The sequence below is a fragment of the Sminthopsis crassicaudata genome, chromosome 2 (assembly GCF_048593235.1).
Source record: "Sminthopsis crassicaudata isolate SCR6 chromosome 2, ASM4859323v1, whole genome shotgun sequence".
In the NCBI taxonomy this organism is placed as follows: domain Eukaryota; kingdom Metazoa; phylum Chordata; class Mammalia; order Dasyuromorphia; family Dasyuridae; genus Sminthopsis; species Sminthopsis crassicaudata.
This window is the reverse complement of record NC_133618.1, coordinates 260,447,249-260,519,337: the sequence shown is the minus strand read 5'-3', so window position 1 is coordinate 260,519,337 and position 72,089 is coordinate 260,447,249. Positions and strand designations below refer to the sequence as shown.

General features: G+C 34.3%; 4 protein-coding genes across 4 annotated transcripts; all 4 read right to left on the bottom strand.

The window, feature by feature from the left end:
- Window positions 1-2,468: 2,468 nt before the first annotated feature.
- On the bottom strand, window positions 2,469-3,398 carry LOC141553411 (olfactory receptor 4N5-like). Its single transcript, XM_074285080.1, has one exon. The coding sequence runs from the start codon at window positions 3,396-3,398 to the stop codon at window positions 2,469-2,471; it is 930 nt and encodes a 309-aa protein (XP_074141181.1).
- A 9,867-nt stretch (window positions 3,399-13,265) lies between these two features.
- Window positions 13,266-14,198, bottom strand: LOC141553410 (olfactory receptor 4N5-like). The gene has a single exon (XM_074285079.1). It carries the CDS (start codon window positions 14,196-14,198, stop codon window positions 13,266-13,268), a length of 933 nt encoding a protein of 310 aa, XP_074141180.1.
- Window positions 14,199-27,748: 13,550 nt separating this feature from the next.
- On the bottom strand, window positions 27,749-28,690 carry LOC141553409 (olfactory receptor 4M1). The gene has a single exon (XM_074285078.1). The coding sequence runs from the start codon at window positions 28,688-28,690 to the stop codon at window positions 27,749-27,751; it is 942 nt and encodes a 313-aa protein (XP_074141179.1).
- Window positions 28,691-49,863: 21,173 nt separating this feature from the next.
- Window positions 49,864-50,802, bottom strand: LOC141553408 (olfactory receptor 4S2-like). Its single transcript, XM_074285077.1, has one exon. The coding sequence runs from the start codon at window positions 50,797-50,799 to the stop codon at window positions 49,864-49,866; it is 936 nt and encodes a 311-aa protein (XP_074141178.1). The 5' UTR covers window positions 50,800-50,802.
- Between the last annotated feature and the right edge of the window lie 21,287 nt (window positions 50,803-72,089).

The window sequence follows — 72,089 nt, the reverse complement described above, 5'->3', positions numbered from 1 at the left end:
CAACAATAGCAATAATTTATGTAATACTTTAAATTGTGCAAAGCACTTTATATATACAATCTCATTTGATTTTCAGAATAGCTTGGGGAAATAAGTGCTATTATCATCTTTATTTTATAGATGAGGAAACTGAGGCTAGGAGAGATTAACTTGCTCAGTCACACAACTAAATAAATATCAGAGCCAGGATTTGAAATAATTTTCCTAATTCCAAGTCCATCCCTCTATTCACTATGATCCTCTACAGGAAATTGTGGTCAATAGAATTGAAAGGATTTGGCAAGTAAATGGATATAAAGCATAGGAGAGAGGTAAAGGAGGGGAAAAATTATACATTATTGAATGACAGTAATGGTAATTTGGGTTCACTTTTTTATTTCCTGAGTACAGTTTAGTTTGATAATTGATAATGACTTGAAAAAGCACAAAGAAGGACCCTGAGATACAGAAAAGGTCCCTCTTGATGGACTAGGGGTTGGAGAGAAAGCCTAAGTGGGATGTTCTGGGAATCTAGTGGAACACACAGGACACCCAGCAACAGATAGAGGAAGATGCCAAAGACATACCTGATCTAATCCACATATTTGTCAATTGGACCTGTGACTGCCTTCAGAAAGTGAAGAGATCTAGACTATATATATGATTCCTAAAACAACTGATCAATTAATAACAAGAGAAAAATTGGCAAGTCCTTTTAGACCAGTAGGTTGACAGAGCATACCAAAAAAAAAAAAAGTAATCTTGTTTGATTATATCAAAATTTCAGATTTTAATCACATAAAATATCCCTTAGGCAATCCAATATAGTGACTCATGTCTGGGGAGTTAGTGACTAAGAATGCAGAATGTAGCACATAGAGCACTGAACATACAATCAGGAAGACCTGAGTTTGAATTCTGCTTTAGACTCATAAGTTGTTTGATCCTGGGCAAGTCAATTAACCTCTCTGTACCTCAGTTTCCTAATCTATTAAATGAAAATAATAATGTTACCTATTTCAAAGATTGTTGGGACAATCAAAGAGATAATATGGAAAGTGCTTTGAAAATCTTAAATAGATATTAACTGTAGACTGAAAATCTCTTTCTATTTATCTCTTTCTATTCCTATTTCTATTATATAGTTATGGTATCTGGAGTTTGGCCTTTTATTCTTTATTTTTCAAATTGACATTTTATTTTTATTACTTAGGTTGCAACTCACGAGGAACATGCTTAGAGATGGCCTATAGGGACCAATTGTCTAGCCAACTTTCAAGGACAAATAAAGCAACTCTGTTAGGGATTGTTGTCTTGCCTAGACAAAACAATCCTCTTATTAGTCACTGAGACCAAAGAGCTTCTAATTCAACAGATCTTAAAAAGAGAATATTTGTTGCTCTTTATCACTTTTTATTTATATGCTAAGTGACTGAGAACCCTGTAGGCATCTCCCAAAAAAAGGTGGAGAGGGGGGTGGATTTCCTTCCTTGCAAACTTTCACCATAGCAACTGCAAGTCCAAGACATCTAAAGCACATATTCTACTTAGGTGATCTTGAGCCTAGTTTGGGGGTCACCTCTGTTAGTTTGTTTTGTTTTGTTTTGGGTTTTTGAGGGTTTTTCATCCTTATTTCTGGTGTCCATTCTATGAATTCGAATAATTTTGTGTTGTATTAATGTTATAATTTAGTTAGCTTTACTTCTGAGTTAGTTACAAGTTAACTTGTTTTTATCACCCCCAAAAAAGTATTTTGTTGTCTTTGTCTGTCCTTCTGTAATTAAGGAGGGTCTTACCTTCCTTCCTAACAAATCTTTCTAGGTACCAGGGAGATTACTAATAAAAATCTACTAACAAGGTCTGCAAGATGCTGATGGATCCCATAAAATAAGTAACATTCCTTTATTGTCAGAAAAGGTAGTCACTAGCTTATTGTGAGTATACTAGCCCATTTTAAAAAAATCCAATCATGTTTTTTTTTTTATTCCCATAATGTTGTCTATATTGTAACCAATTGGATTTTCTTCAAGACCTACCCAACTGTATATTCCCCCAAACAATATTAAGATTGGTGACCACTATCCTGGAGTTTTTGGTTATTCAGGAAGGTCAATGATCCAATTTATTGATTACTGTTAGCCTAACTAATAAATTGATCATATTCAAACTATTGTTTCTTAGATTATAAAATCTTATAAAGAAATTATTCCTCTCAAAAACACAAATAAAATGTCACATTTAGCAAACTGACCAATTCCTAGTCTCTTTCCTTTTCCCAGGTCATTATAGCCACTAACTTTTTGTTTTATCAAAATAAACCATGTCTTTAGTTCTGTGGATGCAATGAGCATAGTATCCTTGTAGAGTACCTTGATTTTTATGGTCCTGTTTCCTTGCATTGTATGATTAAGTTTTCTGTGCAGCAACAATAGAAGTCATGTGTTAATGAACAAACCCCGGCTGAAAATATCCTGAGTGATGCCCATTCTTTATTCAGCTCCACAAGTGACCTGCCTCTTGACGAACTTTCTCATAGAAGCCTTCACTTCCTGATTTCTCAGGGTATAAATCACAGGATTTAGCAAAGGAAAAATGACAGTGTGAAAGAGAGCAATCACTTTGTCTGCTGGAAAGGTCCTGAAAGGACGGGTATAAATAAAAATGGCAGGGCCAAACATTAGAAACACAATGATAACATGGGTGGTACAAGTGGACAAAGCCTTGCTCTTCCCCTCAGAAGAAGAGCCCCTAACTCGAAAGAGGATGACAGCATAGGATGTCAGCAAACCCAGGAAACATAGCAGAGTGAGCAGTCCACTGTTGGACACCATCAGGAGCTCAACCACAAAAGTGTCAGTGCAGGCCAGCTTGATGATCTGTGGGACATCACAGAAGAAATTGTCCAGCTGGTTTGGGCCACAGAAAGGCAGACGGACAATGAGAGCCACCTGCACGATGGAGTGGGCAAAACCCCCAACCCACAGGGCTAGCAACAGCATGTAGCATACCTGGCGGTTCATGAAGGTTGCATAACGTAAGGGCTGGCAGATTGCTATATAGCGGTCAACAGCCATCACCACAAGAAGGAACATCTCACCTGCTCCAAGAAAGTGTAAGAAGAAGAGCTGGGTAATGCATCCTTGATAAGAGATGGTCTTCTTCTCGTACAAGAAATCTACCAGCATCTTGGGAGCTACAATGAAACAATAAGAAGCATCCAAGAAAGCCAGGTTGCCCAGGAAGAAATATAGAGGTGCTGTGAGAGTAGGATCTGATCTGATGGTGACAATAATGAGAAGGTTACCAGGAAGAACAATCATGTAGAAAGAGAAGATTAATACAAAGACTAAGAGTTGAATTTCTGGAGATTTTGTTAGACCCAAAAGGATGAATTCAGTCACTGTGCTGTTCTGCTCCATCTCCTTAACCTGGGGAATATTGAGGAATAGAAAGTCACTAGTTATTTCAGAGTCCTTCTCTAATACTAAAACTATTCAGCAAGCCTCTTTTACCACTTTGGTTCCCAACCCTTTGGTACATTTCCCTAAGCTTCATTTCTAAAGATCAAAGTTAAAAATGATGAGTTGACTTTAGAAGGAGACCAATTTAGGCTCAATGTAAGTTTCGTTACAGAACTCCCCAAATGTGTACTTTTTTCCCATTTGCATTTCCATGAAAAGCATTACTTATCTGTTGATATCAATAAGGAGATTTGGAACTGAAATTTAGACATCTAATTTGCTATATCTTATTTTCTATCATTGTGATATTTATGTGTGTGAATATGTACTTTCATAATATGGTAAAAGTGATTCTGCCAATAAATAATACTAACTAAATAATAATAATACTGACAGTTTTCAATTATAAATTAAGACTGAACAGGAATTCTGGGTAAAGAAAACTGAGAATGAAGCAAAATTGGGCAGGATTTCAACATGCCTTTCATATTAATTGAAATTCCTTATTGGGAACATAAAACATCATATTGTGCTTTTCCTTTCTAAAGACATAATGTGCTTAGTGAACATTCTACATTATGGACTCAGAATACAAGTTATTTTCACTTTTGAAATCTTACTTTTTTATACTATACTATAGCACTGGAGGGAGTTAAATTAACAAACAATATCTTAGAACTCTAAGGCTGATATTCTTTTATTTCTATTAAACTGAATTTATTTTAAAAAAACTAAGGGACTTACCTTAGTCACATAGCTAATAAGTATTTAAATAAAAAATCAAAATAGGTCTCCTGGCTATAGATAAGGCACTAAATTTTTTTTGGCATACTACATCTCCTCTTTCTCATCTCTTTTATTTCTAACACCTTTTACTAGGGAGATGGTTCACAGGTAGCTGATATTTGTTACCAGCTGCCAACAATGCTATTTTTAAGTCATAAGAGAGGAATTGCAACCACAATCATGGGCACAAAGATGCACATATATTTATTCTCTATCTCTTCTATCACACCAGAGAGTTAGAGAATCTAAGACAACGAAGAGATTTCATTATTTAGTCCACTTGCCCACTTCATAAACAAGGAGACTGATGCTGAATAGGACATCTCTGAAGAGGACAGAGACCTAGTGTAAATTGTGTTTCTCCTAAGAATGCAAAGCTACTTTTAACCCTTGGAACCTGAATGTCCTCTCTCCTCTGTCTTTATTTTGTGCCCACTCAGTTACATTCCTTTCATTCGAATGTTCCTTTGACTCAATTCTTGTCTTCTTTCCTCCATCATTCTTAACATTTTTATGGAAATAGATGTGTTATATGCAGGGAGAGATGTGTAAGCCCCTGAAGATCAAATAGAACTAGTCCTTGTAATTTGGTCCCAAGAGTAATTGAACAAATTCCAAGTCCACTACTCCAGGTCTGCTTCCCATATAAAAACTACTCTTCCTCTGTAGCTAAATCAAGGCAGAAAGGTGATGATCATGTTCATAGAAAAGAAAACTTATAAATCTGCTGCCACTACTACTGATACCAATTTTGTTATCACTGTTTTTTTTTCTTTGTTTCATTTTGTTCTGTTATGATGTTGTTAAACAAACCCTGTAGTTGTAGTAAAAAGACTTGTGTTCAAGTCTGATCTCAGAAGCTGAATAGCTATATCACCATGGGTAAATCTCATCTCCAGAATCTCAGTTTTATCATTTGTAAAAAAAAAAATTTTCTCATTATAAAAAAGACGATATACAAAGGTCTTGTAATTGCTTTGTAAACATTCAAGCTCTATATAAATATAAGATTTTTTTCTATAACCACCATCACTTCATCTTTCTGCCCAATTACTTTCTCCTTATATTATCTGTACATATTTTTCTTCCTTTTCATTTTATATTTCATTCCCTATCTTTCTCTGGCATTTCTCTTTGATTTTTAAAAATCACTATTTTTCCCATTGGTATTTCAATAAAAGTCTTATCTTTCTTCTCATCTCACTTTAGATTGAGTCTTTCCCCTCTATTTTAGTTTTTTAGTCTTTACCATGTACGGTAAATAAATATGGTAAAATAGGGTAAAAAATAAAATAAAATAAAATTCCTCAGTGAAATTGTCTAGAGAGTTAAAAAGTTTAAAAAATACTCTTCTGTACTATACTTTCTTCTCAAGATATCCCATTCTTAATCTCTCTGAATCTCAGGGTTTTTTATATATATAAAATGGGAATCTGTAAAACACATGTACTACTTTTATCACATGGCTATTGAGAGGTTCAAATAAAATCATGTCTAATTATTAAAATGCAATGTCTCATATTTCGTGTGTTGCCTCTCCCTAACCTTGATGCTCCTCCTCTCCATTTTCCTTTTAGAAATGCTTTAGTTCTTTCACCAGATTCTTATCAAAAGATACTGGGGTAGTATATAAGTAGTGTATTTAACATTAATTGACACATGCTACTCTCTCCAAAGCATTTGCACTTGTTGTCACCTATAATTGTAGGATAAAAGATCTTGATCCCTATAAAAAAATCCTAAGAATCTAGATAAGATATTGGAAGGGACTCCTAAAATTGTACCTCATATGTAAGTCTCTGACATTCATCCATAAGCCTTGACCTGCAATAACTCTGACCTTCATTCTGATGTACTCTAAATCAACAAATATCCCCTCATACTCTCCTTTCTAATCCAACCATTTTGGTTATTCATTATTTATACCCAAAAGTTACATTTTCTTATGAATAAACAGATATTTCACACCTCTCTGGGTCTTCTGGTCTCTTCATATAAAAATTATCAGTCTTGCTCTGAAGACGTGACAATGCTCCCATGCTGATCACCCACGAATTTACTTTCAAATACTTGTTTTCCTTCAGTGACTCCCTTTAGATTCCTGAATCCACATTACTTGTGACGTGATAAAAAAATGTATTTTGTGTGTCTGGGGATAACTCAACCCTGAAGAATACTTGCAATGGGAGTTATTAGAATGGAAGTTTGAACTCTATAAGACAAAGACCTAGGTCAGATCTTTGTAAGGAATTTATCTTCATTGAAATGCCTCATGGTATCCCACTAGGTCAGCCTTTATTTTTACATTTAATATTTCATCAGTGATTGGAATAATGATATGGCAAGTATACTTACTTAACTTGGAAATGACAATAAGTTGCTAAATTCTTTGAAGATTAAAATAAAATGAAATATTTTTAGAAATAGTTTATAATAGCATGACATAATGCTGTTAAGAAATCAGGAAAGAAGTAAAACACATACAAGACTAATAATACATGCACATATACATACAGAAAATGTGATAAAGACAGAACAATAACTGTGATCTTGAACATGTCATTTCATTTCTCTGTTTCAAATTCTTCATATATAAAATACAAACAATAATATCTTCCTAATCAATTTCTGTGATGGTCAAATATTATAATTACAAAATTATAATGAAAGATATTTGAAAATCATCAAATTATTCCCAATGATATTAGACTTGGCTTTAAGGTGTATTGTTTTCCAATTAAATAGCTGAAGCTACACTATATCCTATTTATAAAATTAACATTTCCTGTTAAAGTCCAAGTTCCATCAGATGTCAAAATTAGGCAGCTAATAGTAATCTAATACTAAATAAAGGAATAACAATATTTTCAATGTTAATAAGATAAAATAGATAATGTCATAATTTTATCACTAAATGGGCAGAGTGAAGACCAGCAATTGGCCTTTGAAATGATAATGGAATTGATATCCAGGTAGAGATGGCCAAAGGCATTTGTAGTTGTGTGTTTGACATTCAGAATACAAATCAGATTGAAAGACCACTGCATCATAGATTTAAGAGCTGCAAAAATCAAGGTGATCATAAATAAAGTTTTTACTTAATGCTTTGCTTTTCTTCACAAGTAGGGACATTCTTCCCAAAATTATTGCTCTGATGCCTCATTCTTTCATGAAGTTTTTAAAGATCATTCCAGTTATCTCTAGACACACATAACTCAGGCAGGTCATGTTAAGCTAGAAATCCAGAAAAGCTTTGAATGGAGTCCCCATGATTCAATACATCTGAGAATTAACCTAGTAAAATATGGAAAGGTATACCTTAAGGTCATTTTTAAAGTTTCCAAAGCCCAGAGACATCTAGGTAGTACCATGGACAGAGCACCAGCCCTGAAGTCAGGAGGACCTGAGTTCAAATGTTCAAATGTGGCCTCAGGCACTTAACACTTCCTAGCCATGTAACCCTGTACAAGTCACTTAACCCCAATTGCCTCAGCAAGAAAAAAAAAAAAAAAAAATTATTAAAAAAATTTTTTCCAAAGCCCTTGACATACATTATCTCATTTGAGTCATACCATAACCTCGTGAAACATTTGAAAAACTATAGATATTTTAGAGAGAAGAGTGGAAACATCAAACTTTTGATTTTATGGCAATGAAAATTAGCATCTGCTCACCAAGATATGATCTTGGAAAGTTAATTTGGGGTACTAAGAAATAAAATGACTTGTGCCAAGTCACAAAATAAGTATCTCAGAAACAACTTGCACACAGGTAACTGAAATGTAAATTTTTAATCCACTCTGCCATACTGCCTCAAAAATACTATTGGTATTATTATTCCTATTTTATAGATAAGGAAACTGTGTATCACAGACATTCCTAATGTAATATAGCTAGCAAACATTAGAGAGAGAATTCAGAATTCTTCCTGATATCAAGTCCAACCATCTATTTACTAAATTCTACTGAAAGAACTGGCAAATGTAATTACTGAGCCACTATCAGGATTTTTGAAACATGGTTTAAGAATTAACTTAGTACAAGATTCAAGAAAGACAAATATCCTGATTTTCAAAAAACACAGTGTAATCAGCTCAGTGAATTACATTTATTTCTTAGTAAAACTGTAAAAATGTATTGAAGTTATTGAAAATTGAGAAAAGGAAATGATTAACACAAAAAGCTAATGCAATCAGAAAGAACACTTTTTCACAGAATAAGATCATTTTCTTTTTCTCCTCACCAGATAATTCAGTCAAGGAAATGCTTGCAGTACAATTTACATAGATATTTTTCTTTTCTTTTTTTTTCAGTGCTAGAGAAACAAACTTTATTTGTTTTCACTGGAAATAACATAAATTTAATTTAACAAATTGAGAATGTCAGTTATATCTAAGGCACTCTGTTAGCCACTATGGGAGTACAAAGATGAATAAAATATTTGGAGGTAATGTGAAACAAGGGTTCAAATTTTGCCTCTAATACATGGTTATTATCCTTCATTCTTTTTTTTTAGTAGGTCTTATTTACCAGATATATGCATGAGTAATTTTACAGCATTTAATTTTACAGCATTGACAATTGCCAAACCTTTTGTTCTAATTTTTCCCCTTCTTCCCTCCCCCCTCCCCATGGCAGGCTGACCAATACATGTTAAATATATTAAGTATAAGTTAAATACCATATATGTATACATGTCCATACAGTTATTTTGATGTACAAAAAGAATCGGACTTTGAAATAGTGTACAGTTAGCCTGTGAAGGAAATAAAAAATTCAAGCAGACAAAAATAGAGGGATTGGGAATTCTATGTAGTGGTTCATAGTCATCTCCCAGAGTAATTAATTATTATATTGTTATCAATGTTGTCATTTGTTTGCTTGTGGATTTTTCTCCTTTTGATCCAATTTTTCTTGTAAAGTATGAAAAATATGGAAATATGTTTGGAAGAATTGCATAAATTTAACGTACATTAGATTGCTTGTTGTCTTGGGGAAGGGAGAGACAGAAAAAGAGGGAGAAAAATTGGAACACAAGCTTTTGCAAAGATGATGTCAAAAATCATCTTTGCTTATATCTGGAAAAATAAAATATTATTAAAAATAAACCTTTATTGTTTTTAAAAATAACTATGGAACCAGTGTATAAGAGTGAAAAAGCTGATGGTGGAGTGGAGAATAACACTTCTGACACTAAGGAAAACAGATTCTGAGTAAGTTTTTCAACTCTCTTATAGGCCTTTTAAAACTTTTTTTCTATAAGATGAGGTGATTAGTTTAGTTGATTTCTAAGGTATCTTAACTCTAATAATCTATGAGTCTATAAATAGGGTATAACTCATCATAAACTAATAATTAAGATAGTATAAGCACAGAAATATGAATTTTAAAAATAAGATAAAAAATCTTTAAGAGTTAAATAGTTATATCTTTTCTAAATTTAGAATTACCAAACTAGCTAAATTTTATATACTATGTTATTTTAAAAAGAAACTCACTTTATATCTTTTTCCTTTTGATTTTCACAATAACCTTGTGAAACAGATGCTATTTTATGGGTAAAAAAAAAGAAAAGTGAGGCTTGGAGAGGTTAAATAATTTGCTAGAATTCTCATTTCATGTCTAAGGCTCTGTGCACTACATCAAGTTGAACTAAATATATAAGGTGAGTACCCAGAATCTCAAACAGAATTTTACTAATTTCTCTGTACAGGGCAGGCAGTTGGGGGGGGGGGAGTGTGAAAGTATGTAGGTATGAGATCTTTATCTTAAAGGAATGGAATAGAAAAACATTTATTAAGCACTTACTATAAGCCAGGCACTAAAGATACCAAGAACCAAGCACAAACAACCCTTGTTCTAAAGGAGCTTAATTCTAATTAGTAAAGGCTACTCATACAAGAGGTTTTATCTTCAGGGCAGGTGTAAAAGCCTTGTGATCCTTGAGTTACAACAGCAGGGAAAATGGCAATACCCATGAGTTCAGTGGGCATAGCAATAGAAAAGAATGTAAGGTCATGTTTATGATACTGTAGAAGATAAGGCCCAATGTTGCACCATCTTTCCAAAAGTATGGTGGTTAGTAACTCCCTATTCATTTAAGCAGTATGAACAGTCATCTCCCTAGTGACTCTCTGTTGTAGTATTCTTGTAATTTGAATCTGAATGGTTTGATTCCAGAGATATCACTCTTTCTAATATAAGACATTGACCTCTAACCACAGTGAGTTTAATTTAATGTATTTCATCTCTTGATTATCAGATTTATTTAACATATATTTGTTGTTTCATAATGTCTAATTTAACCAAATTTGCAGTTGCAAAAAGAACTTAGGCTTCACATTATCAGCTCACTGGCACCATCTAATACTGATAGCAGCAAGAGGACAATAATGGTGATGAAGAAATTAAGGAGGACAAGTAACATTGAGTACTTCTAAAGTTTTAAAATTGCTTTGTATATTTCGTCTCATTTGATCCTCAGAACTACATGCACCAGATGCTAATGGTTTTATTTTTATATAACAGATAGGGGAAGTAATGTTCACAGAAAGTAAATAACTTGTACATGATCACATAGATAATAAGCATCAGAAATGAGATTTGATCACCAGTTGTCATGCTCTCAGGTCTACTATTATATCTGGCTACCTTCGAATTTGTAGCTAAAATTTAAAGTCTTCTTAAGAATTGCCAGTCAGAGGCCTGGAGAGACTTACATGAACTGATGGTGAGTGAAATGAGCAGGCCCTGGAGATTATTATATACTTCAACAACATACTATGTACTATATAATATATGATGATCAAATCTGATGGACATGGCTCTTTTCAATAATGAGATTAACAAAATCAGCTCCATTTGTTCAATAATGAAGAGAACCAGCTACACCCAGTGAAAGAACTCTGGGGAATGAGTGTGAACCACTACATAGCATTTTCAATCATGCTTTTGTCCGCTTGCATTTTTTATTTCCTTCTCAGGTTATTTTTACCTTATTTCTAAGTCCAATTTTTCCTGTGCAGCAAAATAACTGTATGGATATATGGATATGCATACATATATTGTATTTAGCATATACTTTAACATATTTAACATGTATTGGTCTACCTACCATCTAGGGGAGAGGGTGGGGGAAATGCAGGGAAAAGTTGGAACTGAAGGTTCTGCAAGAGTCAATGCTGAAAAATTACCCTTGCATATATCTTGTAAATAAAAAGCTACAATAAAGAAAAAAAATGTCAAAAAAAAAAAAAAAAAGGCAGCTAGGTGGCACAGCAGATAGAGTACTAGCCCTGAACTCAGGAAAATCTGAGTTCAAACCTGGCCTCAGATACTTAAAACTTCCTCTCTGTGTGACCCTAGGCAAGTCACCCAACCCCAATTGCCTCAGCAAAAAAAAAAAAAAAAAAGAATTGCCAGAGTTCATTGACCAACACCTAATACCCTATATCAAGATAAGGTTAAACAATGGGTTCATGATTTAGACCTAAAGAGTGATATTATAAGCAAGTTAGAAGAACAAAGGATAGTCTACCTCTCTGAGATCTATGAGAAAGGAACAAATTTGTGGCCAAAGAAGAACTACATTACATTATGGACTGCAAAATGGATAACTTTGTTTATATTAACTTAAAAAATTTTTTTACAAACGAAACCAGTGCAGACAAGTTTAGAAGGGAAGCAGAAAACTGGGGAGAGGGGGAGGGTGTGTAAATTTTACATACAAAGGTTCTGATAAAAGCCTCATTTCTAAAATATACAGAGAATTGACACAAATTGATAAGCATACAAGCCATTCTCCAACTGATAAATGGTCAAAGGATATGAACAGATCATTTTCAGATGAAGAAATTAAAACCAATTCTGGTCATATCAAAAAATTAAGACAATTCTGAGGTACCACTACATACCTCCAAGATTGGCTAAGATGACAGGAAAAGATAATGATCAATGTTGGAGGGGATGTGGAAAAACTGGGACACTAATACATCTTTGGTACAGTTGTGAAATAATCCAACTATTCTGGAAAGCAATCTGGAACATACCGAAGGGACTTTCAAACTGTGCATACCTTTTCATCCAGTAGTGTTTCTACTGGGCCTACATCCCAAAGAGATCATAAAAAAGTGAAAAGGACCCACATAAGCAAAAATGTTTGTGGCAGCCCTTTTTGTAGTGGCAAGAAACTGGAAATTGAGTGGATGCCCATCAATTGAAGAATGGCTAAATAAGTAATTTAGTGTATGAATGTTATGAAATATTATTGTTTCATAAGAAATGATCAGCAAGATGATTTCAGAATAGCCTGGAGAGATTTATACAAACTGAGGCTAAGTGAGAATAAAATCAAGAGAGCATTTTACACAGAAACAACAAGATCACATGATGATCAATTCTGATGGACATGGCTTTTTTCAACAGTGAGGTGATTCAGACCAATGGTTTTGTGATGGAGAGAGCCATCTGAATTCAGAAAAAGGATTATGGGAACTGAATGTGGATCACAATATAATATTTCACCTTTTTATTGTTGTTTGCTTGCTTTTTGTTTTCTTCTCATTTTTTTTCCTTTTTGATTTGATTTTTTCTTATGCATGATAATTGTGGAAAAATGTATAGAAGATTTGCACATATTTAACATCTATTGGATTACTTGTTGTCTAGGTAAGGAGTGGAGGAAAGGGAGGGAGAAAAATGTGCAAGGCTGAATGTTGAAAACTACCTTTGTAGTTGAAAATAAAAAGCTATTATTAAAAAAAAAAAAGAATTGCCAGAATCCTCCCCAAAACATAGATTTGAGCCCATCATGCTTATCAAGCAAACTGACCAATTTTCTCTTTTTCCCCTCCCTGAGTATTTGTATCCACTAACTTTATTCTGTATTTTAGCAAGTCAAGGCATGAATGTGACATTCTCTAATATGCTCAAGTTTTTACAACCCTGTGTCCTTCTTCTGAATAATTAGATTTTTCTTACTAGAGAACATAGTTATAGTGAATGAATCTCAGCCAAGATGTACTAAGTGACATTTATTCTTCATTTAGCTCCACAAATGATATGCCTGTTGACTAATTTCCTCATAGAGGCCTTCACTTCCTGATTTCTCAGGGTATAAATCACAGGATTTAGCAAAGGAAAGATGACAGTGTGAAAGAGAGCAACCACTTTGTCTGCTGGAAAGGTCCTGAAAGGACGGGTATAAATAAAAATGGCAGGGCCAAACATTAGAAACACAATGATAACATGGGTGGTACAAGTGGACAAAGCCTTGCTCTTCCCCTCAGAAGAAGAACCCCTTACTCGAAAGAGGATGACAGCATAGGATGTCAGCAAACCCAGGAAACATAGCAGGGTGAGCAGTCCACTGTTGGACACCATCAGGAGCTCAACCACAAAAGTGTCAGTGCAGGCCAGCTTGATGATCTGTGGGACATCACAGAAGAAGTTGTCCAGCTGGTTTGGGCCACAGAAAGGCAGACGGACAATGAGAGCCACCTGCACGATGGAGTGGGCAAAACCCCCAACCCACAGGGCTAGCAACAGCATGTAGCATACCTGGCGGTTCATGAAGGTTGCATAACGTAAGGGCTGGCAGATTGCTATATAGCGGTCAACAGCCATCACCACAAGAAGGAACATCTCACCTACTCCAAGGAAATGTAAGAAGAAGAGCTGGGTAATGCATCCTTGATAAGAGATGGTCTTCTTCTCGTACAAGAAATCTACCAGCATCTTGGGAGCTACAATGAAAGAATAAGAAGCATCCAAGAAAGCCAGGTTGCCCAGGAAGAAATATAGAGGTGCTGTGAGAGTAGGATCTGATCTTATAGTGACAATGATGAGAAGATTCCCAGGAAGGATGACCATGTAGAATGAGAATATCAGTATAAAAACCAAAAGTTGTATCTCTTGAGAGTGAGTTAGACCCAGAAGAATGAATTCAGTCACTGTGTTATTCTCTAGCTCCATTTACTCAACCTGGAAAATATTAATGGATAAAAAATTATTACAATTAATTCAGACCCTTTCTCTCTAATAATAAATGATATTTTAATGACAAATATTCCTGGTATCAGAGAGAAAGCCTGTTTTTAGCACCTTGGTTCCCAACTTTGATAAACTCCTTTGTTATTATTTGTTTTCTCAGAAGACAGAATTAGAAGCAATGTGTGAAGCCTTAGAGAAGTAGCCAACAACCATTTATTAGATACTCATTGTGTACCAGGTACTGAAAAAGAGATATTTTTTGAAAAGATATAAACAAAGTCAAAGCCAATCCTTGTTCTTAAAAAGCATATAGTCTAATGGAGGAGACATGTTAAAAAAAGGACTGCCCAGCATGGATGGGGTGCCCTCATGGGAGAAGGAGCTGTGCTCTATAAGCAAACAAGATAAATAAATAATAATTCAAAATAATCAGCAGAGGGAAGACACTGGCAGTAAAAGGGCTCAGAAAAGACAATTTAAAGAAGGAGAGATCTTAGCTGATACTCAAAGAAAGCCAGAAAATCTAGAATTAAGAGGGACAAAATTCTAGGAATGAGAGAATAGCAAGTAAAAATGCCCAGAGTAAGGAGCTAGAGAATCCAATGTGAAGAATTGCAAGGACAGTAGCACTAGTTTAAAAAGTATATTGGAAGGCATAAGAACTAAGAAGTCTGAAAAGATAGTAAGAAGGTTTTTAAAAGCCATATAAAGGATTTTCAACCAAAGGAACAATGTATCATTATCATTTATTATTGTTGCTATATTTCTTGTTACTTAAAGATAACAATAGCTGACATTTATTTAGTACTTTTAAGGATTTCAGAATTCTTTATAAATATTATTTCATTTCACTTTCACAGCAACACACAGAAATAGGTTTTGTTCTTATCCCTCTTTTATGTGATACACACATTAACAGAGTAGCTCAGTCTTTGGGAAGCTCCAAACAAAAGTGTAGGAGGGAGAGGTGTTAGACTGATTACCAAACTGAAGGTCTACAAAGCCACTGTGCTGACCTCATTGTTGTATGCCCATGAGCCTTAGACAGTCTACCAGTGCAATGCTAGGAAAGTGAATTGTTTCCATTTTAATTGTTTTAGGAAGATTTTGAAGATTATCTGGCAGGATAAGATATCAGACACTGAAGAGTTTTCTCGAATTACACAGCCAAGCATTCCAACTTTACTGTAGAGAACACAACTCAATTGAGCTGGTCATGTTCAAATGCCAAATGTATTCTTATTATTATCAAAAAATGTATTTTATACAGAACTCACATGGAAAGTGCTCACAATGAGCACAATACCAATGAGAATAGATGACTTATAAACCCCCTTTAAACTCTGAGATTCAGTGATTGCATCCACCACCACCACTACCATATAGCTTGTTAGAATCTGCCCTACTTTATCTATGTCTTAAAACTTCCCTTTTATGAACTGTGAGTATTTCCTCACCTTTCTTAACTTTGGACTTTGGGAAGCCTATATTTTGGCACTGGCTTGTATAGAGCCAAAGCTCCTTGATAAATACTAAATTTGATTTCAGTGATACCTTTTGCCTACTGCTTGTATAGAATGCTGCCTAGATTCTAATTTCCCTTCCATTCTCATCTTGTGTTTGGATCCTTGACTACTCTTTTGTTTTACTTGTAATATATGTAGTCTCCATGGATTCTAATCATCTGCTTAGACTTTTTACTGTTAGAGGATACTGTTTCAAATTCTACTCCTAATATTATATTTGTACGACCTTATACAAGTCACTTAATTTCTGGACTAAGGTTTCCTCATTTAATTAATGAATTTGAAAGGTCTCTTCCATTTCTAAATTCAATTTTCCTAATTCCTATTTTAATAATAATGCATAGTAATGGGTAGAACACATAGAAAAGATGAGACTAAGATCTAATTCCACAATTACCATTCCTCCATCAAGGTAATATGACTTTGATCAAACCACTCCAGCTCAAAGACTGTCTGCTCCAGGTAAACGGTTATAGATTCAATAAAATATAAGAAATACTCATCTATCCTTTACCTTCTTCTTAGATAGTCTATCCCATGCTTGTGTTTTCAGCCTGAATTTCTTTATCTATGAAATGGGAATGCATAGATATCCTATTTTATAAAATTATTTTGAGGGTCAAATGAGTAAATGAATATATGCAGATTAGGAATAAAAAGTCAAAATTGTGGTGCCATCATTCTCCTTTCTAAACCTTATTCCGGATAAAGCATACCAAACTCTGCCATACTCTCTTGGTAATTGTTTTATGAAACTGAAAAATCTTAAAATTAAAAAGAGAGAGAGCTAGGGGTACAAAACATAAGAAAATAAACAAGACAATCCTCAATTTCAAAGAGTTTATATACTTTCAAAGGAAAGCAACACATCAAAGGAGTTCTGGAAGGAGGAAGGAGAATACCTTCATATGGACATGGTGAGGAAGAGCTTTGTAAGTATCTTGGAAGACCTGGGTATTTCGAGTTGAGGTGACTCTCAGAACCAGGGGACTCCGGCATAGAATCCAAGTTTCTAGTGGAATAGAAATGATCAGAAACTAGTACCATAGAGATAGATATCTCAATTTAAATTGATCCCTATAAACTTCACTACTGCTCTATTTTTATATAATCTTAATTACAGAATATCAGACCCAGAGTATGTCTGATCAACTCTACTATTTATATTAATAAGAAAGATGAAGTTGAATATGTGTGTGAAGAGAGTGGAAACTGAAGTATTATGAGGATAATGTCACCCTACCTTGCCAATCTACTTATCTCTACTCTCTTTTTGATTTCTCTTGTCTTCTTCCATTCATATACTTTTACCTTATTCTGTGACAGGTCTCAAAGAGTGGTTCCAGAGCTCTCTATTCATTCAAAAAGCAAGGATAGGTATGTTATAAACAGTTATTTTATGCACATAGACAAATATGCAATGTCTTACTGATGAGACAATATCAAACTCCCCTATCTACAGGTCTGCTTTCCATATGGAAGCTATCCTTCTGCCCTGGCTCAATTGGAGAGTACAGGTTTCAGAGGTCATAGAAGAAAGGCTACAAATCTGCTGCTGCTACCACTAGTATCACTTTTTGTAGTCATTAACTTTTTTGTGGTATTGCAGAAATTCTTAACCTGGGGATTGTGAACTTATTTTTAAAAATTATTTTGCCAACTTTATTTCAAAAATTGATTTCTTTTATAATTCCATTTATTTTATTTGGTATATTTTTTAGTGGGGGATGGCAATTGGGGTTAAGTGACTTGCCCAGATTTACACAGTGTCAGAGGCAAAATTTGAGCTCAGATCCTCTTGATTCCAGATTATTTTTAAATTGTGTGCATTTTAAAACATTGTTTTGAAATTGTGACCATATGTTTCTGACAGTCAAAGTGGGATATGATACACAAAATTATAAGCCTTTTATGTAATGGAAGAAGCAGTGGACTTGGAGCCAAAAAAAAAACTAGATTTAAAAGCCTTAAATCAATTACTTCTTAACTATATAAATATGGCAAATGCCACTTCCCTGAGCCTCAAAGTCTTCAGTTTTTACATGTATTTTGTCTTTCATTATGATATAAAATTATATTAAAAATTCTGAGCAATAGGAAAAGATGTTAGGATAAAAGACAAAAATAGAAACATCTAGAAAAAGACCCCTGAAATCAGACCTTAATTACCTACTTAACCTTTATACCTACACATAAGACTTTCTCTGCAGTAACTCTGACTTTCAGCCCAAAGCATCTTAAATCAAAAGACATCTTCTCATATATAGAACCCTTCCTATTTCAACCATTTCTATCACTTACTATTTCTTTCTCACAAGTATGTTTCCAACAAATGTCAAAGATGACCAGAAGTCTTCTGCTGTCCTCTGAAAAAAGTAATCAGTTATGCTCTGAAGCCATGATGGTGCTTCTATACTTAAAGGATTGCTCATGAGTTTCCTTCAAACATCCATTCTCCTTTAGTGCCTCTTTCTAGATTCCTAAAACATCATACTTTCTCGTGATGCAATAAAAAAAAAAAATCTGCTGTGGTCATCTGGGAATACTTCAATCCTGAAGAATACTTGCATTGGGAATTATTAGAATGATATTTGTGACTCCATTAGACAAAGACCTAAGCAAGACCTTTGTAACAAATATAAATATTTATTGAAATTCTTTGTTGTATTCTTCAAGGTCAATCCTTCTTTTCAGGTTTAATATTTCATAAATGACTATAATAATGATATGGTAAGCATACTGATTTAATTTAGAGAAGTCAATTAGTCTCTGAATTCTTTGAAGATAAGAAAGTCATTTCAAATGAAAGTGATAAATTTAAGAAAATGAAATAATACATTAATTGCTTTGCTATAATGTTATATAAATATGAGCTACCATCATTATTTATTGTCAGAAACAAAACAGAGTGACAGTGAATGTGTAGGTAACATAGAGCCATAAGTATCACGTGCACTCTCAGACAGGTACAAAGCCAAAGAGTACCTAATGAGGGGCAAAAAAATCTTGTCAGATTAGAATTCCCTTCTGAATTCAGAAGGACATCTTCCTAAGAGCCAGTAAAAAAAATTTTACTTTTTTTCCATGTCTTCTCTCAGCAGCTAAATGACTCAGTAAATAGAGTGCTAGGCCTGAAATCAAGAAGATCTGATTTCAAATCCAACCTCAGACATTTACTAGCTATGTGATTGTAGGCAAGTCATTTAACCTTGTTTGTTTTAATCTATTATAAAACAAAATGGCAAAGTACTCTAGTAGTTACTAGGGTTTTGGCAAGTATTCTTATGAGAATTTTCTGACATTGTTGGTAGTTATGACTATTTTTTTTTCTAATTCACTGAGAGACCATACTTTTCTTCTAAAGCAAATGCTTCTAACTGCAATTAATACTTAGTTTACTCAGAAAATATTAATATAATAAGAAAGATTGGGGAAATACATTTACATTTATTACCCACCCAATTTTTAGACATTTTTACTTAGATTATACATGTGCAATTATATAAAACATTTCTATATTTGTTATTTTGTACAAAAATATTTAAACAAAAGAAAAAATGAAAAAAGTGAAAAATAGTATACTTTAGTCTATATTCAATCAATATCAACTTTTTCCTCTGGAGGTAGATACCATGTTCCATCATTACTCCTTTGGAATTGTCTTAGATCATTGTATTGCTGAGAATAGCTAAGTCATTTTTAGTTCTTCATTGAACAATATTGCTGTTACTTTTATAATGTTCTACTGGTTATGCTCAATTCACTATGCATCAGTTCATGTCTTTCCAAGTTTTTCTGAAACTAATCCTAATTGTCATTTCTTATACCACAAAAAATATTCATTACAATCATATACCACAGATCATTTAGACATTCCTCAATTGATAGGTATCCCTTCGATATCTAATTCTTAGCTATCAAAAGAATCTGCTATATATAAAAATAGACCAGTCTCTCTTTTTAGGGATGTCTTTTGGAAGTGATATTGCTGAATCAAAGGATATGTATAGTTTTATAGCCCTTTGGTCATAGTTCCACATTGCTCTCCACAATGGTTGGATAAGTTCACAAGTCTGCCAATAGTTTTCGACATCCTCTCCAACATTCAGCATTTTCCTTTTTTTTTTCATATTGGCCACTCTGATATGTGTGAGGTAGTATCTCAGAGTAGTTTTAATTTGCATTTCTCAGATAAAGAGTATTTAGACATTTTTCTTCAATATGAGTATAGATATCTTTGATTTCTTTGTTTGAAAACTGCCTCTTCATATCCTTTGACCAGGTATCAATTGAGGAAAGAATTGTATTTTATAAATTCCATAAATAAATTTTATAAATATTAGCAATGAGACCTTTTTCAGAGACACTTGTGAAATTTTCTCGCAGTTTTCTGCTCTCCTTATAATTTTGGTTGAATTGATTTTGTTTTTGCAAAAACATTTTCAACATAATTATCTATTTTCCATTTTGTAACATTCTTTATATTTCTTTGGTCCTAAATCTTTGCCTTATCTATAAATCTGACAGATAAGTTATTACATGCTTCTTAAATTTACTTATGTAGTAACCCTTTTTATCTAAATGATGTACACATTTTGAACTTATTTTGTATATGGTGTGAGATAATTGCTCTATACCTAGTTTCTACCATATTGTTTTCTAGTTTACCAAGAAGTTTTTATTAAGTAATGAGTTTTATTTCCAAAAGCTTGGATCTTTGGATTTATCATATACTAGTTATTATGATCATTTACTATAATGTAATTTGTACCTAACTTATTTCATTTATCCACTACTCCATTTTTTAGCCAAAATGAAATTGTTTTTAATAATTACCATTTAAGAATACAGTTTGAAGTCTAATATGACTAGACTAGACTTCTTTTACATTTTTTCATTGATTTCCTTGATATCCTTGAAGTTCTGTTCTTCCAGATGAATTTTTTTTAATTTTAGTTCTATATGATATGTATATGCATATATCTTTGATATGTATTGCATTAAATAAATAAATTTAAGTAGAATTGTCATTTTTGCCATATTGACTAAGCCTCCCCATAAACAATTAATGTTTTTCCAAATGTTTAGATGAGACTTTGTGTGAAAAGTGTTTTATGATTATGACCATATAGTCCATGGCAAATATACTACCAAATATTCTGTACAGTTATTTTTAAATGGAATTTCTCTTTCTATCTCTTGCTACTGGACTTTGATGGTACTATATAGAAGTGCTGATGATTTATGTGAGTTTATTTGTATCCTGCAACTTTAATAAAGTTGTTAATTACTTCAGTTGATTTTCTAGAATTTTCTGAGTATATCACCATATTATCTCCAAAAAATGATAGTTTTGTTTTTTCATTGTCTATTGTTGTTCCTTTAATTTCCTTTTTCTTATTGCTATAGCTAGCATTTCTACCACAATATTAAATAATAAGGGTGATAATTGGCATCCTTGCTTCACCCATGATTGCACTGGGAAAACTGAAAGCTTATCCCCATTATTGACATTGTTTGCTAATAGTTTTTGATAAATATTGCTTATTTTAAGATAAAGCTCCATTTATCCCTATGTTCTCTTGTGTATTTAGTAGAATAGGCACAGAATTTTATTAAAGGTTTTTACTGCACATATTGATATAATCATATTATTTCTGTTAGTTTTGTTATGATATGGTCAATTATGATGGTATTTTTCCTAATAATGAACTAGCTCTACATTCCTGGTATAAATCCTACTTGGCAATAGTGCATGATCCTTGTAATATATTATTGTAATCTCTTTGTTAAAATTTTATTTTAAATGTTTGAATCAATATTCATAAGGGAAATTGATCTATAATTTTCTTTCTCTTTTTGGGCTCTTCCTGGTTTAGTTATCAGCATCATGTTTGTGTCATAAAAAAGGATTTGGTAGGACTCCTTCTTTGCCTATTTTTCCAAATCATTTGTATAATATTGAGATTAATTATTCTTTAAATGTTTGGTAAAATTAACTTGTGAATTCATCTGGCCTTGGAGATTTTTTCTCAAGTAGTTCATTGATGACTTACTCAATTTCTTTTTGTAAAATCAGGTTAAGTATTTTATTTCTTCTTCTATTAATATAGGTAACATATTTTTGTAAACATTTATCCATTACACTTATGTTGTCAAATTTATTAGCATATAATTGAGCAAAATAGCTTCTATCAATTGTCTTAATTTCTCTTTCATTAATGGTAAATTCACTCCTTTCTTTCTTTTTTGAGACTAGTAAATTGGTTTTGTTTTTTCTTTTTTTTAAATCAAATTCACCAATGGTTTATTTATTAAATTAATTTTTAATAGTAAGAGCTTCTAGTTTTATTTTTTAGTTCAATAATTTTCTTGCTTTCAATTTTATTAATATTTCCTTTGCTTTTCAGGATTTTCAACTTGGTGTATAATTTGTGATTTTTTTCCTAGTTTTTTTAGTTGTATACACAATTCATTAATCTGTTTTTTTCCTATATTTTATTGATGTAAACAAATTAGAGATATGAAATTTCCCCTAAGTATTACTTTGGCTGTATGCCATAAATTTTAGGATTTTTTTCTGATTGTTGCCATTTTCTTTAATGAAATTATCAATTATTTCTATGATTTGTTCTTTGACCCACGTCCTTTTAAGGTTAGATTATTTGACTTGCAATTAATTTTAATCCCCCATTATTGAGATCCATTATTGATTGTCTTAATTATCTGAAAAGAATATCTTTACTATTTCTTCTTTTCTGCATTTTGTTGGGACCTTTTTTTTTTTTAAATACATGGTCAATGTGTGTGAGAGAGAGAGAGAGTATGTAGGTGTGGTTGCTGTGTATTGTAAAGGAAAAAATATATTCTTTTCTGTCCCCATTTCAGCTTTCAGGGATCAATCATACCTAACTTTTCTAGAACTTTATTGACCTTCTTAATTTCTTTTTTTTTTTTTTTTAATTTTTACTAGGGAGAAAACTGATGCTTCCCACTAGATAATTTTGTTATCTATTTCTTCCTGTAATTCATTCAACTTCAAAAATTTAGAGGCTAGACCATTTGGTGCATAAATGTTTAGTACTGATATGACTTCATTGTCTATGGTAATTTTCAGCAGATATTTCTTTCTATAGGTCTTTTAATTAGATCTGTTTTTGCTTTTGTTTTGCTGAAATCAGGATCGCTATTCCTGATTTTTTTTTTTTAATTTCAGCTGAAACATAATAGTCTGCTCCAGTCCCTTACCTTTACCCTTTATCTCTGCTTCAAATAGTTTCATGCAAACAACATTATAGGATGCTGGTTTTTACTCCATTCTATGCATTTTTTTTTTTTGAGGCTGGGGTTAAGTGACTTGCCCAGGGTCACAGAGCTAGGCAGTGTTAAGTGTCTGAGACCAGATTTGAACTTGAGTCCTCCTGAATTCAAGGCTGGTGCTCTATCCACTGCACCACCTAGCTGCTCCCTATACATTTCTTTTTAGGGGTGAGCTCATCCTGTTCACATTTATTTTTCACCTGTGTAATTCCATCCATGCTAGTTTTCACTTATTTGCTCCCCTTTCTCCATTATGCCCTACCCATTCCCTCCACACAAGTGTTTTACTTTTGAACATTACTTTTCCCAATACACCTCCCCATTTTCAGTCCTCCTCCTCTTTCTATTGTTCCTATCTCTTTTTTCTTTATAGAATAAGATAAATTTCTATATCCACTGAGTGTGTGTGAGAGGCCTAGACAAGTGATAGAAGTGTGTGAGTGTGTAAGTGAGAGAAGTGTGTGAGTGTGTGAGTGAGAGGCCTAGAGAATGGCCTCTTTGGGTTCTAGACATTAAGGATTGTTTCTATTTTATCCCTCTGTATAAATAAGGAGGAGATAAAAAGATTTGATTTTTCAGTGCCCTGTGTTAATTTAGCTGAGCCTTATAAAAGATATAAATGAACAGTTTTGCAACATGGAATGAAAAAATAGCCCTATTATGTGTCAAATGTATGTTATTGCTGCCCTTACACCAGTAAGAAAAGCATTTCCAAAAGTTATGTTATTACATTACATGGATGATATATTGGGATGTGCACCTGAGGAGCAAATGTAAGAAGCATGTCTACAAAAGACCATAGAAACACTAAGAAACTACAAATTGCATGTAGCTCAAAGATATGCTCCTTTTCAATATTTAGGATATGAAGTACATCCTAAGGTGCTTATAGTACAAAAGCTTTCTTTAAGAACAAAGATCAACACCTTAAATGACTTTCAGAAATTTATAGGACAGGTTGTGTCCAGTGTTAGGCTTAACTATCTATCAATTGCAACCATCATGACATTTTAAGGGGAGACATTGTTTTAAACTCACCATGCCAGCTTACAAAAGAAGCTCAAGAGGCTTTGAGAGAACTTGAATTGGCTTTATCCAATGTGGTTGAAATAGTCACTTTAACCCTTGGAAATTTCAGTTTTTGTTATACAACAGGCACCCACAGCAGTCCTTCATCTAGGAGACAGTGTGATAGAGTGAGTGAACCTCCCCTTACAACCAGAACAAAGCCTTACTCCTTACCCGGTGCTTGTGGCTAGAATCTTGTTAAAGACCATTAAACGAGCAGTACAATTATCTGGGATAAGACCTGATAAGATATACACCTTTTATATGCACAAATTAATGTATGCTGTGAAGCTATCCCAGAATGGCAAATTTTATTGGCCACAGCTCCAAATTTTACTGGCCACCACTCCAAATTTTGCACACTTCTCTCCATTAAAGATAACCAGAGTATTACATAATTGGCAATGGATTTTTTGAAGAAAAAGTTTCTAAGGTTCCTCTTAAAGGACCAACTATCTTTTCAGATGCATCCAAACATAATATTTGCTCTGTATACTCTCATAACTTAACTATAAAGAGAGTAGTCAGAACTCCTTTTCAGTCCACTCAGCAGAATGAATTGTATACAATCATTCTAGCTCTTAATTATTATCCAGAAGATATAAATACAATATCTGATTCAGCCTATGCAGTAGGTGTGGTACAAAGAATTGCCACACCCCAAATACAATTTGTAGCTTCTAATATATATCAGCTCTTTAAGGAACTTCAAGAGCAAGTGAGAAAACATCCAGGTAAGGTTTATATCTTGAATGTCCAGTTTCATAGTGGATTTCCAGGTCCTATTTTTTATGGAAATTCAAAGGCAGATAGCCTTTTAACCCTGTTAGCCAATACTCCTTTATTTCAAGCAGCCCAAGAATCTCATCTTAAATGTCATCAGGCTGTTTGAGCTTTACATCTGCAATTTAGGAAAACAAAAGAGGAAGTTAGGAGCATAGTAAAAGCCTGTACAGCTTGTCTCCCATTCCATGCTCCTACACTCCCTCCAGGGAAGAACTCTCTTCGTTTGAGACTCAGTGAAATTTGGCAAATAGATATGACCCATTATAAATCTCATTATGGGTGTGCCACAAGCAATAAAAACAGACAATGGACCCACATATACTTCTAAACATTTTGCACACTTTTTGTGCACAGTGTAAGATTTTACACACTACTGGCATACCCTTTAATCCTCAAGGACAGGCAGTAGTAGAGAGGAGAAACAGAGACATCAAGACACTGCTCCAAAAACAGAAGAAAGGGGGAGCCACAGGTAACCCTAAAGAAGTCTAAATTTATCTCTCTATACTATTAATTTTTTGATTTTTGATAAAGATGCACTGGCTCCTGAAGACAGGTTTCATAACCCATTGGAAGTGCAGTGTCCAGTGTGAACAGCTCCACTATCTTTAGATAATCACCAAGTGATGTGGAGAGATTCAGAAAGTGGTGAATGGAAGGGACCAGATAGGTTTACTGCTTGGGGGAGAGGGTTTTCTTGTATCTCTACAGATGGAGAAAGAATCAGATATGTGCCAACAAGCCTTATTCACCTTGTCCATTGGAGAGATGGAAAAGAACCAAGAAATATCAGATAGTTCCATCGCTGACTGTGCCCAGGACTGAAAGAGCATGGCAGTTATGGCAATTGAGTCATGAACATCAAAAATTGTCAATGACACTGATACAGGACTTCAAGACTGGCAAGAATCATTGGATTCCTTGATATATGATGAGACTGTTGCAGGACTTCAAAACTTATAGGAATCATTGCATTTCCTGACACATGAAGTAATGGACAATAGATTAGTTTTGGACTATCTTTTGACTGCTGAAGGAGGTGTATGTGTGATTGTTATTTATAAACCCTCCTTCTAGGACTTATGGACATGCATTCCTCATTGATTCATGTTGTTTCTTACATCACTACTAGCCTGTGGTATATTACTATGTGCTTGTGTAATACCTCCCATGTTGATGGATTTATGTATACCTGTTTCAATTTCAGCCCAGAGGAAACATGCTAACAATATCTGGTTTGACTCTCCACTTTCCTTTAATGCCCACCTCCCTTCCTAATAAGTCAGGAAAGGCTTTATCACTTTCCTTTAGTGTTCTTACCTCCCTTCCTGAGAAGCCAGGGGGGCATGATCACCCCCTTTTTGGTATTTTCATCTCCCTTCCTCAGAATTCAGAGAGGGTGACTACCTCTCTTCTAAAACAAAAGAAAGTGGGAGATGTAGAGGGTCTAAACTTTGGAGCAATATACTTGAAACAAGGATACTTACAACAAGGTGTACTCTGAAAAGGTATACTTAAGAGATTGACAGCAGGGTGCTTATAGTTAAGCACCTATTCAGTGTGATTGATTCTCTAGTTAAGCACATACTTAGTGTGATATGGGGATGTAATGGCTCTCCTAACAGTTGGACCATGATGTAGTGATGTAATCATACCAAAGTATTTAAGGGCTGAGAAGATTGGGAAGGAGCCTCTCTGCCATAGACACAAAGAAGACTTCAGGCTTCAGATTCCAGATTCCAGACTCCATCTTTGACCAGCCTTATGGTGGCTCTCCTGCCTTCAGCACTTCTCCACCTAAAGACCAAGGCCTGTCCAGAGATCCTCCAGAAAGCTAGTATGGACAATACAGCATTCAACTCTTTTTAACTTGGAAACAAGGAGTGTTTCCACCATTTTAACTTTTAAGGCAGGGAAAAAAAGCATTCTCTATTGAAAATTTTCTTGAAGAGTGCTGGACTCTATATGATAGGAAGCTATTCTCAGAGTTCTTCTCCTGGGCCTATTTTGACCTCTTAAATCACAATGTTTGGGGCAATTATTTAGGGAAGGAGATGAAGAGGGAAAGGAGGATGAAAGGCAAGGGGATCAGTCTCATCACTGTATAGTTATGTAAACAGTTTCTGGGCAGCTAAGTGGCACAGTGGATGAAATGGTAAACCTAAAGTCAAGAAGTCTTATGTTCAAATCTGGCTTCAGATACTTACTATTGTGTCTGCTTGGGCAAATTACTTGACCCTAATTGTCTCCGTTTCCTTATCTGTCAAATGAAATGGAAAAGGAATAGCAAACCACTCCAGCATCTTTGCAAAAAAAACAAAAAACAAAAAACAAAAAAAAAAAAACCCACAAATAGGGATATAAAGACTCAGACATAACTGAAAAACAACTACTGAAAGGCAAGTGCTACTTCCAAAATATATGGGGACCATAGCTAAAAGAAGCCATTAAGTTTGTTCTGAGTGACTTTATTTTGAGTATATGTGTGTATATATGTGCGGTTTCAATTTCTATTCCCATTCTGGGAAGAGTGAAAGTTGTGATGGAGAACCTCAACAATCAGTTTCATTTTTTGCACCTATCACAGGATAGCATTTTATAAGTCTTATTCTTTAACAGATTTTGAAACAACTTGCTTGCTCATTTTGTGTAGTAAGACCCTTTCAATCTCTATTCCTCTGCCTTCCTTTTAGAGATTGAAGGAAACAGTATAAGTTTAAGGCCCTAAATCAAAAGAGCTAGTTAAAAAGAAAAAGAAGTACTATCACAACAGCTGTCTAGCTTGGGAATATTTATCTCACAGGATCTCAGTGGGAGGATGCTCATGATCACTCACTTCTCTTTACATAAGATGTATTTTTTGGTTATCTTCCTCATGGCAGTTTTTACTTCCTTATTACGTAATGTGTAGATGATAGGATTCAGTAAGGGGAAGATCACAGTATGAAACACAGATACTACCTTATCTAAGGAGAATGCATCAAAAGGACGTGCATAAATGTAGATGGATGGGCCAAACATCAAGACCACAATGGTCATGTGGGAATAGCAGGTGGACATGGCCCTACTGGTACTATCCCCTGAGCCTGAATGCTTCTTGAGCATGACCAAGAGGAAGGCATAGGACATGAGTAATGCAATGAAACACACTACAGAAATCAGCCCACTACTGAAGATCATAACCAATTCTTCTGGGAAGGTGTTGGCACAGGCAATGCGGACAACCTGGGTGATATCACAAAAATAGCTGTCCAGTTCATTAGGTCCACAGAAGGGCAGACGAATGATGAGTGCCACCTGGATTATGGAGTGGATAAAGCCACCCAACCAAGAGCACGCCACCAGGATGCAACAGAGACGCCGGTTCATGATGGTAGCATAGTGCAAGGGTCGGCAGATGGCAGCGTAACGATCAAAAGCCATCACTGTGAGCAGGAACATCTCAGAGGCCCCAACAAAGTGCAGGAAGAAGAGTTGAGCAATGCAGCCCCCAAAGGAGATGATCTTCCTTTCGGCAAAGAAGTCCACAAGCATTTTAGGGGCTGTGATAGAGGAATACCAGATGTCAAGGAAGGCTAGGTTTGCCAATAGAAAATACATGGGTGAAGTCAGGTGGGCATCTAACCTTATAGTGCAAATAATGAGAACGTTTCCTGGCAAGATTATCAGATAGAAGGAAAGAAATATAACAAATAGGACCAGTTGTACCTCCCGGGTTTGGGACAGCCCTGTGAGGACAAATTCCGTTACTCTGGTGTAATTATCAGGCTCCATTTCTTCACTTTATTTCTCATAGCATGACTAAAGAAAACAAAGAAATTAAAATGATTCATAATATCAAATATGAAACAGTTTGCTGTTTTCTCACTTTTCTCCCCAGTACTATTATGAGATTATAGGAAAATCATTTTGGATGACCCCATTTTAAAAATAGTTAACCTAAGGCAAGAAGACAAATGGTCAATCTGAGATCTATCTTTATAGTAGAATCAGTAGTATTGATTATATTTTGACTTCCCAAATATCAACCAAGCAATAATCAATAAAATATTTTAAAAGTGCCTTGTATGTATGAAATGTTAGGGATAAAAAGACAAAAATAAGAGAGTACCTGGCCTCAAGGAACTTACATTCTATCAGGAGAGGTGATGTGCACATATGAACAATATAAACATGGATATACACAATATAAACATAAATTGAATTTGCAGGGTGAGAGAAAGAATTAAGGTCTGGAGTGAATAAAAAAGACTTCAAATTAAAGGTAGCATTTGAACTTAATTTTGAAGGGAACAAGGATGTCACAGATGAGCACTTTGTTAAATTAATATACCTCTTTCTATCAAAATAATGAATTCCATGTGATTCGCCTAGAGTGTAGAGATCATTTCATTTTTCCTATGTGTATCCCCATTACTTTAGTTCAGTGCTTGGCATATAGAAAGAGCTTCAAAAAGATTTTTCATTCTATTCTATATGCTGTGTTCATAACTATCTTAAGTTTCCTGGGTCACCTTCTCTCTCTCCCCTCTTCCAGTGGCTTCATCAGTTCTGATGGTGTCAATTATAACTTAAAGGCAACTAGGAAGTTATGACTTCAAATCCAGCTTTTAGACTTACTAAGTAAGTTACCAACTAAACTAGTAGCTTAATCTTTTTTGTCTCAGTTTGCTTAACTATAAAATGGGTGTGACATTAGCACCTACTTCATAGTGCTATTTTGAGATTCAAGTGAAATTATATTTGTCAAAGCCCTTAGGACATTGCCAGGCAGGCTCTTTCTCTTCCAATTTTTATACAGGTGACCCAGATTTTTCAGTTTCAAGCACTCTCCTGAGCTCTTAATTTCACATGTGCCTAATGAGCAAAGTAGATATTTTGTGGGCATGTAAAACTCAATGTATCTAAAATTGAACTCACATTCTCTTGCTCCCCCAAACTCATTTCTCTTCTAAACATCCCTATTCCTGTGAAGGAAAACATGTTCCTAGCTTCTCAGGTTTGTAACTGAAGAGTCATTCTCAACTCCTCATTCTCCTACATCCTTAATTTATCAATTGCTAAGTCTTTTTTTTATTATTTTATTTTATTTTTTTAAATTTTCCTCTACAACTGATCTGGAATCCATCAGATTCTCTGTATCGATGTTGCTACTGCCTTAGCTCAAACCATCATGACCTCTTTACCTGGACTATTGCAGTAGCTCCCTAATTGTTTTTCTTCCATAAACCTCCTTCCTTACCAACTCATTTCACATAGTTACTAAATCACTTCTCCAAAAGTGTAGGTCTTACAATGCCACAACTCTATTTAATAAATTCCAAGAGTTTACTGATGTTGGGATCAAATACAAATTTTTCTGTTTAGCATATAAAGCCCTTTTCTTTCTGGCTTCACCTGGGGCTCTGTATATTATTCCCCTTCATTCATCCTATGGACCAGCCAAACTGACTTTCTTGATGTTTCTTGCATAAGACATTTCATCTCCTTTTTTTTTTTTTTTTTTTTTGTGACTTTGCACAGACTTACCTTTCCCTTACCTAGAGTCAGCCAATCAATCAACAATTATTTGCTAAATATCCATTGATGTTATGGATACTGTGCCCTATAAAGTGTGGGACAGAATCCCTACATTTTAATGGGAAACATATATGAAAGTATATTCAGAATAAACATAAATAGAATAAATACAAAGAATTACAAGAGGGAGAACATTGAAATACACTCCTTTCTTGTCTCTACTCACAATTTCTTGTTTCCTTCAAAATTAAATTCAAATTCCATCTTTAATTTGAAGTCTTTTCTATTCACTCCAGACCTTAATACTTTCTCCCACCCACAAATTCACTTTATGTTTATATTGTGTATATGTATGTGTATATATATATATACATATTTATATTGTTTATAAGGACACATCACCTCCCTTGATAGAATGGAAGCTCCTTGAGACCAGGTACTATCTCATTTTTGTCCTTTTATCCCTAACATCTCATATATACAAGACACTTTTAAAATACTTATTGATTGATTGATTGATATTTGGTAAGTCAGTATTTAAACAACCAGGAGACCCTTCTATCAGATCCTAAATTAAATAGTTTCTCAAATTTTATGCAAAAAAAATTGTCACTTACAACACTTTATTTTTATATAACATAAAAAAATTATGTCTCAAAGAAAGTCTTGTAACCTTAATTTGAATCTCTAAAACAGAAAGATCAGAAGAATCTTTCCATTTTAATAATTAAACTTTTTATAATTTATCTTTAATTCAGTTCTCTAAAATGAAATTTCTTAAACTCTGGGTTGTGTCCCTATAGGGGGGTCTTGTGTAACTAAATGTGAGGGTTGCAAAATTATGATTTATTATCAGTATGTACTTGATTTGTATTTTTTTGTACAACCATAAACCAGAGATTTTATAAAAACTTTCTCAGGAAAAAAGAAGTCATGGATGGAAAAAGTTTAGGATACAGGAACCAAAAATAATATACAAAAAAATGCCTCTGAAAAATAAAAGAGAGGGCACCCAGGTGATTTGTTTTAAATAGCATTAACCTTTCTCCTAGAAGAACCTTCAGAGATGACTTAACTGCTAGAGCTTTCATTACAAGTAAATTCCCTAAAATTGTTTTTGTCCTCCACCATGATATCAGGGAGATGGTACCATGACATGCAAGTGAATTGCATTTAAATGAGTGAAGGCTGTGCAATTTCACCTTCCTCACTTTCCCCTCTAGTTCTATCTGGGTCCAATGGCCAGATATAGATCAAGATGATTGGCCCAGGATGAAATGGGAGATCCTGACATTTTTAAGCTGAGATCATCAACATATCTCAGTTTGACTGAGGCTGCAGTCATTCAGTGATTAAGACTAGATAGCTACTGAGACAAAGAATGGCCTTTTTCACCTAATCAAAATAGATAGATAGACAGAAAGATGGATGAATAAATCTGGGAGGGGAAGACTCTCCGAGTTTCTAGCCAAAACAGAAAATCACAGAGTCAATGGGAACCTAAACAATGACACATTAAGGCTTGGCCTGAGACTTATTGTTGGCCAATAAATGAGTCTTCCCTGTTTAAATATAAATTCCTTGTATATGTATGTATGTACATATATGTGTGTATGTGTGTATACACAGCTATATCTAAATATATGTGTATGTATATATGTGGAATATGCTTTTCAAACTTTAAAGTATGACATAAAGATCTATTATTGTTCTGGTTCTCCACCTACCTCTTTTATTGTTTTCTTTTCCTCAATTCTTTGCTGATTCTTTAGTCTCTTCCTTGATTCCTTAAAATGGATGCTTCTCAAAATTTCATCCATAGATTCCTCCTGGGACTTATCTTTCTTTGTCACCCTTCCTTTCCCATTTCCTTTTATTCCTCTCCATTTTCATTTCTTTCTCTATCCCTTCCCTTTGCCCTTCTCTTCCTGTTCTCTCCACTCTTTCCCCCTCCTCCCTTTCTCTCCCCTTTTCTTCCCTCCTTTCTTCCTCTCCCCATTCCTTCCTTCCTTTAATACTAAAGCAAAGGTTTGCCCAAGTCAGTCCTTAATTCAGAATCATTCAGTGGCTCCTAATTGGTTACAGTGATACTTTTCAAACACATTCATTCCATCACTAAAAATTTTGAGCTTAGCCCTAACATTTATATTTACTTATTTGTAAGTTATATGTGCATACATTATAAACTTTACACGAGAAATGTTTTTAAATAGCCATATAAAGATTAAATAATATCTGATGGTAGTCAAGGGAATGCCACCAAATAGGAGAATGACATGATCAGATTTAAATTTTAAAAAATCATTTTATCAGGTATGTGGTAAGCAAATTGAAGAGGGACAGACTTAGGATAGTAGGACCAACTGGAAAGTTATAGTCAATGAGAAAGATGATAAAGTTCTAAATTAGAATGTTTGTTGTGTAAGTAGAATGCCAATGGTACCTGAATAGGTGTTGCTCTAAGTGGTTGGATAGCAGTTCGGTTTATAACTGAGCTGAAAGACTAAGTTAGCTCTGAAAAGGATAGGTTAGGAGTTTATATGTAAGAAAGAAAAGGCAGAATAAGAGAAATGCTGTGAGATAAAGGTAAAGTATATTGTTTTAGAAATAAGCTCCAAGATTTGCAGTCCTTGAAAATTTTCCTGTTTTCTAAATGATTGATCACGGACCCCTTGGATTCAGCCCATGACACCCCAGATAGCTATATCCATCAACAGGAATGTTCTTTTCTTCCTCTGACCTCACATAGAACTTAATATTTGCCTGATGCTTTTAAATTGTACACTTTAATTTTGGATTATTACAATTGTACAATTATATTATATTATAAATTTTGATTAAATCATTACATTACATATTTGCTCCCTCTTGCTAGATTACAAACTCTGTAAGGAAAGTAACTATGTAAAAATTTTATGTTTTTTTTTCTGTTCTTTCCCTTTACCCATTCAAATAAATTGTAATTTTTAATTTAGTAGACACTTACCAAGTGCTAAATAAGTGAATGAATCTTAGTGAGGGTTCCTAACATGAATTCAAACAATCCTCTTCACTTTTCTGACCATCAGGTTTCTCATCTATAAAATGGAGAGAGTGAACTTAGAATGGACTAAGTATCTTTCCATCTACAACTTTTTAAGTTGTTAACTGAATGCAGATACCAATGTAATATAGTTTTAATTACATTTTACCATTCTAAACATTGTGACTTAAAATTCAATTTAAACTGTTCTTTAAAGAAATATATTCTATAAATAAGTTGTAAACAAAAGAGACGATTTCCTTCTAAGCTGAAAATAACTTTATTGGCCTTGACCTAAGCCTCAGTCCCTAGCACCTTCCAATCTCTGTTCCCAGTAATATTCACTCTGTCTCCTAATAGGTTCTTCCTGACCAACAGAGTTTATTCCCTCTCAAGAAACACATTCTAAGAGCAGAAAACTTGGGCCCAAGAGAGGAAAGGAGAATCCTAATCCTAATTCAAAGCTCCTCTTCCCCACATATACCACAAATATGATCATTGAGAAATACTTTTTTTTTCTTTTTTTTTTCTTTTTTTTTTTTGGCTAGAGTAACGCATGAAGATCAGCTATTGATATATGAATAGAAATTCCATGCTTCAGTCAAAGGAAAGTCCACCCTAATAAAATTACAGATCATCTAGGATATTTTTTAAATGTACTCAATGATTCAAACCTTATAAAGCCCTAGCCTCACTGTGATTTTATTTTATCTTGGACAGCATTTTGATCTTTAATGTTAAACCTGAGTCTAGAATTTTGTTTTAAAAAATCATTTCACTAAAAATATCATTTGTTTTCAAAGACTGTAACTTAGATTACTATGATGTCATATTAGTAATCATCTAAAAGGCTTGAATAAACACAGAAAACAAAATGGACACTCCTAGTTTTACTTTTTGTATCCCTGGTGGAATGTTCCTCTCTTTCTTGGAGGAGAATAGTCTTGGAAACAAGCTGACTTTATTGAAGTCTCTATGTTTCCCCTAAGGCTTCCAAGTCAAAAAAAAAATCAGACTCCTATTTTTAGGGAACAAAAATAAAAGCCAAACATCTATTTTGATCATGGAAGGAAGTAACTGAAGCATTAAAAATGGAATTTCTACTTCATTTTTAAAGATCAAACACCAGTTTCTGAATAGAAAGTAATATGAGCACCAAGATAATTCAAATTCTATATAAGCTTCCCAAATAGAGTATATGGAAATGAATTGTGGAAAGCACTTCAAGCACTGAGACCTTGCCAAGTTTAATGATAACTGGGAACTCCCCACCTCCATATTTCTAATGGGAACTTTTACACTGGGGAAAGCCTACAACTAGAGTGTTGCATTCCAGCTGTGTACCAGTGGGACTTGCTGAGCTTTTGGTGTTTGCCCAGACAAAGGTTATGCTAGCAATATCAACAGCCTGGAAAGACAATCTCAGCCTGCCTCTAATTGCATATATTAGATTAAATAAACTAATACTTTATACTTCACTGCTCATAATGGATGCTTACTAATTAGTATTTATATACCTAATAATGCTTCATTTTCCACTCTCTCAGATGAAGACATTAATGAAGAGGCCAGAAACCCTCAAGGAATCTATGGAAATCATAGAAGTAGCATTCAGTCTGGCCCCTCTCTATGGCCAACACTACAGACTTTCCCTGAGAAAATATAAAAGCTTCTTCTTCAGAAATAATATAGTGAAGATCAAAATATTGAATGGACCATGTGATTAAGCCTCTAGGAAAAATGGAAGGAGGAGAAGGGAGAAAATGAGCTTTCTTGGCAGAGAGAAAGGTGACTACCAGAGAAAGAGGGAGGAATCAACCCTTACCTCTTCTGGGAATAAACAGAAAATAGTTGGTCTCTGGGGGTCATGGTGTTGGCAATGAGACTTTCAGTTCATTTAATGGGGTAAAAAACCCACTCAAATTGGTCTGAAATGGTTTAATCAAAAAAACTTTGCTTTCATTCCTACTGAAATAAATGAAATGAAAATTTGATATTTCCTTGCTTGTCAGTTTCTACTTCGGCCAAGTGGTATTCAAGACATACTTTCATATCCTCCAGCTTTCTTTCTGTATAGGGTTCTGTCAAGTGTCTAAGCATGTGGAGGGCAGATGTTAAATCTTTTTACAGAATAAGGTTAAAGGAAATTACTATATTGTGGGTATTTTAAGTCATGGCATATAGAAAAAGGAGCAGAAGGAAGGTTTTATTATCTATAAAATGAAAAGATTCACCTGAATGACCTCTAAATGAATCTTTGAGTTAAGCCAAAAGATCACAACAGGATTACCAGGATTGTTTTACCTAAGAACACTAGCCAATAAACATGATTACTGAGCTGATTCAGTAATCGTAGCTGATATTTATGTAAAAAATGTATAGCACACAAAGAACATTACATTCTCTATCAGATTTGATTCTCACAACAATCCTATGACTTAGATATTGTGCAGATGCAGAAACTGAGGAATAGAGATTAGGAAATTTATCCAATTACACATAGTGACAAAACTGGGGCCTGAATGTAAACTGGGACCAAGAAAAGTGTCTTTAAAAAGGATAGAAACACATTAAAATGAATAGATTTGGTATATGGTAGATCAAAGGAACAGGAGTGAAAAAAAAAAAACAAAGGAGAGGCAATTTGGTGTAATAGAAAAAGGAAAATGTGCTGGATGTGGAATAGAGACCGAGTTCGAATTCTGATGGTCACTTACTAGCAATGTGACTTGGAAACATCCTTTAGACTCTCTGGTCCTCATTTGTACAATAAGAGAGGGATAGATTACATAACTTTCAAAGTTGCTTCTTGTATTAACTTGATGATACTATTAGATTATGACCCAAGACACCTGGGTTTTAGTCTTGCTTCTACTATTGATTAGCTATGAGACTTTGGGCAACACATTTAAGCTCTTGGTTAGTTGTCTTAGTTGACAACTATAAAAATGAATAAATGTTTATTGAATCATTTTGACTTTATTTGAATTGAGTTAAATCGAAGGGGCTAAATATTTTCTAGTTCAAAAATTCTAATCTATAGAAAAGGGAGTGATGGACAAAGACAATCACAGAGAAGAATCAAGAGAAATGGGGGGAGGGGAGAGAATAGGAGAAAACAATAGACATATGCCCATGGGTCCATAATGCAACAAAGAAAAAGCAATAGGGCTTGAGAAATGACTTGAGCTGATTTTGTTATTTTGAGGAAACAAAATGATAATTTAATTAATCTCCTTCTGTGAAATCTCTGCAATACCAAGGAATTTACTATCAAAGAACCTAGATTTAAAAACTTTCTTTTTTCCTTACTCCCTGAATAATATTGGGTAAGTCTCTTCATTTCTCCAAGGCTAAGTTTCCTTACCAATAAAATAATGATCATAAGATCAAAAAGGTTTAAAATGAAAAATCTAATGACTTTAGAGATCATCAAGCTCAAACCCTTCATTTTTCATATGACGAAACTAAAGCCCAGAAAGGGCAAGCTTCTCAACCATTGTTACATTTATGAAGTATCTGAGATGAGATTTGAACCCAAGGCCTTCTTAACTTTAAGATACCATGAGAATACAACATTGTATCTATAGATCTGTGTAGATGGGGATATTGAGAGCCACGAGAACTTTAGGGACAATGATTTAGCGATGGATCAGACTCACAGTGATGGATCAACCTGAATGTTTAATAAGACTGCATTGCTTTTCTGCTCCCAAGTCCTACAAGGATTCTTTATAATAGAGCAACCACACAAAAAAAGCAATTAGCAGGACTGGGAAGTATACTATGATAGTCTCATCCAACTCTCTGGGATTATTATTAAATGAACAGGTACTTCAATAGTACTCAGATTCAATCTTATGCTGTTGGTTTAATTAGATGAGACAGGTTAGATATCCCCCTTATAAAATAAACAATCACAAGGAAAGAAAGGAATATGATCACAGTATTGAGTTTTAGACCTCCCTTAATCTACTAACTACACAAAGTCTTTTATAAGTGATAATTTTGACTGAAATTTAGGGAGTACAGATTGGTTGAGTCAAAGGAAGCAATTAGCTTGGTGAATTGAAGGCGCTCTCAAGCATTAACACATGTCTCTTTTAGTCTTATTTTCATCTCTCATGAAGTTTCTAATTCCAGTTTTAGTTCTGAATCAAGAACTCTGGTGAACTGCCTTTTCCAAAGGCAAAAATCCAAAGTCTATTTGCCAAATTGCCCCGAACTTAGTTCCTCAATCTCTCTCTTTTTTCTTTCTCTTTCTGTCTCTCTCTCACACAATACACACACAGACCCAAAATGATTCTGACTCTTCCCTCTGACCTTTTCCTCCAGGAAAATTTTGAAATTAGGCTATTTTTCCTACTATCTAAGCATTCTATATGATCAGTCTTAAAAACATAACCAGTCCTTTGCCTCATATATCCAGCAGTTCCTCTCCACATCAGGAAAGCAACATTATTTCTCCCACCTACTGATTGTGGCCAGGTCCTGGAGAATCTGTGGGCTGTGGGGAAGGCAGAGAATAAACACCCAGCCTTCCCCACTTGCAGCAAGAGAAATGTTAAACCCTACCACTCAATATATAGAAACTTCTGCTCTAGTATAACAATGAACTAACTTGTGCCATTGGTTGTTACCAAGAAAGTTTAATCTTTTGGGACCTAGAGCCAGTCAGGTAGGAAGCAGTTACCCCAAGGAATAATTTAACAAGATGATGTGTGCTTCTCAGAATAAGTTCAAAGATGTAACTTCATGACCTCCAAATAAAGAAACACTATGACAGTTATAAAAAAAAAAGTGGGAGAGGGAGAGACAATCGGATGGTTCCTGATCTTGGAATAAGAGAGTTATTTTTAGATATCAATGTTGTAAAACCAGCTTTCTGTCCTCTTTTTATAGGCTAGAGGGATGTGATGAACATATCCCCTGTTTCCTGTCCTGCTCCATTCACTAAAATCTAAGTAGTATCCTGCAGGAGTCCTAAAGTTAAGAATTGATTTGAGTTTAAAATAACTCTGAGGTAGCACCTTGCACTTCTCAGATTGGCTAAGTTGAAAGAAAAAGATAATAAATGTTGGAAGGGACGTGGAAAAACAGGGACATTAATACATTGTTGGTGTTGTGAAATTATCCAACCATTCTGGGGATCAATCAGGAATTATGTCCAAAGAACTATAAAACTTTTGCCTTGGGTTGGGCAATGCTTTGCCTTGGCAGGCAGATTACCCAAAATGTTATATTGTCTGCAATTATTTTAACTGGAATTTCTCCTATGTCTTGTTGCTGGATTTTGTCAGTAGGATATAGGCAAGCTGATTATTCATGTGGGCTTATTTTATATCCTACAACTTTTCTGATTGTTTCAAGTAACTTTTTAATTGACTCTCTAGTGTTCTCTAACTAAACCATCATATCATGTACAAAGAATGATAGTTTTGTTTTCTTACTTCCTATTTTTATTCCTTCGATTTCTTTTACTTGTCTTACTGTTATATCTCGCATTTTTATTAAACTATTGAATTTCAATGGTGATAATAGACATCCTTGCTTCACTCCTGATCTTACTGAGAAAGTTTCAGGTTTATCCCATTATAATGTTTGTTCTTGATTTTAGATAGATGATGATTATTATTTTAAGAAAATTTCTGTTTTCTATTTTAGTAGAAATAAATGTGTTCTGTGAAAGGTTTTTTCTTCATCAATTCATATAATCATATAATTGTTGTTATTTTTATGAATATGATCAATTATACTTATAATGGGGTTATAGAATGTTCAGAAAGAAATAGCACATCTATGAGTATTTGCTGAGTCTTTTTCAGGGCTGCTCATCCATCTTTTTGGTATCTACCTGTCATCCAACTTTTCTTCTGCCTCCAAGAATCCTTATAATTCTGGATGATTTTAATACCAAATTAGATATGTTCTACTGACATGTCAGGGAGTTCTTAGGTGGAATCAAATTGGAAACAGCAATAGTGACTTACTAGTGAAGACTTATGTATCTCATGAATTTCTTATCACCAGCACAGTCTTCCATTTACCTAAGTGCAATAAAATTCTATGCATGAACACTTGCAACAAGCACTATCATTTAATAAACTGTGTCATTGTAAGGGAAGATACAGGTAGTATGTAAGAATGACAGAAGCACTGTCTGGCACAGAATGCTGGACCAGTTATAGAATCATCCCTTTCAACCTAAACATTCACATTTAATAAAATTATCAGCTTCAAAGCAAGACAACTGTCTAGAGACTTAGTCAAGAGATTATTGAGTTATTTCTTGATTGAACATTTCATTGCTGATCTGGAATGACAGCTGAAATAGCATCAATGGTGCAGAAAAAGAGTGGGAAGCTTTAGAGATGTTGTGCACAGCATTGAATTTATTCATCTGAACCAGAAAACTCATAAACATCAGGATTGGATTAACAAAAAACAATGGGGAAATTCAGAAGCTATTCTTCTGATTTGCTTCTAGTTACTATCTTTTCTTATCTTTTCCTTTTTTCATATACCCCTCCCCTTTTTCTTATGTCCTTTCCCACATCCCCATTGGGAAGTATAGGTTTCTATTATCAATTGATGTATGTAGATATACTTTTTGAACCAATTAAGATGTGAGTGAGGCTCAAGCCTGCTTCTCCCCAACATTTTTCCCTTATCTGTAAAAGCTCTTCTTTTATGTGACATAATTTCCCCTATTCTTTTTCTACCTTCCTTCCTTTCCCAGGGCATTTCTCTTTCTCATTTATCCATGTTTTACACATCCCCACATAATCAGCTTATTCTTAATTTCTATGTATAATTATACTAATTTATCTAATAATGATACAGTTCTTAGAATATACGTGTATCATCTTCCCATATAGAAAGGTAAATTATTTAACGTTATTGAATTCTTTATGATTTCTCTTTCATGTTTAGCTTTTTATGCTTGACTCTTGTAAGGGGCAGTTAAATGGCACAGTGCATAGAATGCCAAGTCTAAAGTCTAAAAAAATTGTCTAAGCTTTCCCAGTTTCCCTGAAAAAACACATAGAATCAAGCCTCTGAACAGAGTCTGATGAAATGAAATCACTCTCTAGCTCAAATTAGATTGGAAGAACTTTAAGAAAAGTCAGTCTCACCTATTCTGAGATATCACTACACACCTCTCAGATTGGCTAAAATGACAGGAAAAGCTAATGAAGAATGTGGAGGGGATCTGGGAAAACTGGGACACTGATGCATTGTTGGTGAAATTGCGAACGAATCCAACCATTTTGAAGAGCAGTTTGGAACTATGCTTAAAAAGTTATCAAACTGTGCATACTCTTTGACCCAGCATTGTTTCTACTAAGATTATATCCCAAAGAGATATTAAAGAAGGGAAAGGGACCCACATGTGAAAAAATGTTTGTGGCAGCCCTTTTTGTAGTGGCTAAAAACTGGAAAATAAATGGATGCCCATCAATTGGAGAATGGGTGAATGAATTATGATATATGAATGTTACAGAATATTATTGTTTTGTAAGAAACGACCAATACAATGATTTCAGAGAGGCCTGGAGAGATTTAGATGAACTCATTCTAAGTGAAACAAGCAGAATCAGAAGATTGTTATCCACGGCAACAAGACTATATGATGATCAATTCTCATGGACCTGGCTGGATCTCTTCAACAATCAGATGATTCAAACCAGTTCCAATTGTTCAGTGATGAAGAGAGCCTCTACACCCAGAGAGAGGATCTTAGGAACTGAGTATGGATCACAACATAGCATTCTCCCTCTCTCTGTTGTTGTTTGCTTGCATTTTGTTTTCTTTCTCAGGCTTTTTTTTTCTTTCTTGATGTGATTTTTCTTGTGCAACAAGATAACTGTATAAATATGTATAAATATATTGGATTTGACATATATTTTAATATATTTAACATGTATTGGACTACCTGCCATGTATGGGAGGAGGTAAGGGGAAGGAGGAGAAAATTTTGAACAAAAGTTTTTGCAATGGCCAATGATGAAAAATTATCCATCCATATATTTTGTAAATAAAAATAATTCTGAAAAAAAAGTCAGTCTCACTGGAGTAAAATAGGTGTTCAGTGCAGCTCATATGGTATCTAGGAAAGCCAGTGAGAGGGTCTTAATCATAGCAGATCAGCAACTGAGAACCTCAGTCCTGGTTTAGTAGGAGAGTAGACCAGTAGGGAAGCTTCAGTCCTAACACAGAAGGCAAACTAACAGCCTAGGAAGCCAGGTAGGTCTAATCCCTGATGTGAACAAGACAACAAATACAAGAAGGCCCTTTGCTCAAAACCAAGACACAGAGCAACACAAGAAACTTGGGACAGCTTCCCTGTAACCCAGGAGCAGAGGTTATTGCAAAAGCTGCCAGATCCTGGGTAATCCTGACTGTGGCCCCTTAAATACTTAAATTGTAGGGGTTTTCCTGGAAGTTTACTGTATTATTTTTCATTGAGATTATAGTTCTGGAGATTTTCAACAATATTTCTTGGGGTTTTCCTTGTGGGATTTTTTTTTTTCAGAGTGATCAATGAATTCTTTCAATGACTATTTTGCCCTATGGCCCTAGTATATTGCTCAATCTCAAAAGTCACCAAATGGCAGGGGACTTGGGGGAGACAGAGGGAGGAAAAAAAGAAAATGAGCAGGAAAAAAACCCTAATCATAGAAAGCTCCTATGGTGACAGGGAACATCAAATCACCACCTTAGAAGGGAACAAAATGCCCCAAAAATGATTTTAAAAGCAAAATAAAAAATGAAGAAAACAATTCCTTAAAAAATACAATTGGCCAGATGGAAAAAAAATTCACTGAAGAAAACACCACCTGGAAAAGTAGAATTAATCAAATGGAAAAAAGAGATATAAAAGCTAACTGAAGATAATCATACATTAAAGACTAGAACCATGCAAATGGAAGCTAATGACTCTATGAGAAATCAAAAATCAGTGAAATAAAGTAAAACAAATGAAATGTCTAATTGGAAAAATGCCAACCTGGAAAATAAATCCAGGAGACATAATTTAAAAATTATTGGTTTAACTGAAAGCCATTACCAAAAAAAAACAAACAAAAAAAAAACACCTGGATAGCATTCTTCAAGAGATCATCAAGGAAAACTGCCCAATATACCAGAAGCATAAGGCAAAATAATCATTAAAATAATCCATTGATTGCCTCTGAAAAATATTCCACAATGAAAACCCCAAAGAAATATTGTTACAAAACTCCAAAACTATGTCAATGGAAAAAAAAATCAAATATCAGTGAGTCACAGTCAGGATTATCCAGGATCTGGCAGCTTTCACATTAAATGATCAGAGGTTCTAGAAGACCATATTCCAGAAGGCAAAGAACCTGGAATTACAAGCAAGAATCAACTACCCAGCAATAAGAAAAGAAAAATAAATTAAGGAATTAGGGTAGATAACGAGGAGATAAAACTATCACTCTTTGTAAATGATATAATGGTATACTTAAAGAATCCTAGAAAATCACTCTTAAAACCTATTTAAAACTATTAACAACTTTAGCAAAGAAGCAGGATATACAATAAAACCACACAAATCATCAGCATTTCTATATGTTACAAACTAAGCCTAGCAGCAAGAGATAGAAAGAGAAATTCCACTTAAAAAAACTGCAGATAAAGACAAACCAAGAGAACTATATGAACACAATTACAAAATACTTTTCATGCAAATAAAGCCATATCTAAACAATTTAAAATAATAATTGTTCATGGGTAGGCTAAGTTAATACAATAGAAATGACAAGTCTATTTATTTATAAGTCTACTTGTTCAGTGCCATCCTAATCAAATTCCCCCAAAAAAAATGTTATATAGAGCTAGAAAAATGAAACAAAATGCATCTGGGAAGAACAAAGTCAACAATATCAAGGGAATTAATGAAAAAAATTCAAAACAAGGTGGCCTCGCAATGCCAGACCTAAAAGTAAATTATAAAGCGGTCATCAAAGCAATCTGGTAATAGCTAAGAAATAAGAGAAGTGAATCAATGGAATAAGTTAGATACACATGACACAATAATCAATGATTATAGTAATCTAATGTTTGACAAATCCCCAACTCCAGCTTTTGTGATAAGAACTGATTGTTGCACAAAAATTGCTGACAAATCTGGAAAATACTGTCAGAAACTTGGCATTGATCTATATCTTACACACCATACCAAAATAAAATGGGTACATGATTTTAGCATAAAAATGTGATATCATAAGCAAATTAGGAAAGCAAGGGATAGTTTACCTATCAGATCTTTGGAGAAGGGAGGAATTTATGGACAAAGAATAATTAGAAAGCATTAATAAATGCTTATTAAATTACAACTTTGATAACATTAAATTAAAAAGGTTTTATATAAACAAAACCAATGCATCCAGGATTAGAAGGAAAGCAGAAAGCTGGGGAAAGTTTTTTAATAGCCATTCGTTCTGATAAAGGTCTCATTTCTAAAATATATAAAAAACTGAGTAAAATTTGTAAGAATGCAAATCAATGCCCATTCGATAAATGGTCAAAGGATATGAACAGAGAATTTTCAGATAAAGAAATTAAAATTATCTATAGTCATATGGGGAAAAAATGCTCTAAATCACTATTTGTTAGAGAAATGTAAATTTAACAACTTTGAGGTACTACTGAAGTACCCAGGTGAGAGAAAAACAGGGCAGCCAAAATAATGAAAATTTAAAAGCATTTATTGCTAGCTAGCAACTTCACCCCACTAGCTAGCGACTTCACCCCACCAGAACTGGGGAGTCAGCAAATGAGTGGTCTCAGGGCCACATATTTATAGGAAGAAGAGAGACATCAAAATGTTTCTTGATACATTTGTCATAATAAAGAAATTTCTTTTCTAAACAGGTGGCAAAAAAAAGTTATCACTTTAAGGGGGTCATTCTCAGGCAACAGCAAGGAGTATTTCTTTAAGCTTATCAAGTCAAAGACTCAGGTCTCTCAGGACAGCACATCTGGGGGTGTAAGAATACCATCTGCAGTAGGGAGTGAAGAACTAATAATAAACTTCTAACTACAAAGATTCAAGATTATATTTCTCACAGTGCCATCTGGTATGCTTTTCCACTTCACTACCTCACACCTTTCAGATTGGTTAAGATGACAAATATAATGATAAACGTTGGCGAGGATGTGGGAATACTAGAACACTAATATTGTTGGAATTATGAAATGATCCAACCAATCTGGAGAGCAATTTGGAACCATTCCCTTAGAGTTATCAAACTGTGCATACTCTTTGATCCAACAATGCCACTAGTGGGTCTGCATCCCGAAGAAATCAAAAGAGAAAAAAGGACCCACAGATGCAAAAATGCTTGTATCAGCTCTTTTTGTGGTGGCAAAGAATTGAAAAATGAATAGTTGCCCATAAATTGGGGAATAACTGAATAAGTTATGGCATATGAAAGTAATGAAATATCATCGTTCTATAAAAAAATGATGAACATGGTGATTTTAGGATGGTCTGGAAATATTTATATGGATTAATGTTGAGTGAAAAGCGGAACCAGGAAAACATTGTACATAGCAACCACAAGACTGTGTGTTGATCAACTATGACAATCTGCTTTTTCTCAGAAGTTCAATGATCCAAGGCAAACTTAATATAGTTTGGATGAAAAAAAATGCCATCCAAATATAGAGAGAGAGAACTATAGAAATTGACTGTTAATTAGCACATGCTATGTTCACTTTTTTTCCTTTTTTTTTTTTTTTTTCTCTCATGGTTTTTCCCTTTTGATCTGATTTTTCTCTCTCCCAATATCATTCATAAGAAAATATGTAAAAAAATGTTCCAAATCACTACTGATCAGAGAAATGCAAATTAAGACAACTCTGAGATACCACTACACACCTGTCAGATTGGCTAAGATGACAGGAACAAATAATGATGAATGTTGGAGGGGATGTGGGAAAACTGGGACACTGATGCATTGTTGGTGGAGTTGTGAAAGAATCCAACCATTCTGGAGAGCAATCTGGAACTATGCCCAAAAAGTTATCAAACTGTGCATATCCTTTGATGCAGCAGTGCTACCACTGGGCTTATCTTCTAAGGAAATACTAAAGAAGGGAAAGGGACCTTTATGTGCCAAAATGTTTGTGGCAGCTCTTTTTGTTGTAGCTAGAAACTGGAAGTTGAATGGATGCACATCAATTGGAGAATGGTTGGGTAAATTATGGTATATGAAGGTTATGGAATATTATTGTTCTGTAAGAAATGACCAGCAGGAGGAATACAGAGAGGCTTGGAGAGACTTACATCAACTGATGCTGAGTGAAATGAATAGAACCAGAAGATCTCTGTACACTTCAATGCTGTATGAAGATGTATTCTGATGGAAGTGGATATCTTCAACATAAAGAAGATCCAACTCACTTCCAGTTGATCAATGATGGACAGAAATAACTACACCCAGAGAAGGAACACTGGGAAGTGAATATAAATTGTTAGCACTACTGTCTATCTACCCAGGTTACTTATACCTTTGGAATCCAATTCTTAACATGCAACAAGAATATTGGATTTACACACATACATTGTACCTAGGTTATATTGTAACACATGTAAAATGTATGGGATTTAAAATAATATAAGAAAAGATGTGGATGTCCATGTTTTTTTCTCAAGGAGTTTAGCTTAAAGGAAGAGAGATAGATAACTGATTATAGTTAGTGGGGAATCTGGACCGAAGAAGGATTTTTTTTAAAGAATGAGAGATATATTAGTGTATCTGTAGGTAACAGGGAGACAAGCAATAGAGACTGAGAATTAGTGAAAGTAAAGGTGATAAAGGGAGGAAATCTACTGAAGATATAACTTCCCAAGGAGAATGGCGCTCTCTCTCTCTCTCTCTCTCTCTCTCTCTCTCTCTCTCTCTCTCTCTCTCTCTCTCTCTCCTCTCTCTCTCTTCTCTCTCTCTCTTCTCTCTCTCTCTTCTCTCTCTCTCTTCTCTCTCTCTCTTCTCTCTCTCTCTTCTCTCTCTTTCTCTTCTCTCTCTTTCTCTTCTCTCTCTCTCTCTCTCTCTCTCTCTCTCTCTCTCTCTCTCTCTCTCTCTCTCTCTCTCTCTCTCTCTCTCTCTCTCTCTCTTCTCTCTCTCTCTCTTTCCTTTTGAGGAAAGACAACATAGTGATGTGAGATGAAGAGGAGTGTAGAAGAAGGCACTATTGGTGAATGATTTTCAACTCCTTATGAAATATGAGGTAAAGTCATTAGCAAGGGAAAACAGAGAAGGTGCCAATGTGTCAATTGAGAGAAGAGGATGAAAAGAATTAAAATAGTTTCTATGGTATTGATTAGAGAACTATCAAAATATTGATTGTTTCTGGGAAGACTGGGTTGAGTTTATATAACAAATTTATAGTTGACCAAGTACAGTTTCATGGTTTCTAATCCAAGATTGGAATTTGGCATGGCATGATAGTTGAGTATAGAAGATAGTATAGATTTAAACCAATTCATCAAATGAATCAAGCTAAGGAAGGGAAGAAAGTATAGCCAATAAAGCAGTGATTATCGGGGATAGAACTGATGAGTAGAAAGATTGAAGGCCAAAATCAGGAGAAAAAATAGGATTGGGATATTCCTCACTATCTTTTTGCAGGGTTCTGTTTGTGATATATAGGAATGTGGGCAATTTATGTGGATTTACTTTATATCCTACTACTTTGCTAAAATTACTACTTATTTCAAATAACTTTTTAATCAAGTGTTTTGGATTTTCCAAAAAGAGAGAGACTTTTATTACCTAATTTTCTAACTTCCTTTGTTTTTATTCTTTCTGGTTTAGTTATCAGTTCAGAAAAGAGTTTGAATGAACTTATGCTAAGTGAAGTGAGCAGAACCAGGAGATCACTGTACATGGCCCCAGTGGCATGCCTTTTGCATTTGATACTCAGTAGATCAATTTTAATATTCTCCTCTATATAACAAAATTATTTCCCTAGTAATTTATAAAATGAAATGAATAATAACTAGAAAATAAACAGTGAGAATTTGTTCCTTACAATCTTTGTATATGCAATCACATCAGTAAACTAAAATAAAACAAATAATGAAAATGAATAATGAAAAGCAATTATTAATTACATTACTGTACTTTTTGGAATAAGAGAAAATGTAATATTCAGGCTAGCTTTCAGGAGGATCTTGGGATTAGCCCAAGTCCTTGGTCCTAGTGGAGGAGTGAAAGAGGCAGGACAGCCACCATGCAGCTGGTCAGGAATAGAGTCTAAAGTCTTTATTGTCTCCTTCACGTCTCCTTTACTGCCTGTGTCTGTCACAATCTCATCCAGTCTCAGTCTGTGTCTCTTCCAGTCTCCTCCTGCAATCTGTGACAGTCTGCCAGTCTAACCCAGTCTTGATCTTAGTTCAGGAGGCAGGAGAACCACCAGCAGGATGGTCAAGGATGGAATCCAGAGTCTGGAATCTGGGGTCAGGTGTCTTCTCTTGTGTCTGTGGCTGAGCGCTGTAGCTCAGAGAGTCTTCTGTAGCTGAGACTCCCTTAAATACCTCAGTATTACATCACTACATCACACTGAACTAGCAGGACTATTGCATCCCCATATTAAGTATATGCTTAACTTTAAATACCTTGCTGACCTAGATTCAAGTACACCTTTTCAGAGTTCTGGCCCTCTACAAGAAAAATTTATACTTACAGAGTAATTTGCCAAAAGCTTTAACTTCTGCAAATTTGTCAATAACTTCATCAATACTTATCTTCATATATTTCTGTTCAATAGAAAAGATTTTAATATTTCTCTATCCATCCTGGCTTATCTTTGACAAAAGAATATTTTATATTAATTTTAATTTCAAAAGATTCCTTTAGGACCCACATGTGCAAAAATGTTTGTGGCAGCCCTTTTTGTAGTGGCAAGAAATTGGAAACTGAGAAAATTCCCATCAGCTGAGAAATGGCTGAATAAGTTATGGTATATGAATGTTATGGAATATTATTGTTCTGTAAGAAATGACCAGAAGGATGATTTCAGAGAATCCTGAAAAGATCTATATGAACTGATGCTAAGTGAAATGAGAAGAACCAGGAGATCATTATACATGACAAGAAGACTATATGATGATCAATTCTGATGGACGTGGGTCTCTTCAACAATGAGATGATTCAAACCAGTTCCAATTGTTCAGTGATGAAGAGCGCCATCTACACCCAGAGAGAGGACCATGGGAGCTGAGTGTGGACCACAACATAGCATTCTCACTCTCTCTGTTGTTGCTTGCATTTTGTTTTCTTTCTCAGTTTTTTTTTCTTCTTGATCCAATTTTTCTTGTGTAGCAAGATGATTGTATAAATATGTGTGTATATATATATATATGTACATACATATATATATATATTGGATTTAATATATATTTTAATATATTTAACATGTATTGGACTATCTGCCATCTAGGGGAGGTGGTGGGGGAAAGGAGAGAATATTTTGAAACAGAAGGCTTTGAAAAGGTCAGTGATAAAAAAAATTACCCCTACATATGTTTTGTAAATAAAAAACTTTAATTAAATAAATAAAAAGGAAAAAAAGATTATTTTAAAAGCAAAAGATATGGAAATAATTATGAAAATGTTTAAATATTAAAATAAGGCTAGCAGAGATTTCTAATAATTTCACTTCATAAGTGAATTTTAACAAAACTGAAATATCTACAAGAGTTACAATTTAAGCAATTACTAAGTAGTAGCAGTGATGTATTATTTTACTTTCTTAATTTTTTTAGTTTTAAAACAATTAACAATTTTAAAAATAAATTTCAATTCTAAACATGTCATTCAAGTTCAGTAAAATATTTTATATATGAACTAAAATTTCAATTTATCAAACAAAACATATACCTTACAGTTCATACATTAATTTCACTATTTAAAATTTTAAACACAAATAAAAACTCTGCATGATCACACAGAATTACTTAAGCAATTCAAGTTCCATTTCTTCTTTATTACAATCACTATTGCTGTCATTATTTTGAATCTACTGAGCCAAAACAAGAATATAAGTGCTCCTTTAAATTCTCTTTCTCTGAAGCAATGATTCACAAAAATGTATCATCAGTGAAATTAGAGAAAACTATAGTCCCCAGGGAGGTGAGAATTCTTGGTATTTGCTGTTTTATTCCTGACTTCTTAAAGGTCTTGCCTCTATTCTACTGTACTAAAACACAACCATCCATGGAAGATTAGAAATGAAGGTTCTTAAACAATGAAATCTGTTTTGAGTGTAAATTATTTTCTAGAAATATTGAACCCACTAGACTCACTTCATTATAGAGTTATTTAGCCTTTCAGGGTTCCAGGGTACTTTATTTCTGCAATTCTGATGTATTTCATCCTTTATTTTCTTCTCCCAAAACTTTGTATCTCCATATCCGCTTCATGGCATTCTTCACGTCCTCATTCCTCAGAGTGTAGATGAGGGGATTCAGCATTGGAGTGATGGTGGTGTAGAATACAGACACTGCCTTGTCCAGTGGGAAGGTAGTAGATGGGCGAAGGTAAATAAAAATGCATGGGACAAAAAAGAAGGTCACCACTGTCAAGTGAGAGCCACAGGTAGAAAGAGCTTTCCGGCGGCTCTCTGCAGAGTGCTTCCGGAGGCTAAATAGAATTACTGTGTAAGATGTCAGTAAAATGAGAAAGCAGCCCAGAGATATGAGACCGCTATTGGCCACCACCAGCAAGTTCACCAAAGAAGTATCTGCACAGGCAAGTTTGAGGACCGGATGAACATCACAGAAATAATGATCAATTACTTGAGCATTACAGAAGGGAAGCTGGAAAGTCAGAAGAGTCTGCACAAAGGAGTGTCCCAGGGCACCTGCCCAGGACAGTAATGCCAGAACAGCACAGGTGTTGACACTCATGATGGTGGTATAGCGTAGGGGGTGGCAAATGGCAGCATAGCGGTCAAATGCCATTACAGTCAGGACAAAAATCTCAGCACAGCCAAAGAAGTGGAAGGTAAACATTTGGGTAACACAGCCCCAGTAGGAGATAGTCTTGTGCTCTGAGATGAAGTCTGCAATCATTTTGGGGGCTGTGGCTGAGGAGTAGGCAATGTCCACAAAGGAGAGATTACTTAAGAAAAAGTACATAGGAGTGTGGAGCTTAGACTCAAAGCATACTGTGAGTAGGATGAGTAAGTTTCCCACGATAATCACAGTATAGAAGAGGAGGAACAGAGCAAAAAACATCAGTTGCATCTTAGGATCCTGAGATAACCCCAAGAACACAAATTCAGTAATGTTGTTAGCTACTTCCATGGGGCCCCAGAGGGAAAATTCCAGCTCCCTGCAGAGATTCATAAATGTCACAGAAAACAATGAGCATTGTTGGAGATAACCTCAAACTAGACAACGCATTTTAACATAAATTGTGGAATTTACATGGAAGTTGGAGAAATCATAGATTCAGATAAGCATAAAGAAACATTCTTACTAATGCTAAAAATTAAAGGTGTTTAAAATTAAAAAGGGGCTACTTTGGAAGGGACTGAGTCACCCTTCAATGGAGATCTTTTTTGGAGCTTGTCTATCATGTTCTGTCTTGGATGCTGCATATTAGCAAAGTGAATGAGGTGCTGGGCTTGGAGTCAGGAACTCCTAAATTCAAATTCTACCTTAGATATTTACTATATGATGTAGGTACCTCTGCCAGCATGTTTCCTGCAATGTAAAATAATAATGGCATCTGTCTCATAGAGTTGTTTTGAGGGCTAAGTGAGATAATACATGTAATGTAGTTTGTGAGTCTTAAAATGCTATATCAATGTTCATTGTCATTATATACAGTAGGGTATAAGGGACATTCATCTAAATGTGTAAAGGCCTTTCAAAATTCAAATCAGAGAGACAGACAGAGAAAGAGACAGAAAGAGGAGGAAGAAGAGGAAGAGGAGAAGGAGAAGAAGGAGGAGGAAGAGGAGGAAGACAAGGAAGAAAAGAAGGAGGAGGAGAGCAGGAGAAAGAAAAGAAGAAAACAAGAAGAAAATTTTAGGAAATACTGAATAAAAACTAGCAATCAACAATGTTCAGTTTAAAGATTCTAGACTTGATGCTTAGTGGAATCAGGCAGAAGAAAGAGAAAGGGGAAAGGGAAAAAGTATTTATTAAGTATCTACTATGTGCCAGATATTCTAATACTTAGTAGGCAATAAGAACTTTACAAATATTATTTCACTTAATCCTCTGAGTTAGGTACTGTTGTTATCCTCATTTTATAGTTGAAGAAACTGAGGGAGAAGGAATTTTAATGACCTGCCCAGAATTACACAGCCAGTTAAGCATCAGAGGCCAAATTTAAATTTAGGTGTTCCTTCCTCCTAACCCAGCTCTCTCTGTCCACTGGAGATTATTCACCAAATGAGAGCCTGGTTTTCCTACTTTGAATAAGAAATAAGGAGCAAATAATGTTAGAGCTAGACAGGGCTTCAGAGACCATCTAAGCCAAGCCCTTCATTTTACAACTAAGCAAGCTAACCTCCAGGAGAGTAAAAAGGATTGTCCAAGGTCATACAGGGTGTCCTTACCAAAGATAGGATGTGAACACATATCCTTTGACTACAGCACCAGGTCTGGAGTTCAAATCCAGCCTAAGATAATTAGTATTTGGCCCTGAGCAAGTCACTTTATCCTGGTTGCCAAAAAAAAAAAAATCAGTTTGAAAGAGATGATGCAGTACCACCAAACAAAATAAATTTGCAGAATTTGGAAAAACAGTAATCCTGATTTAGAGTAACTATAAAGAGAAGACATGTTGTTATTGTTGTTTTTGGTTGTCCTTCATTCTTGAAGAGGAATGAATCAGAGAGGTGATGGTATGACATGCAAGTGAATTAAATTTAAGTGATGGAGGGCTGTGCAAGGTTCCCCTCCTGAGCCATCTAGATCCAATGGCCAGATATGGATCAGGAGGACTAGAGATGGCTCTGGAAGCAATGGGAGACCTGGGGCCTTTTAAAATTAAGGTCCATGGACTATATCTTGAAGGAATTTAGTGATCTGAAGAGATAAAAGTGAGGAAAGAATATAAAGGTGGGGGAAATAGAAAACTTGGAGAATTTAAAATGAATACAAACTTAATTAGCAAATGTCTAAGAAGATTAAAGATATTTAGATGTATAATCCTATATTATATATGGAGATAAAGGCTCAGCATTCACAAATGTCAGCAATCATTGGAGCCCCAAGTAAGAAAATTAGAAGCAGGAATACAAAACCACCAAAAATATGGAGAAAGGAATAATTCTTTCCTCTCTCAGTCAACTCTAGCTCCTTGAAAAAGACAGAAAAATTGTGGCTAGAAGAAAAAAGTTCAAGCAACACATTAATGAACCTTTATATATCTTTGACATTTTACTAAAATTAATCAGTTTGAATGGTGCTGAGGACTTCTCCCCTTAGCAGACCAGAAAGTAGTAAACTTCCTAACATTTGGATTAAGAATTCACATACACCAGAAACAATGTCCAAATACCATACAACAAACATCAAACATCTCTTAACACTCCTTGCTCATTTTCCTGGGAGCTCTTTGGAGTAGTTGCTCTTTTTCCCTTGATCTCACTTAGATCTCAACCCGATCATTTCATCTCCCAAACTCAATACCTAAATCTGGCTCACTGCCATCACCTTTTTACTTATCTGTTAAAAGGTCAATTCTCAGTTAACCAGAGTTTGCTCAGAGGAAAATGTCTTGCTAGACCGCCTTTTATTCTCCAGAGTCTAATTAACAAGCCTATCACTCCCTCCTGACCTTCCTGCTCTGGACATTTTGCTGATGAAGAAACTAAGAGTCAGAAATTAATAGGAAGTGCTTTACATACAACTTCTTCAAGTATAAAATGGGAACAACAACAACATATACTTCACAGTGTTTTTGTGAAGATTGCATGAAATAATGTTTGTAAAGCAAATAGATTCTAGTGCCTAAGGACTATGGGTTCTCTTTGATCAAGTGAATCCTTAGGACAGTAATCTAAGGTACCAAATAAAATGTCAAAAATTCCAGGAAGGCTAAAACTACCTGCAATAGAACTGTCCCATTAATATAATTAAAAAGAATATATGTATAACATTATATAGAATACATTTATAATACCTTTTAATGTTTGGCAATATTCCTGACATAGTCCTGAGAGCTTCCCTTCCTTTAATCTTTCCTTCCTTTAATTCCGTAAGATTTGCCAAGACCAAAAAGGTCAAAGTTATAGCAATATAATTTACCATTAATAAGTGGAGTAAGCAAGATCTAAATATCACCTCTAACTCAGACTAATTATACAACTTTGGTCAAATCACTTAGCTTCTCTTTGTAGTGTTGAACTTAAATACACACACATCTGTATATGTGTATATATATATCTATATATATATATCTATATCTATATATAGATATATATATATATATCTATATATGTATATGCATATATATATATATATATACACTAGGCTACATATTGCCTTAGAAAACTACAAATTAGCATTATTTGTATTGCATTTTTTACAACTTATTTTATTAAACTTTCCCAGTCACATTTTTATGTGGTTCTATATTGGGGGAGTTTCGTTGGCTGCAAAATTAAAATAAATTATCTCATATAGGTCTTCCCATACCAATGAAATAATAGATTTTATTCATATCCCATAAATTCATACATTATTTAAATAAAAGTATTATTTCTCTATTTTCAAATTTCAGCAAAATACTTATAGATCTCTTCTATAAGAGTCTTATGAGGAATTTTCACTAGAGCACAGTAGTAGAAAGGTTATTAAGTAGTGATTCAGGCATAATCAATCATAAAATTTCTTTTTTGAGAAAATATTAACCTTTATCTAGTCCAATTCCTTCCATTTACAGATGAGGAATTTGAGCTCCAGAGAGGTTAAATAAAACAATTACATAGAAAAGCATAAAAATGTATCAAATAAAATTTTCGCAAAATAGCATTACAGTTATCAATATGCTTATTATATCACAGATCACTTCAAAATAATTTTTTTATTTTATCCTGAACTTAAGAAATAAAACAAGCATTTTACAACATAGTAGAATAGAAAAAATGGTTATTGAACATGAAATTGCAAATCTATTTATTCAACTTGCTATTCCTATTAAATATATAATAAGGTTATCGTGGAATTATTTTTTTTTTGCTCTCTAACCCCCCACCCTAAAAGATGGCTACCATCAGACATAAATATATGTATGTGTATAAAATCATTCTATACATACTTGTATTTATCTGTTTTTTCTCTGGATGCAAATAGAACCTTTATAGGTCCTTTGTGGTTAATTCGGGTATTTAAAATAATCAAAATGACTTAGTTGTTCAAAGTTAGTTCCTAGAAAAAAATTACTTTTACTATATATAATGTTATCTTCTTCTGCTCATTTCACTTTTCTTTACTTTATGTAAATCTATCCATGTTTTTCTGAAATCATAAAGCTCATCATTTCTTATAACAGTAGTATTCCACCATTATCATATACTACATCTTGGTAAAAATATAAATTGCATCATCATTGGAAGGTTTTTAAAATGTCAATGTGTTCAACAGATTTGAAATCGTCTTTAGATTTTCAGAGATTCCATAGCCAATTTTATCAAAATTATAATTTGTCCTGCACAGTGGAAACTTTATAAAAGCTTGTTAACTCAATTTAATCTGTTTGGAAATCTCAAGCCTTTTCTAAGAGTCAAAAGACATCTTTAGTCTAATCAGAAATAGTACAAGGCAGGTTTATTAGAAAATTTTGGATTTGCAATTGAGATGAGTTTGAGTCTCTGTTCTGCTACTTACCAGCTATATGATCTTGTGAAATCCACAAATCTTTCTGAACTTAAGTTTTGTCACTTATAAAATGGTGATAATACCTGAACGATATACCTCACAGGACTATTGTGAGCAATGTGCTTTCTAAACCTTAAAGCATCATATAAATGCAAATTACCTTATATCCTTTTGTGAACTGAACTTTAAAGTCCCAAGTTCCAGATGTTGTAGATAAAGTCTTCAATAATGTATTTTAAAGAAGACAGATACTTCTTCCCAGAAAATGTCAGAAATTGATATGAAAATGCCTTCCTAATACAATGTATATATTCTCCTTTATCAATGAGCAAAACCTAAACCTCTCTAGGGACAAATATTTCTTACATTTACTACCTCAGACATTCCTCATTGTTTCCACATTTATTAAACTTTGAGGTGACTTGACTCTTAATTTAGCCATTAAGCAATGAATATTTGAAATCAGATCAAGTGATATATTGTAGACATGTATGATTAGGAAATTATCTTCTTAAGAGCTTAAACAAAGGAACTGGCAGATGAAACATCTACATTTTCTCCTCACATGGGTCCTCACATGAATTGTCTGAAATGCTGTCAGCACTGTGAATCTGTATAAAAGTTGTCAATCAAATCAGAATATTGTCACAGGTAGGCCAAAAGGTAGCAGATTGTGAATAACTAACTAATAAAAACAGGTACGCCCCGCTGTTAAAAAAAAAAATTCCTTTTAGAATTCAATATAAACACATATAGGAACATTCCTTTCCATTCTGCAATTTAATAAAATATTTTTCCATTCTTGCAACTGCCAAGACACAAATCAGTTTTGGGGAGATTCTCTATTCCTACCCTAGTAAAAGGAATATGTGTATAACCTTCAAAAATTCTATCTACAATACTTTTTCATGCTTGGAAGTATTCCTGACATAGTTCTGAAGACTTCCCTTCCTTTAAGACACAAGTTTTGCCAAGAACAAAACTATTGGCAACAGAACTGTTCCATCAATAAGTATGTGACTAATCAACAGTTTAGAAAAAAGCTTAAAACAAATATTCAGAAGTAGGGAGGAAAGACTATTTTAACCTCTCAATAGTTAAAAAGCCTAAAGTGAAGATTAAAAAGAAGAAAGCAAAGATAATTCTTAGGAAGAAGTATACAGAGGTAAGATAGTGAATTTATAAAGACTCCAACCACAAATTCTTCGTATATGCCCTCAAAGGTATGAAATGTGTTTCCCTCCCCTCATCCCTAAAAAAACCAAAGAAGCATGCATATAATGGGAGGACAGGAAAAGATACCCATCTCTCTTATTAGATGGCAGCAACTGGCTTTTGAACATGAATCCTTGCAAATGTTGCTTACTAAAAATTTACATAAACATATGTTTTCTGTTATTTATATGCTACACCTTTAGTGAACACACTTCAAAAGTTGAAGAGACATTATACAACTTATCTTAATAATGATTGGTCACTTCACAAACTTTATGAATTGTAGTAGCACTTTTCTTACCTCCAAACACCCAATTCTTTATGCTTTCATTGATAATTATCAAAAGATAATTTATCCATTTTATTTAACCTGAGGCATGCAAATGAAGGCTTTATTTTAAATTATATGATTTTACTGAGCCTGTCATTCTTTAGAAGATTGATTAATCAGAAAAGATAAGTATAAATTCCTTGTCACACTTAGAATATATCCTAGCAAAATCAATCTGTGTTATCTCTTTCATATATGAGTCCTATAGATGCAGTTTAAATAATTCTGTCAATCCTTCTAGGTGCTTTTTTTTTTTCCTTAGCTCTCAAGTGAACACCAATGCATAGCAAGAACTTTTTGTAAAGGTTCTTAGGCTTTGATATTCACCTCCATGATCCCATATGTTAAAAAATAATAGCCATGCCCACTAATCTAAATTACAAATCAACAGCAGAAATTCACTTTCACCAATGGAGTGAATTTGACATCCTTTCCTCTCCTTTCTCCACAATAAGGCAATCAATTATAGGATTATATATCTGGAGTTGGGAAAGATTTTAGAGGATGTTATGTCTTCCTCCTTCACCATTATCATCCAGTTTGCAAAAAAAGAAGCAAAAAAATTTTCAAAGGACTTGTCAGTGTCATGTATTGAGAAAATGGATGTCTGAGGAAGGATTTGAGCCTACACTGTCCTGACTCCAATCACACTACTTCTCATCATTCTTTTTTGAAGTATTTTGCAATCTTGGGTAAACGGAGAACTTCTTAGGGAAAGAACCTGGTGAAGTGTTAAAAACTACCATGAAGCCTTACCTGCTAGCCACTTAGCAAGATTTATGCTCTAATTAGCTATGTTTCTTATAGAAAATCAATTTAGACCATTCATCATGGGCTTTTTATATAGTAGTCATTCAATAATATTTGTTAAATGAATGATAGATCTTATCATAGCTATAGATAATCAGATACTATCTTCTTTTGGTAAATGGTTTATATAGAACATTTCATCATGTTTCATGATCCTTTACAATTCTTTTTTGCACTGAATTGTATTAATTCACATTGTATTCAAACTAGAAGAGATAATACAAATCACTTAATCTATGCCCTTCATTTCATAGATCAGGAAAATGAAGATCAGAAATACTATGATGTATTTAATGTCATTTCATTGGTTATTTAATGGGAGAACCAAAAAGAACTTGTCTCCAGAACTTTCAGCCTCTTTTCAGTATACCACATTTTTGGTGTGATGATATATTATTCATTCAGGGACCAAGTTCAGGACTGAGAGTCAGCTTAACTCTCTTGGTGCTTTGAGCTGTTCCAGTTTCCCTTCAATACTAATTCTTCTATCTCCAAAAGGTGTTGGGAAACAAAATTATATCACAAATCTTTATCAGATTCTATGATTTTAAGTTAAGTTAAATTTTAAGTAAGGTTAAATTTGTAAGTCAAATATCTTGAAAAGACAGAAAAAGTATTTTTCTGTGAGATAATATTTGTTATAAAAATTGTAGTAAAGGAAAAAGAAGTACTTTTTAAAAACTGAAGTTTAGTTTAGTTTCCTGCTTAGTTCTTGTTTAGTTTCTTGCTTAAGATTGCACATGCTTTAAATAAGAAATTAAATATTCCCTTTTTTTGAAGAAATAGGGATAAGAAGTTGCTTATTTTTTTAAAGTCCATTCATATAAGAAACTTACTTTGGCTGCCTCCTCTAATGTGTCCCAATATCTGTGGGAAAGAAGATCCTTTGTGTCTTTAAGATGTAAAACCTTGTTTAGATGACTTGCACATAACTATTTAACTAAATAAAGACTAAGGATGTTAATGTGGTAATATTTGCCTTATAAATCTCTCTCTCCATTATCTCCCTCAATAATAATCATGACTCTTTCTTGGCACAGAGGACACAGAGATGGGAGTCTTAGAATTAAGGAGAGTAGTTACATCTGTCTGAACTAAGAGCAGGAAATTTTTTGAGATACCCAGACTGTTGTTTCCCATTAGAGAAACATCTCTAAGAGGCAAGAATACATATCCCTTGACATAGAGGAAATATTGGTGTGCCCTCAGAGATCTGAAAGTTTGCCTACCCCCAGATTGGATAGGCACAGAAACTGATTTTTAGATCACGGGCCAAAACAATTGCAAATCTGTGTAAACCCCAATGGACAATTCTTTCTAAGTTTAATTACTATCCAAATTGTAGCAAACAGATAAGACTATGACATGGAATCAATCATAAAATGGTTTACATGTGATAAGCACTTTTTATTTTTTATATCATGTAGATGGGCCCCAAAAATATTTCTGATCAAAATTTTGCATTTAACAATTCTGAGCAGATGCAATGAAAGTAGTGTCTTTCTTATTTCTTAATCAATTTTAATTTTTAATCAATTTAAAATATTTTATTTAAAGTTTTGAGTTCTAAATTCTATCCCTCCTTTTCCCTCAAAATGTCAAACAGTAAAATATGTTATACATGTGCAGTTATACAAAATATTGCCACATTAGTCATTTTGTATTAGACTTGAATAAAAGAGAATTATGAAGACTGAATGAGGATTAAAGTAAACTATGTTCAACTTTTTGGGGATTTATTTTTTCTTTCTCATGCTTTTTCCCTTTTGTTCAGATTTTTCTTTCGCAACATGATAAATATGGAAATGTATATTAAACATGATTGTACAGGGACAGCTAGATGGTACAGTATATAGAACACTGACTCTCAAGTTAAGAAGACCTAACTTCAAATCCAGCCTCAAACATTTAACACTTCCTAGCTGTATGACCCTGGGCAAGCATTTAATCCCAATCTCTCCTATACACACACAAATTAATTTTAAAAATGATAACCTTTATCATATTGCTTTCTTGGGGAGGGGAGAAGTGAAAAGAAAGAAGTAGAAAAACTTTGGAACTCTTGCAAAAATTAATGTTGAATGCTATTTCTACATGTAATTGGAAAAATAAAATACTGTTGAGAAAAAAAGAAGGGGAGACAGACACTGTCGAGGAGGTAAAGAAAGGAGAAAGAGAATGAACAGGAGGAAAAATAGGATGGAGGGAAATACACAATAATCAAAACTGAATATGTGAATAAGATGAACTCTCCCATAAAACAGAAATAGATAGCAGAGTATATAAAAAATCAAAATCTTACAATATGTTGCTTAAAATAAAAACATTTTAAGCAGACACATGCAAAGCGAGAATAAAGATAAAGGGAATGAAAGAGAATCTAGCATGCTTTAGTTGAAGTTAAATAAATAGATAGATAGATAGATAGATAGATAGATAGATAAATGAATAAATGAATAAATAAATAAATAAATGGGAAAGCAATCCTGATCTCAGAGCAAAAGCAAAAATAGACCAAATTAAGAGATAAGAAAGGAAACTACATCTTGCTAAAAGGCACCATAGATAATTATAGAGAACATTATAAAATAAAAATAGATAATTATGATTATATTAAATTTAAAAGCTTTTTCATTAGTGAAATTAGTGCAACCATGATTAGAAGGAAAGCAAAAAGCTGGCAAACAACCTTTAAGTGTCTCTCTCATAAAGGTTTCCTTTCTCAAATATAGAGAGACCTGAGTCAAATTCTAATAATACAAACATTCCCCAACTGATAAATGGTCAAAGGGTATGAACAGACTGTTTTCTGATAAAGAAATCAAAGCTATTTATAGGCATATGAAGAAGTGGTCTAAATCAATTTTAATTAGAGAAACACAAATTAAAACAACTCTGAAATAACACCTCTCAAATTAAATTGGCTAATATGACCAAAAAAAAAAAAAGGAAAGTGATAAATGTTGAAAAAGATGTGGGAAATTTGAGGAACCAATGTACTGTTGGTAGAGTCCTGCTCTAGAGAATAATTTGGAACTATGCCCAATGGGCAACCAAACCTTGCATACCCTTTGATCCAGAAATACCACTAGTAAATCTTTACACCAAAGAGATTATAAAAAAGGGGAAAGGACCTACACATACAAAAGAACTTATAGCAGCCATTTTTGTGTTGGCAAAAATATTGGAAACTGAGGAAATTCCGATCAGTTGGGAAATGGCTGAACAAGTTGTGATAAATGAATGGAATGGAATATTATTATGCAATAAGAAATGATGCACAGGCATATTTAAGGAAAAACCTGGAAGACTTGTACAAACTGATGCAAAATGAAATGAGCAGAACCAGGAAAATAATGTATGCACAGTATAAAAACATTGTGTGATAATGAGCTATGAATGATTTCAATTCTCAGCAAGATAATACAAAGGATTCAAGAAGGAAAATATATCCATGTCCAGATAAAGAACTAATGGATTCTGAATGCAGAATAAACCATACTTTTTCCACTAATTTTATTCTTTTTTATGTTTTTTTTTTCTTTTTAATTTGTTTCTTCTTTCACGACTGTAACTTCTTTCACAAAATGGAAATATGTTCTGCATGATAGCTCATGTATCTTACATCAAATTGCTTATCATTTTTGGAAAAGGGAAAAGGATGGAAGAAGGGGAAAAAATCAAAGCTCAAAATATTTTTAAATTATATGCTAAAAATTGTCTTCACATGTGTATGAGATGGTGCAAACCCCCCTTTCCCAATTAACTAATCAGAGACATCTTCAGCTACAAAAAGAAAACATTTATTTAATCCTTTCAGAAGGAGGCCCAGACACACACCTGAGAGCCATTCCAACTCCTACCATGGGCTCAGATTTCGGCTCCTCCAGGACTTAAAAGCAAAAGATATGAGCCTTCTCATTGGATAGACTAGAAAGATGAAACCATTCTTGACCAATGGTCATCAATGTTGGCTTTCCCCCAAAGTGATGTGACTTCCTGCAACTTCACTAACTTCCTATATCCCAAGTTCAATGTTCATTCTTCCAGAGATCATATGACTCCCCCAGGTTTCCAGTTCTGGAAACAGGAATAATGTGAAATACTGAGAAATGCTTTATCCAATCAGTCGCATTCACATGTAATTGGGAATAAAATAAAACAGTATTTTAAAAAATTAAAAATCTTGAGAGACATTTCTTAAAAATCCCAAACATAAATATAAGAAGGAAAAGTTAACAGACTAACCCCCAAAAAGGAGTCAGCTATAATAAGGAGTCCATCCTTGACTGTGAGCTAAATTCATTGAGAGGGTAGCTTATGATGCTTAGCAAGTGGACTAACAAAGAGAAAGCCTCGTGAGGCAGGAGTAAACCACTGACTGACCCACTAGAAATGAGTGAGGATCTACAATATGAGCAGATCTTTTATGGGGGAAATACAGCGTGGGGGTGGAGTGGAACATTTAAATCATAACTTGACTTTCTGATTGAATACCTTTACTGTGGGGTACTAGAGACCTCCACTGGAACGGGGCTGTAATCAAAAGTTCACTTGAATAAAAGGCCTGCTTCCAGTGATTCAGGCTTTTTCTGTTAATTCCCACCTGGCTATCCAGGACCTCATCATATAGACCCAAGCCCCTTTTAGGGGATTTGAAAGTTTAAAATTTTATGTTGAGGGACATAAAAAATATAAAGTAATCCAGGGAAGAGGATTCAATATAACCTACATAAAAAAAATACTTTGAAGGATTCCTAAATAATTTTTTAAAGAATATAAAGGAGTCCTAAAACAAACAAACAAGCAAAAACAAAAACAAAAACAAAAAAGCACAAAAGGATCCTTGTTAGGATCCTGCCTTCAGCAGGAGAAGGAATCAGATGGGTGCCAACGAGTTGTATTCACCTTGTCCATCAGAGAGAGACAGAAAAAGAGAAAGACCTCAAAATAAAGGAGAAGATCTAAGAAACATCTGACACTGAAAGAGCATGGATAATAAGAAGACTGTTAAAGAACTTTAAAAACCAGCAGGAATCATTGGACTTCCTCACACAAGATGACACTAATGGACAATGGACTTATGGACATTTATAAATTTTCAATTTATGATTATTTGATCATGTTATTTGTTATATACTTCTAGCATGTATTATGTTACTATGTTACTATGTGCTTATGTAATCTATGTAATTATGTGTAATGCCTCCCATATTGATGGATTTATGTTTCAAGGTCATGACTATCCTATGTTCTAAATCAAAAGAAAGGGGGAGGTGTTAGGATTACTAGGTGAGAACTCAGGTTGTCTGGACAGTGACAAGGTGAGAATTCAGGTTGTCTGGACAATTACAAGGTGAGAACTCAGGTTGACTTGACAGTTCTCTGGCTCAGACCTGTAAAGGGAGTTTACACCTTAGGAATCCTAGAAGGAGCAAGCTCATTGGTTGAAGTGGTTCTTCCCAGAAGCCCTTGCATTATCCCACGCCCATTCTCTGGGAGGATAAACAGAGGCAACATTGAGCTTGGAAAGCAGTCTGGACTGGGGAAGGACAAGGGCTGGAGGACAGCACTCCAGGAAGAGAAGTCTCTGCATTACATCAGGCCTGACAGGGCTCTCTGCAGGAAGGGAAGTCACTTCTCTGGACAAGAGTTAACGGCAACTGCCTGGAGACAACGGTTCTCTACAGGAAGAAGAATCTGTCTGAGAGATTTGAGTAGACACAGCAGATCTCTTCCCAGAGAGCGATCCGGCAGCTTCTAGAGACGACAGCTCGCTACAGATCCTCAGACTACATTTTAATAAGAGCTGGTCTGTATTAGCAGATCTATATCTTTATTACCAATTCCAAAAGTATATTTATAGTATAATAGAATCATAAATTACAGGATCTCAAGTTTTTAGAAGTTGGGCTGATGAGGGATTTGTAGTCCAAATTAAGCAGCTTTGCCCAGAAGTTAGCTGAATCTTTGATTTTGGCCACAATAGCAATACTTCTCCAACCTTAACTACCATCATCTGGCAAACTTTTCATCCTGAAAGATCCTTTCATCTTTTCTTCAAATTGGAAGATTTTTTCCAGAAAATCCAAGTCAGCCGTACTCATTCCTTATTACTCTCTGCTCTGTACTTCCTCCTTTCAGATTCCTTTTTTATGTTGTCTTCCTCCATTAAAATGTTTAAACTTATGATTTCAATTCCCTTTGAAACATTTTTGTTTTAAGCATTTAGACATTTTAAAAAACATTTCAAAAATTATTCTTGCTCATGGAGAAAACAAGACAGAACTGAAACAATATGTTCAAATTCATTTTTCAGAATCAGGGAAAAAGGAGTGCAAGGGAAGATATTCTTTCTCTTTTCAATTCAGTTTATAATGTTTGCACTGGTGATGAGAACTAGATAAAGAGTATCTAAATGAAATTAGGTTTAATTGAGGACTAGTGGCAGGTTCGGGGTACAGGGAGTCACATGGAGCACCCCTGCAACTCCTTTGGATTTGGCACAAGGATACAGAGTTAAATGAGGTCTAGTAGCAGCGCAAGAGTCCCCTGTAAAGGAATTTACAGACCCAAAAACCTAGATTGATAAAAGAGGTTTATTGTGGGGTTTGGAAGTAAAGTTTAGTTAGTAAATTTGAGGGTAGAGATAAAAGGGCACCGGAACCACAGGTCCGGTGGGCAGAAACCCTTGACATGACCGGCATAAGGATGCCATGTTTGGGACTTCTGCAAAGGGTGGACTCCAGTTTTGCCCCTTTTATAATAGGGGGGCTTTGGACCATCTGAAGGGGCTTGTGGGTGCAGTCCCAGGTTGGCCGCCAGCTTGAGCTTCAGGCAGGGTTAGAATTTGAATAGAGTTCAATGGGTTTTTAGATAAGGAACTGTTTGTGCTTGGGGTGGGGGTTGGGAAACCTGAGCAGATCATTAAAATGGGGGCTGGGACAGCCCAAGTTGGCTCAGATCCAATGGGGGCTGGAAGAGCCCAGATATCTCCCACTGGAATTCAAAAGGGTGCTTTTGACCAGAATTTGTAAATCAAAAGTCAGCCATGGGGGTTGGGAATCACAAAGGAATCTTAAAGGGACCATAGCCCACATCACTACAATCTTCCCTCTGGAAGAATTTCTCAGCGTTTCCCATTTTAAAGATGGGTGAAGTAGTACAGTGGATAGAGTGCTGGACCTGGAGTCAGAAAGACCTTGTTATAAAACTTACCTCAAACACCAGCTGAGTAACCCTAACAAGTCATTTAACTCTGTTTGTTACAGTTTCCTCATTTATTTAAAAAAAAAGAACAAAAAAAACAAGCTGAAGAAGAATGAAAAACCACTTCAGTGTCTTTGCCAATGGGTCACAGAGAATTAAATATAACTGAAGACAATTGAACATGCAACTAATGAAAGGCGGCTTCTCTGATCCATGTGATAAAGAATGCAGAAATCTTTGTGTTAAGCAGTCTGACCATACTCCAAAGTCCCCTCAGTTTACCTCTATATTAAAGCAAACTGGGTATACTCAGATGAGCCAAGGTTACATCTGTAGGCTACATTTCCATTTATTGCTTCCTTTACACATGTCCTTTAAAAATCTAAGTTGCTTGTTCTTTTGTAGTAGCAAGGAATTGGAAATGGAGTAGATGCCCATCAGTTGGGGAATGGCTGAGTAAGCTATAGTATATAAAGGTGATAGAATATTATTGTTCCATAAGAAATCATGAGCACAGGTACTGATGCTGAGTGAAGTGAATAGAAGCAGGAGTACAGTATACATAATAACATCAAGATTGTGTGATGATCAACTATGCCACTTAGCTCTTCTCAGCAACACAATGATCTAAGATAGTTCCAACAGACTTGGGATGAAAAATACCATCTGCATCCAAAGGAAGAACTATGGAGACTGAATGCATGTCAAAGTATATACTATTTTGATCTTTTTGTTTCTTTGTTTACTTCTTCTTTCTCATGTTTTTTGGGGGGGTTTACCCCTTTTGCTCTGATTTTTCTTTTCCAACATGACTTATATAGAAATATGCTAAAATATGATTGTACATGTATAATCTATATCAGATTGCATCTCTCATTTTTCCCCTCATTAAAATACGGTCCTTTGCCTTAAGAATTTTATTTTCCTATACTTTCAACCTCTTGGGTTAACATCTATGGAATTTTAGATCAGTAGTTCCTATCCTTTCTCTATACCCTTTCAAATGCACTTTTCCAAATGTATGGTGTATCTGTGTTCAACAGTTCTCAATTTTCTTCTCATTTTCTTGAATGATTTTAGGATGGAATGTCATCCTTCTCACAAGGATCTTTTGATTTTTTTCTCTTTTCAGTATCTAGTACCTTTCTTTAGTATAGGATGTATAGGATACATCCAACCTCCAAAAAACAATCTGGGAGCACCGAGGTTAGCTGTGCTTAGAGAAAGCCTGAGCTCCAGGCGCAGGATCTTTCACTTTCCAGATAGTTTAGAGGAATCAGAAGTCTGAGTCAGGGAAGATTGAAGAAACCTCTGCTGCTAAGGGTCACTAGACCTACCTGTGCTACAGAGACATTTCTGGATGAGAAGAAATCAGCACACTTGATGAGTACAGAAGCAGTGGTACAGGAATGCTGGTGGCTTCAGGAACTTACAGGTTCAGGTTCCAGATCACAAGATAATTGAAGGAGCACCTGATACCAGAGGTATCATTTTCCTAACCACAGGACTAGAGGTGAAAAATGAGCAGGCAAAATAGAAAGAGCCCAACCAAAAAAGTTATTAAGAGAATAGGCAATGGATCAGGGTTTGTCTTCAAAAGAAAATTATTTCTATCCCAAAGAGTAATGTTAAATGATTCAAGAAAAACTTTTAAAAATCAAATGAAAGAGATTAAGGAAAATAGAAATAAATAAGAACAATCCAAGAAAAATAAGATTATGAAAAAAAGTCATCCAACTAGGAAAGGAGATCCAGAGTCTTAAGGAAGAAAATGACTCTAAAAATTAGAATTCAGCAAGGGGGAAATAAGCAAAGTTACAAGAGATCAAGAAATAATAATCCTCCCAAAAAAGTGAAAAAAAATTGAAAATGTGATATTAAAAAACTAACACATCTGAAGAACAGATCAAGAAAAGTTAGAAACAATTGGACTACCTGAAAGCTATGAACAGAGAAAAATGAATCTTGATCCAATAATATAAAAATAATTAAAGTAAATTGTCCTGAAGTGTTAAAACAAAAAGGTGAATGGGACTGACTGAAGTTTTTTCAGGTCTGAGTCTAGCTAAGTTATTGATCCCCATTCCCAGAGCCAGAAGATCAGACCGTGGGCCTCAAGTTGCAGAAGTCACATGATCTCTGAGCCTAAAGAGCTCTAAAAAGTTAAAACCCTAAATCAAGTACAGGAAATGACAGGACCCACAGGAAGCAGACAACATTGGTGACTATTGGTCAAGGACAGTTATTTCCTTTTAGTCTATCCATTGAAAAGACTTAGGTCTTTTGCTATTTAACCTCTGATAAGCTTCTAGCTTGTCAGATCCAGGAGCTCATAGTGGGAGCTGAGATGCCTCCCAGGTGTGCTTGGGCATCTCCCTGCATGGACTAAATAAATGCTTTTTTTTGTACTTGAAGATGTTTTCTGATTAGTTAATTTGGGAAATGGGGTCTAGCACCTGTCCCACACAAGGGGAAAATAGAAATATATATTTTTAAATCCACTGATCATTCCTTCAACAAGATGCTATAAAGAAAATATTTTAGAAACATCATGGCTAAATTTTGAAACCCCCCAGATGAAAGAGAAAATTTTACAAGCAACAACAATCACCAATTCAGATATGCTGGAGCCATAATTAGAATTTCACAAGATCTATCAGTGGCTACAATAAAAGACTGCAGGCCTTGACATGCAATATATCACAGACCAAATGAATTATGATTGTGGCCAAAAATATTACATTCAGTAACATTAAGCATTATTCTGAATGGAATAGATTTTCCATGAATTTCCAGACTTTGAAGGTTTTGTTGCAAAAAATCTAAACTTAATAGAAAATGTGACATGTAAGAGCCAAGGGAAATATCAGGTAAACATCAAAGACTAATTTTAAGGGATTCAATAAGGACAAACTGCTTGTTTTATATATGGAAACATAAGTCATCTGTCTAAGACAGTCAATAGTAATTTGGTAGTTCAAAATAAAAACTGAAGTAGAACTGGATATGGTGTGATTCTAAAAAGCAAAATCAAGTAGGAAAAGGTAAAAACAGTAATTATCTTAAATGAATGAGGTGGGAGAGCAAGAAGTGATACAGAGGAATTAGATGGGGAAGAAGGGCTATCCACATCAGAAAAAGGTTAAAGAGGGAACAATAGGTATTATTTAGAAGGCTATAAAACTCTACAAAATTTATAAAGAAATAAGAGGGGGAGGGAAAAAGATAAAGCAGGAGGGAGAAGAAAAGTAGATTAATGAGAGTGGGATAAGGTGTGTACCTTAATAGGAATGGGATAAAGAGGGAGAGAGCATGAGGGAGGGATTCTTAAGGAGTGGGGGAGAGGTTAATAGCATGGCAAGTATCCCAGAAAGAACTTTGGTTTTTATCTTCAGAGAAACAGAGGACAAATAAGTATAGTATAACCTTATACAAATGTACATGAGTGATATGTGTATATATGTATATGATTAAAGGCAACTATGTGAATGTGTTTATATGTATGTAAATATTTCTATGTATATGTCTACACACACATATACATGCATGTACAGTATCTATTTATATCAAGTACATATAGATATATCTGTGCTTAACTCTAACCTGCTTGGAAGAGATGGCAAGGAGGAAAACAGAAAAAAAAAAAAAGAATAAAGTAAAAAGTGCACAGCAGAGAAAAAAAGAAAACCTCCAAGGAAGTAAAGCTGGACTTTTCTGAATACAATGTGTTCTATTATTATAAATACTTTCTTGACATGGAAATTTATTGTAGCACATCTTGAATTCTCTCATATGCTGCTGTGCACATGATAATCATTTTTTTCTGATTTTTTTCTTTTCCTATTTTATATTCAAAGTTTTAAATAAATAAATACTTAAAAAAAAAGAAAGAAAAATGACCAAATTCAGTTTGCCCATAGAAAATAGAATTCATTAAGAGAATTGTAAACTACTAACAACTACATGAAAAAATATTCAAAATGCTTTATAATAAAAGAAATGCAAATCAAAACAAACCAGAGTTTTCTCTCAAATTCAGTAAAACAGCCAAGTTAATAAAATATTGGTATTGGTTGTGGGTGTGGGTGTGGATTAAGTTGTGGAAAGACAAACCCACCAATGGCCATTTTTTTTTTTAATGAAATTGTGAATTGTTCCTCCTTTCATGGAAAACAGTTTGGAATTATGCAAATAAGGTGATTGAAATGTCCATACACATTGACTTGTAGATACATACTCCTAAGGAATGCAATGTCAAAGAGAAATACCTCATATACACAAATATTTATAACAGGTCTCTTTTTTGTCTTAACTTTTATTAAAGCTTTTTATTTACAAAACATGCATGGGTAATTTTTCAACATTGACCCTTGCAAAACTTTCTGACCCAAAATTTTCCCTCCTTCTCCCCACCCCTCCCCTAAATGTCAGATAGTCAAATACATGTTAAATATGTTAAAATATATGTTAAATCCAATATATGGATACATAATTATACAGTTATCTTGCTGCACAAGAAAAATCTGATCAAAAAGAAAGAAAAAAACTGAGAAAACAAAATGCAAGCAAATATCAACAGAAAGAGTGAAAATGCTATGTTGTGGTCCACACTCAGTTCCCCCAGTCCTCTCTTTGGGTGTAGATGGCTCTCTTCATCACTAGAACTAATTTGAATCATCACATTGTTGAAGAGAACCACGTCCATCAGAACTGATCATCATATAGCCTTCTTGTTGCTTTGTATAATGATCTTCTGGTTCTGCTCATTTCACTCAGCATCAGTTCATGTTAAGTCTCTCCAGGCCTTTCTGAAATCATCCTGCTGGTCATTTCTTACAGAACAATAATATCCCATAACATTCATATACCATAATTTATTCAGCCATTCTCCAGCTGATGTGCATCCACTCAATTTCCAGTTTCTGGCCACTACAAAGAGGGCTGCCACAAACATTCTTGCATGTACAGGTCCCTTTCCCTCCTTTAAGATCTCTTTGGGATATAATCCCAGCAGAAACACTGCTGGGTCAAAGGGTATGCACAGTTTGATAACTTTTTGAACATAGTTCCAAATTGCTCTCTAGAATGGTTGAATCTGTTCACAATTCCACCAACAATGTATCAATGTCCCAGTTTTCCCACATCCCCTCCAATATTTGTCATTATCTTTTCTTGTCATCTTTACTAATCTGATAGGTGTGTAGTGATATCTCAGAGTTGTCTTAATTTGCATTTCTCTGATCAACAGTGATTTGGAATACCTTTTCAGATGACTAGAAATAGTTTCATTTCTTCATCTGAAAACTGTCTGTTCATATTCTTTGACCATTTATCAATTGGGAAATGACTTGAATTCTTATAAATTTGAATTAATACTCTACATATTTTAGAAATGAGGCCTTTACCAAAACATTTGAATGTAAAAATGTTTTCCCAGTTTCTTGCTTCCCTTCTAATCTTGTCTGCATTAGTTTTGTTTGTGCAAACACTTTCTAACTTAATACAATCAAAATTATCTATTTTGTGATCTCTAGTTTTTCTTTGGTCACAAATTCCTTCTTCTTCCACAGATCTGAGAGGTAAACTATCCTATGTTCTTCCAATTTATTTATAATATCATTCTTTATGTCTAGATCACGAATCCATTTTGACCATATCTTGCTATACGGTGTTAGGTATGGGTCAATGTCTAGTTTCTGCCATGCTAGTTTCCAATTTTCCCAGCAGTTTTTATCAAATAGTGAATTCTCATACCAAAAGCTGGGGTCTTTGGGTTTATCAAACACTAGATTATTATAGTCTACCTATTCCTAACCTGTTGCACTGATCACCTTCTCTATTTCTTAGCCAGTACCAAATGGTTTTGATGACTGCTACTTTATAATATAGTTTTAGATCTGATACAACTAGGCCACCTTCATTTGCTTTTTTTTTTCATTAATTCCCTTGAAATTCTTGAACTTTTGTTCTTCCGATTGAATTTTGTTATTTTTTCTAAGTCAGTAAAATAGTTTCTTGGGAGTTCGATTGGTACATCTAGGTCTCTCTTTTTTAATAGAAAGAATAAGAAACAAATTAGATGTCCATTGATTAGAGATAGGTTAAATAAATTTAGTATATGAATATAAAATAATAGTTCTATGCTATAAGAAATAATGAATATGATGAATTCAGAGAAACATGGAAAAACATAGAAACTGATACAAAGTGAAATGAGCAGATTCAGGGTAAAACATACTATCTACAACATTGTAAATTGAACACAGAACAATAGAAACATGCTATAAAAATATAATGACCAAGTTTAGTTCCTAAGGAGAGATATGAGAAGATACCTCTTCCAGCTTCCTCTTCCAGCTTCTTTGCAAAAAAAAGGAGGTTACAAGTATGAAATACTATACATAATGTCAGGTTTTTTTTTTTTTTTTGATATGTTGGTGACTTTTGGTAAACTTTCTTCTCTTTTATTCATTATTATTACAAATAGCTTTTTGGAAGGAGGAAAGGGATACAATAATATAAATGACAAAATTTAACAATTATTTAAAAGATATACATTTAGTGGAAAACTTGATTTTTAAGTGTAAAAAAAGCACTTTTTGATGTAGTAATAAAAGTTAATTCTTTGTTAAAACTGAAGTCAATCAGTTAATTAATCAACAAGTATTTTATAAAGCACCCCCTATGGGCCAGGCATTGTGCTCAGAGATGGGGGGATATACAAATAAAGAGTAGGGGGCAAAAATGGATTAACTGAGAGTTGTTTTGTTTTTATCTTTTAAAAATGGAGAGACAAGTTTGTAGGCAGAAAGGAAGCATCTAGAAGACAATTAGAAATGAAAGATAAGTGAGATGGTGAGGTTAATGGCCAGGGGTATACATGAAAAAGCAAAGTAGAGAGTTACAACTAACTTTGGTAAAATCATATTGCATAGATATAATAAATTTGTTTTCAGTAAGGAGCCCTTGTTTTCTGAAAAGAGTAAAGGGATTTTCACCAGGGGAAGTAATTGTTGACAGATAGTTAGACTTCTGAATAAAAGTACAAGAAAGTTATATGCATTTGTATCAGGATATTTTTATTCAACAAGAATACTTTCTCACTTAAATAAGGAGATAATTATTTTCATTGATCATCTATCAATGATAATTTATTGAGAGTCTACTCCATGCCAGTCATTGTGCTAAGTGC

Coding starts and splice junctions, on each gene's coding strand:
- LOC141553411 (XM_074285080.1), bottom strand. CDS start 3,398: ATGGAGCAGAACAGCACAGTGACTGAATTCATCCTTTTGGGTCTAACA.
- LOC141553410 (XM_074285079.1), bottom strand. CDS start 14,198: ATGGAGCTAGAGAATAACACAGTGACTGAATTCATTCTTCTGGGTCTA.
- LOC141553409 (XM_074285078.1), bottom strand. CDS start 28,690: ATGGAGCCTGATAATTACACCAGAGTAACGGAATTTGTCCTCACAGGG.
- LOC141553408 (XM_074285077.1), bottom strand. CDS start 50,799: ATGGAAGTAGCTAACAACATTACTGAATTTGTGTTCTTGGGGTTATCT.